Genomic DNA, 72,089 nt, shown 5'->3' on the forward strand with positions numbered 1-72,089 from the left:
AGGAAAAGATACTAGTATCTAAAAGATAAGTACTAGAATCATGAAAAAAGATACTAGTACAGCTTATAGATTAAATGTTACAACGGCTTTCCATACTGCGGCTGAACTAAAATTGTGAACAGAATGCTCTCCTGTCTTCATCCCAAACATGTGGACATGCTCAGTTTTTGAATGAACATATGAGGTTATTGTTATGAATACAAACGTTAAAAATTAATGTTCACATAAGTGCCGTCATTCAGGCTGTTCACAATATGTTTTAACGCGTTTAGACCTATGAAGTCATTATGACTTGAGGTGATGTATGATGTATGAATTAATTAAACTTTTGATTTTCGTTTTAAATTGCTATTAATGCTCATTTTTTAAATGAAAATGTCCTAGCCTTATGAGCAGTTTATGTTAATCGCTGAACTGTTGATTATTAGATCTTTCATTCGGTTAAATTATTTTAATATGTTTCAGCATGTTATGGCTTGAGTTTAGATAGCCTATTCCCTAATGAATTAAACAAGTTTGTTAACATACAGACTGAAAGCGTGAATGATCTCTTTCCCTTTTATGGGTGTGTAGCCTATGAGTGCATGCATGCGGGGAAGGGTGCGATTTTTGAATAATAATCGAATAATACCCAGCGATTTTCGAATAGATTTTTTTTGCTTGAAATGCCCCTCCCTAGATTTAATCAGTCTCTTTGGGGAAGTCGTGGCCTAATGGTTAGAGAGTCGGACTCCCAATCGAAGGGTTGTGAGTTCGAGTCTCGGGCCGGCAGGAATTGTGGGTGAGGGGAGTGCATGTACAGTTCTCTCTCCACCTTCAATACCATGACTTAGGTGCCCTTGAGCAAGGCATCGAACCCCCAACTGCTCCCCGGGCGCCGCAGCATAAAAAAAATGGCTGCCCACTGCTCCGGGGTGTGTGTGTTCACAGTGTGTGTGTGTTCACTGCTCTGTGTGTGTGCACTTCGGATGGGTTAAATGCAGAGCACGAATTCTGAGTATGGGTCACCATACTTGGCTGAATGTCACTTTCACTTCACTTCACTTCACTTTTGCATTCTTCTTTTTCTGCTAAACACTGAGTTGCTCCTGAATCTTTCCATGATTCCAGCAGGCACGTTATCAGTTGGAGCAAACAGTGGGCTTTTAAGCCACCAGTTGAGTTTGCTAATTCTCCACGTTTGTCCCCCTAAGGGACTCTTCTGCCCCTGCCAGAGTTAGAGGCACACCTGGTGTGAACTTAGATGTTCCTTCTTTCAACAACGTTAAGGAAACACCAAAGCCATGTATCTCGCTGTCACTCGGACGGTCCAGATTAGCGGAGTAAACCATCCTTAATATCAGAAGAACTCTACCTGTGAAAGGAGATCTTAAAATGCTTTTGTTTGAGACAACACATGTTTACTCATCACCCAGTCGATCCTTATTGCAGTGACCTGTGAAGAAAATATCATGTGGACTGAGGGCTGTCCATTTTTCCTATTACACCAGTAGAGTGAAAGGAATAGAACCCATATCTTTCCAATTTCAGTCAATATCATTTATAATTTTTTTCTGTATTCCTCCTGTATACCACGTCTACCCTTACGAAAAATAAGTTTATTCAAGTGTGCTATTAGTATACTTCTTTTAAACTAAAAACATGAAAGTATGCTTTTAGTTTACTTTTTATGTACTTCTCAGAAATGGGCTTCATGTACTTCTCAGAAATACACTTAAAATGACATTTAAGTGTACTTGACTTAAACTTACAAAAAGTCTAAATATATTTGAGCTATACTTGTGCTCCTAGAATCTGTGTTGTCATTGTTATACGGTAGAGGGCGCTAGTACACATCTTCTGTACAGAATTTCCAAAAAAACACAAGTGAAGAAAAAGAAACGACAGATACTAACACATGTAATCTAACACGATCATCTGACGTGAAACAGCATCAAAACTGTAACGTCATGGAATAAAATGTCGACCGAATGCATTAAGAATGCATTTATAAAGTTTTGGGGTGTTGATCGACTCCATCTACATTTTGATTATCATTCTGAATCCAATTCATATTCCTTTTTCATAGTCTTTTTGTTCAAAATGTTATTTCTTTATTTTTCATGAAACTTACCCACATTAAAGTGTTTAAAAAAAGAATGCATGAAGCTAGAATAAAATGTTTTTGTTTACAAGCAGATACTCTGTTCTTTCTTTGGATGTTTTGTATGTTCAGATATTCATGTAACAAAATATATACAAAATAAAACCTAAATAGGGACATAGTCATATACTTAAAGTATGATGTAAAGTTCACTTAAAGAAAACTTATGAGTATACTTGCAGTATAAATCTACTAAACTAGTAGTTTACTGAGAGTATACTTCAAAGTGTACAAAGTATTTAATTAGTAAACTATCAGTATACCTAATTTCAGTTTTAGTATAATTGTAGTACAAACTACAAACATAGAGGTAAACTAGTTGTGTACTCAAAGTTTGCTACTGTTATACTTAAAGTATACTTTTATATACTAGAAAGTGGGCCAATTTAGTCCCAAGGAGTCTTGAAACAGTACACTTACAAGTATACTACTAGAACACTGATATTTGTATACTTACTCCATAAAGTATACTTAAAACTATACTTGGACTTTACTTAAGTATACTTGATAAAATAAACTTAAAATAAAATAAACTTGAAGTTATACTACTTTTTGGTAAAGGTAGGTGGTATTGTAACGTTTGAGCAAGCAGCCATCCTGCAGCCATTTTCGGCGCTGGTCACAGACCCGCTTGTCAGACTGGCGGTACAAAGCGGCGAAGGCGAGGGATGGGGGGTCGGGGCGTGAATGCATATCTGTATATATATGCGTATGTGTGTGTGTATGTATGTAAGAGTTCATGTATTTGTAGGCCTGGAGAGCCGCCACGCTGGCATTCAAATCTAGGTGCCTCAGTCCGCAGACTGTGATAGTGACACAGCAAGTTGCCATGGAGACAGCCTTGATCAGGTCCCAGACAGAGTCAACAATCAGCAGGTGTCTGTGGAGTGGGGGGAGGAATGCAAGAGCGTCTCACTGCAGTGCTCTTCCGGGGTAGTTGTTGTTCCCAACAGCGGCCTTGGCCGAGGCCAGTGCTGGTAGAGGGGAGCCGAAAGAAGATAAGATTGCGATTGTTTGGTCTTGGGGCGAGTAGCCGCATTCCAATTTACACAGTTACTCTCTTTGTCCATTCTGGCCTCCAAATCCATCTGTTTTGCTTTGCAAAGCCATGAGCTTCTCCGTGATGGTATCCATATTGCGGTTAATAGTCTCAGTCTCAGTGCTGACCGCTCTGCCCACTGCTTCAATCATGACGGGCAGCCTTATGAGGCTTTGGACAGCTGTTCCCGTTTTCTGAATTCTTCGATAAACCAGGGCAAAGCCTTATCCAATCAGCAGAAGACCTGTTATCATGGTTCTGAATAGGTAGATATCATCAATGTCCTCCACAGAAAGAGCCGCCAGACACACGACCCGCCACCTCTCCCACGCGTCCATCGTGTAGCCAGCTGCGAATGTTTCGGCAGGGCAGTCAGGTTCCCCGAACCCAAGCTTCTCGTCGAGAAGATGGTGTCAATTGTGTTGAGAGACCAGTTGATCAAATCCATGATTTTTCAGTTTGGAGAACAGTGCAGAGAGAGTCTCTCAAGTATTAGACAATAGACGTGACAAGAGAGCAAGCAGGGAAGGTAAGGGGGAGGAGAGGGAGAGAAAATGCATCCGCCTTCGTTGAGAGCCAAACGAGAAACGAGAGGAGGGAGGAGCTAATCAATTACTATAGAAACTAACAAGATGGGCAAAGGAACAATGGAACACAGAAACAATTGGGAACAAGAACATTTCAAAATAAGAGTCCACAAAACCAAAGACAGGGGAACATAGATCTTGACAGGAATACACTAAATTTCAGTTCAACTCAATTATTTCTTTGTTGCTTAAAGGCCTCACTATAATCGAATAATTTCTTAAACATGACCTTTTATTCAGGCTTTTCATCCATTAATATATTTTTTTCTGGGAAACACTAAGCCCACTCTCAACATGTTAACAAGCACAATGTGTTTCATACATTTGACACAGAAACATTTTGAGGAAGTCCATCATGTCACCCTGAAAGGGAAAAGATAAGTGTAGGGTGGACAGGGCAAGCCATCTTGCTCGGCTTTCCCATTTTTCACTCTGCACAGGTGTGGCACTTTTTCTTTCTGCCACAAAAATATTCCAAGCCAGGATAATTAGTCAAATTAATCCATAGCCATTTTTATCGGGCATAATCTAACTTTGTGTGCCCACTTAAAAATTTGGAAACAGCTGTTCAAATCAGTTTGTCCGCCTTGATGCACCATCACTCACACACTTTCACACACTCTCACACACCCAACTCTGGCCAGAGCATCGTTTCTTTTTGTCACTGCCTCCACAGACAGTGAACTGGATGGCGAACGTATGTTGTTAGGGTGGAATACCACCAAGTATACTCAATTTAAATAATTTTGATAAAGACAGAAGCTCCTCAACGTAGGCACTGTGGTATTCCCCTTACGACAGTGTCTAAATGTTGGACTTAAACATTTGGAAGATGTCCATCACAATGGGGTTGAATTTCACATCATGTTCAAAAACCTCCAATTGTTAATAATTTGTCAAAATAATCTATTAGGCCTAGGCATGCCATTATTGAAAGAACCAGTTTTAATTTCTGAGATATAATTCATCTGTTTACTTTAGTTTTGTCTTTACTAGTTGTTCTATTGCTCATGAGCTGCTCTAAAATATTGGAGAGCTCCACATAATCTTGGATCCATGGCCAATAACACTAACATCATGTAACCGCACTCTCTGGGTATGACAGCATTTATGATTTGACAAGTTTGGAATTTACACTTAAATTTAGCCCTAAGAAATATCTATTAAAACCCTCCGGAGTCGGCTAACGTGGATACGCGTTTTGAGGCAAATTCTCATGATAAGACCGAAAATAACTTAAATTACTGATAAAAAGCAATACATCAAATGAATCTGTAAAGGGTCTACTTTTATTTGTATATACACATGATAACAACAAAACTTTGTGCATTTATAAAATAAAGAAAACAAACAGAGTGCGCTGCCTGCATCCTTCGTCATCTTCATCTACAAACACAAAATCAAAATAAAAATTAAACCATAAAATACAAAACACAAAAAAATGAGAGAGATATCTAAACAACACAAAGCTTGACATGTCTACTTTTAAACTGAGCAAGTGCTATCAAAAACAAATATTCTGTGATAAAGCAATCCACATGAAAACAACGCGATGTCCGTCTTTCACGTCTTCCCTTCATTATATCTAATGCGACCACGCCCACGCGCCGAGCACACTATTGTTATTATAAGCGTCCACGTGAATCTCGCTTGGGTAACCGCCCCCATCAGAGCAAACAAAGCAGCGAGACTGTACTTCACGTTTTTAAATGTTACTGTTCGCTTTGCACTGAGAGGAATAAGACATAATTCACCTCAAGAAGACCGCTGAGAGAAATAAGATTTGGATTACTTCAGAAGAACGAAGCGGCTGACCCAGCAGAGAGAAACATGAGTAAGTCTTTTTTATTATTAATCTACTTGTATTAGTTTTCATATAACTTGTACACATTTTACTAGTTAGACTTTTTCCAGACTATAATTCCTGACTAAATGTATAATCAGGTGAAACATTATGAAGTTTCATTTACATCATCTCAATGTTTCACGATGCCAGGATGTTTTTTTTTTTTTTTTTATTATTCTATAACATAGACAGCTCTGGTGTACATATTTTTAATGTGTTATACCCCGTCATTGGTGTTTGCAATCGTCTGAGGTAAAAAAAAAATAAAAAAATAAAAAGTGTATCAAGTAAGCTGTAAATATCACTGAAAATAAATGTGCTCTGTGGTAATTGTGTTCTGTTTTTTCATATAAATTACTAATAGTATCAGTGACCATCACAATAATGTTATTAATGCAGTTTACTTAAACAAAAAACATACTTTTTTCAGAAAAACAAAAAAATAATAAAAAGTTGCAAAGTGAGCGAATGCAAATAAGCAGCCCCCTCAGGAACCTGGAACACAGCTAAGACCAAGCGAGGCACACACTCCCATATCTTCAAAGTCTCTTTAAAAAAGTATGTCCTTCAGAGCACATAAACAATATACATTTTGGAAATGCCAGGTATGTGACGTTCATTTATATATTTCAACATGCCTGCATTTATTTGATCCAAAATACAGAAAGTTGCATTTGCTGAAGCAGTAATATTGTGAAATAATTCTACTATTTAAAATTAAAAACTGCTTTCTATTTGAATATATTTTAAAATTTAATTTATTCCTGTGATCAAAGCTAAATGTTCAGCATCATTACTCCAGTCTTACTCCAAGTGTAACAATATACACTATACCATTTAAAAGCTGGGAGTCAGTGTATATATATATATATATATATATATATATATATAAAAAACTTTATTTAGCACACAAGTGATGATAAATACAATAATCATGTTAGAAACGATGCTGTTCTTTCAATTAATAAAAAAAAACTCTTCAAAATTAATAATAATAATAATAATAATAATAATAATAATAAATGGTTTTTTTGAGTAGCAAATCAGAATATTAGAATGATCTCTGAAGGATAGTGTGACTGGAGTAATGATGCTAAAAATTCAGCTTTGAAAGTCAGCTTTGATTGTTCCTAATAAACTGTTTAACTGCACTCGCAAGTGAATCTCAAGTTATTTTGGGGGATAATTAAATATTCAATTCAATTCAATTCAAGTTTATTTGTATAGTCTTTTTTACAATATAAATCATTGCAAAGCAATTCTACAGAAAATTAAGTTTGTATAATATTTAGTAGTAGCTTATCAGTGGTGACTGTCAGTTTATGTGCATATGGCAGAAATGTTTAGAAAAATCAATTAAAGACGTAAACAAACAGACGATTAACACTATTAACAGCAATAATGCAATCAAACTTATAGCAAAATGTGGTAGTTTCTGTATGTTGTCTCAGGGTTAGCATCATCTGAGGTCCTCTGAGGGGTTGGCATCATCTCTTCTCAGGTGTTCTGGATCCAGACTGGAGCTTGTGTAAATCCTAGTTACCATGGGATATAAATCCCGTGGCAAAACAGAGAAACAAATAGAGACATAATTAGCGTAGCTGCTGTTCCAGCCAAGTAAAATTAATTAGTTTAACCCAAGCTAAAGAATAATAATGCGCATTTGATCAGATATAACTGCAGTCCAAAATTATGAGATGCATTATTTGAAATATATTCTAAATAAACCACAAACATAAAAATATCTACATCATGCTGATGTATTTATAAGGATTATAGAAGTATGATATGCTCAGATCAGTCAGAATCGGTTACTGCTCTCTTCTGCAAAGAAGACATTGCTTGCTCTTTTCCAGCAATGAAGAACTTGCTTTATTAACATAAATCAAGGAACTGCTATATATTGTTAACTGGATGACATTCCTTAAATTTTGTACAGTTGCACAAGATGACTGACCATAGCACATGCTATGGTAGCACCAATGCTCGGGCGGGACAGAGCAAAACCAGGGCTGGGTCTGCCTCCTCCAGGGGCAGCGCTTGCAGGTTCACCACTTGGTCTTTAAAGGGTGTAGTGGGAACTAGAGCCCTGCGCGGGACTGTTTTCTTAAACCCGAACCCGCCCGCTCCCGCTGAATGTATGACCAGGCCCGCCCGCTCCCGCAACCTATGTGTTCCACTCCCGCCCACACCCGCAATGTTTGTGTCCACTCCTGCCCGCAGACTTTATCTCAGAGTTTGTGAAAAATGTACACAAATAGGTACTCAGACTAAATATTCGTTCAAGTTAACACCCAGAATAACAGATTTTAAACATGATTGCATTTAAATAATATGAAGTAACCGAAGCTAAACCAAAGCACCACACATGACAAAAACATTGGGGATTTTTTTTAGCGTTATAAAACATAAACCGTTAAAACAAAACCACAACTAGCGGCAACTTAATTTTTAAACGCAGGCTAGGCCTACTGCATACATGCACCAAATGATTAACTAAAAAACTTTACCATTAAATAAATAAACACAGAGAACTTTGAAAATATGTTAGATATAATTTTAACAAAATAAATACAAAACGAAATAAAGAAAACAAAATAGAATGCTTTTAAAAAAATCTCACATTTCACATTCACAATAGCTTGCTTAACAGGCTATTGCAAAAAAGAAAATAAATAATACAAAAAAAGTTGTTGACTCCCTTTCAACTACACACCACCGTTCAACACAGAGTCTAGTCGTAGACTACTTAACAAACAAAATATATATATATACATATAAAAAACATAGAGTCTAGTCGTAGACTACTTAACAAACAAATGAATTTGATCACTGGGCCTTATTGCTTTGCTTACTCCATATTACTATGAAGGAACAAGACTACAGCCCCCCGACTGCAGTCCCAGACGTGTGCGTCTTTCTTCAAAGATCCACCCATACACCTCTCTGACGGTGCACTAGATGCGGAATGCTCAAAATAAAACGTGTGAATTTTGAGAGGATAGGAAATCGCTCTTTCCCATTTTTTTCAGTGACAAATGAGAATTGTTTCCAGATGTCTGACTTGCCTTGCTTTGCTTTTGTCATGTAAACAGCAGCTTTAATTTTCTTCTCAACTTCCCCAATTCACCCCCCTAGCCCATGCCACACGCACTCCCCGCGGGTCTCCCCCGAAATGTTCTGACCGCCCACACCTGCCCGCAGCAAAGGTAAAACCGCCCGCTCCCGGGAGATTTGCGTTGGGTCCCGCGGGAGCCCAAACCCAATGCAGCCTTCTAGTGGGAACCTTGGGCACATAGCCGGGCCGGGGCCTCAGGATTACCTGGGAGTCAGCCGGCCAAAATTCTCCGGCACGAATCGTCGACCGAAAATGCGTGCCGGTCCCCTACCCTCTTGATGGAGGCCAGTGCAAGCAGGAGCAGAGTTTTCAATGAAAGAAACTTTGGCTCAACTGAATGCAAAGCCTCGAATGGGCCCTGCTGTAGTGATTTTAGCACCAGAGTCAAGTCCCAAGAGGGTATGGAGGGGGGCCGGGAAGGATTTAACCTCCTGGCCCCTCTAAGGAACCTGATGATTAGGTCATGCTTACCTAAAGACTTCCCATTCACGGGGTCATTGTACGCAGTAATAGCGGCAACCTGGACTTTGAGGGTGGACTGAGACAGCCTTCGCTCCAGCACTTGCTGCAGAAAAGAAAACACGACCGCAATTGGGCATCTTCGGGGGTCTTCTCGGTGAGAAGAACACCACTCGACGAACAGGTTCCACTTCAAGGCGTAAGCTTGTCTCCTAGACGGTGCTCTCGCCAAAGTGATGGTGTTTGCTACCTCCTGAGGTAGGTCACCTAGAAACTCTGTGTCCCTTCCAGGGACCAGACATGGAGCTTCCAAAGGTCTGGACGTGGGTGCCACATGGTACCCTGTCTCTGAGTCAGTAGATCCTTCCTCAGAGGAATCGGCCAAGGAGGGGCTGTCACGAGGAGCACTAGTTCGGGGTACCAGGTCTGAGTGGGCCAATACGGTGCCACTAGCAAGACTTTCTCCTTGTCCTCCTGGACTTTGCACAGTGTGTGTGCGAGAAGGCTCACTGGGGAAAACGCATATTTGCGTCGGCCATAAAGCCAGTGCTGGAGCGGTCTCATATGTAACAGGCCGAGCGGTGTAAGTGCCGCTGCGGCTGCCATATGCCCCAGGAGCCTCTGAAAAAGTTTCAGTGAGACCGCTGTCCTGCTCTTGAACGTATTCAAGCAGGCTAGCACCGACCGCACATGTTCCTCTGTGAGCGTGCTGTCTATTCGACCGAATCCAACTCCATACCGAGAAAAGTGATGCGTCGGCGAGAGTTTGCTTTTTTTCCAGTTGACCCGAAGGCCCAACAGGCTGAGGTTCCAGGACACCAGGTCCCTGTGCTCGCACAACTGATCCTGAGATTGTGCTAGTATCAGCCAATCATCTAGATAGTTGAGAATGTGAACACCCTGCTCCGTGACTTTCGTGAAGACACGGGGAGACAGGGACAGCCCAAAGGGCAGGACCTTGTACTGATATGCCCGTCCTTCGAACGCAAACCACAGAAAAGGTCTGTGGCGCGGAAGGATCGATACATGAAAGTACGTGTCCTTCAGGTCGATCGCTGCAAACCTATCTGGGGACAGACACACCCGAAGATGCATTTCTGCGTCAACATCTTGAACGGTAGCCGATGAAGGGCCCGGTTCAAAACTCGCAGATCCAAGATCGGTCACAACCCATCGCCTTTCTTGGGTACAATGAAGTAAGGGCTGTAAAACCCCATCCTCATATCGGCTGGAGGGACCGGCTCTATCGCGTCCTTCGCCAGTAGAAATGCGATCTCTTCCCGCAGAACAGGGGCATCGGATGCTTTCACTGTAGTGAAGCGGATACCGCAGAATCCCGAAGCCAGGGAGATGGGCTGGGTAGCGCTGACTAGGCGCTTAGAAACCGTACAAGCGGGACCAGCGGAACCACAGCCGTACCCGCAGTGGGGCAGCGAGGTGGAACACAGGGACCCAACTCATGTGGCTTGTGAGCAGGCCGGAGTGTGGTGCGAGTGTGGTGTGGAGGGCTCACCTGGTTCCACGGGTTGGCAGAGGGTGTGTGAGTAGGGCCTTTGCTGACGCTCTCGAACCACCCGCTGGAGGAGGAGGAGGATGAGTGGGGTCTGGTGCTTGGCCGTCCGCAACTCTCGGTGCCCTCCTGGGACCCAGAGATAAAGGAAATTGCTTTTTTGTTGAGTATTTGGGTACCGTCGGCCGTGAGGCCAACAGCGGGAAAAAACTAAACAAAAGATTCTCCACCCGGCCCTCCTCCGGGGGAGGGAGTTGTGCGTTCACCATCTCCCGAAGAGCAGATCCCTCCATCTTTGGGTCGCCTGTCTCAGGGCCACTTGCTCTTACGTCTGCCACCAGGTTTGGCGGGGGCCATGACTGGCGGGGCGGCCCTCCCACGCCCGGCTCCATGACACTGCTTTGCTGGAGGCTTCCCCGGCTGCGGCGAGGGAGTGGGGGCGGACGCGCGCGCCACCCCGCGAATCCAATCATCCAGCCTCGAGGGCTCGGGACACGGTGGAGGATTCCACTCGAGCCCTACCCTCTCGGCGGCCCAGGAAAGCACAGCTGCCATTTCGGGATCCGATTCAGGTTTTGCCACCGTTTCGGAGGGTGGCAGCGCGGCCGAATCTTCATCCAACAGCTCTCCCTCCGATTCTGAGATCGACATTCGGTCGGGGGGAGGCCCACTGGATACCGCTGGTATGCTCCTTGAAGAGGGTCCAGCGTGTTCCGTGGGTTGCTCCCCTGAAGGTAGCAGAGCCTGGTTCGCAGCTCCGAGATGGTCATCTTCTCGCAGTGAGAACATGATGCATCCACGAAAGCCACCTCAGCATGCTTGACGCCCAGACACGAGAGGCAGCGATCATGACCATCACCCGGTGCCAGGTAACGACCACATCCAGAAACGCACGGGTGAAATGGCATCCTTATAAGGACGATCCGTCATCTTTATAAAGACGCATTAGTGGAGCTCTTTTAGAGGAAATTCGCTCTTAGGAAATGCTCTTTTAGTGCTGTGGTGCACAGGGGAGATGGCCGCTTGCAACACGACAGGGGGTAGTGCAGCCAGAAGTGTGCAATCCACTCAACACTGGAACGACCGCCGCTGAAACGCCGTCTCGCCAACACAGGAAGCTTCCCAGAGCGTGCTGAAATCGCAGTTCACCGTAGACACAGTTGATGTAAGCAGAACAATACTGTGGCTCGGCTTCGAAGCGAAAAGCTGGTATGCATTGCACCTGCTGCCTTCTTATATTCATGCTGTGATCAGTGGCAGCTGGATGCAATAATTGCATGCCAATGTGCATTAGCTCATTTAGTTTACACTCGAAGTAGATTGGTCTATCGAAGCGATATCCCAATTAGTCGGTCACTGATGTGACGTTGAGAGTGACCGACTGAAAGGGAACGAGGGTTACCATACGTAACCGAGACGTTCTTTAACTTTAATGAGTTAGATAGTTTTTTGATGCAGCCTTTGGGACAGAAAGACGCTTTTGCAGACATACACCATTAAACTCAATCTGATCCTGCATTCACGCATCCATCTTTCATACAGTATAAGGCTCATTGGGTTACATAGAATAGAGTCTTGTTTTTAATAAAAGTTAAATATCATACATTTACTGTGTGTGCTTTTAATGCTTTATGCTTTTTCTGAGAAAAACAAAATTCATAATTGGTTGCTCACTTTCTGTTCAACTCTGTTTTACGACATTTTCCTCTTTAAGAATAGCCTAATAGTTTGCTATTGTGTCACTACTGATGTAATGTTCATATACATTTACAGCACAGTATTTGGAATTTTAAAATCTGTTATCTGTCATTTAATTTAACAAGTGTCTCCTGGTTACTTTCCTGTCATGATGAAAAGGAGGAAGTTGTTTTGTTGCAGCTGTCAGTTTTCTTATTAATTGCTTCCAAATGTGTGTATCCTCATTTAAAATAAAAAATTCAAATTACAAGTGAATTGCAGGTTCAGTGAACATTACAATAATGATACAATTTTACTTTTTGCATTTTATATTTAAAACAATGTTTATACATCATGCACTTTGCTTTTGAGTTATCAACTCCATAACTCCAACACTAAAATGACTAAATCACTGTGATAAGGGAGAGTTTTTGTTATTTGCACAATTGCAACCTTTAAATTCCATTTTGTATTTTTCATGAATTCAGCATAGAAACCACATGCCAATATTAGTGAAATATTACAAGCTTTTTCTAGGCTTATAGCAACCAAAAAAGTTAATCAAGCATCAGTATTCCATCATTGTGATGTTAAGCTTTGACGATAGTTCACAAATCACAAATCACTGAAAATACATCAACAATGGAGACAGAGAAAAAAAAAACACAGGAAGGATGAATAAGAGTTAAATGACTTGCTGACTTAGAGTTGATGAATTTCGAAAAGAAATAATTAGAACAACATTATTAGAATAGTAATAAAAATCAATCAGAAAACTTTTTCAATCAGAAAACTATAAATGAGTTGATATCTTCACTACACTGAGTGTGTGTGTTGTGACTGTGTTTATCGTGACGCTTGTGTTCCCTCCTCAGAGAAAACTCTTTCAAAAACACGTCTTAGAGAAAGTTTAACATTGCTCTTAAAATCCTGTCCCATGAAAACATACAGAATGGGGTTCAGACAGCTGTTGAAAAATGCAAAAGAGATGGCCAACGGATAAACTGCCACAGCCACAAGGGAACTGGGAAAATCTCTGTACATTATTATCAAATCTGCTATGTGATATGGCAGCCAGCACAGAAAAAAGGCCATAATTACAGCAAACATGATGCGAAACGCTCGTCCAGAGTGAAAATGACTCCTGCCTAACTTGCGTGCGATGAATCCGTAGCATGTTGTGATGCATATGAGAGGAACCAAAAAGCCAAACACAAATCTGATGATACTTAACCTTCCATACAATTTATAACTGTCGTCATCACGTTGATAAGGCAGGCAGTATGTTTTGTTATTTTCTGTGTAAGTCTCTCTTAACATCATAAAAGGCAGACTGAGAATTGAAGCCAGAATCCAAGCCGCTGCACAGGACAGTCGTGCGATGAACAAGCTGCGATGATTCTGAGCCCAAACCGGTGTCATCACCTGAACAAACCGATCCAGACTAATCAAGTTCAAGGTGAAAACGCTGGCAAACATGGTGATGACCATAATGAAGGGGAGAATCTTGCACATTGTGGATCCATATGGCCAGTGATCATTAAAAGTGCTCTTGGTCACATAGTAAAGAGTGGAAAGGCAGCACAAGAGGTCAGCAATCGCTAGATTGAGAAACCCTACTGTATTAACAGTCCTCTTCATCTTCAATCCAGCAACATACACGACAAATGCATTTACAGGAACACCAAGGATCAAGGTCAGGTAGTAGAAGACCAGAGAAATCTCTGTCATAGAATTCCTCAGCTTTACATTAAAACAATCCTGACAAACATCTTTGTAGAAATAATCAGAAACATTATCATGATAGTCATCAGTAGTATATATCTGGTTCATTTTGCTTGAGTTGCTGCTGTCCATAGTTCTCTGCTTATCCTGTAAATATCATATATTATCACCGTCAAACATTTATTCATTCAGTTAGCAGATTCTTTTATCCAAAGGGACTTACAAACAATGTTCCCTCTAAGCAGCACAGTCACGACAGAAGAAATAATGTGACAGGTGCAAAAATGAATTGGGAAAGCCATTTGACTGAATTCTAGTAAATGCGAAATAATTGCAATGCCTGGGCAAACCACTATAGAGTTGGTGTTGCTATAGGGTTTAGAACCGGCAAATGCGGTTTTCAGGTTTCTTAGAAAGACAAGATGTGCGCCAAATCAGTCGATGTAGAGATCGAATTCATTAATGGTTGCAGACGAAATAGCTCAATACAAGAGCTAACGCAAACACAATGACGTGAAATAAAACGTCATCATGTTTTAAAGAAGAGTGGCTTGATTAAGTGCTGGAAATAGCAAATAATGGGCACAGAACAGTAACAAAAATTTTATATATTTACAGGTATAGCAATGTGCAAACTCTACAACACTTTAAAAATATATTTATTAAAATATTTGTTTTTTTATTAATTATATTACAAGACTAATAAATAGTTGATCTCAAAAAGGGAATTCTGCTTCATTTTTTTCATATTAGCTATATATTAATTATATTATATAACATTACATTATATTATTAAGAATTTAACTGTTCTGTGTGTTTTTTTTAATAGAATTACAGCGTGTAAAAAAAATTCTCAAAAATGAGAGAACTCTAAAAAGAATCAATATAATATAAATAGCACATTAAAGTTAAAAGTTACACACTTTGTGTATGCGCTGTACAGATTGTTAGGTTTGATAACTCGAGGGAAATCCATATAACATCTAATGCACATCCCTTATTCTTATCAACAACTGCAACTCATTTGCCCTTACCTCTGAGATTCGGATATGTGACGAAAAGACTTGGAATCCTCCCCGGGACCCGAGTCTGCTCAGCTGAGTTCAGGCCTCTTGAAGCTCGTAGGAATAGTTCAGTTTCAGAATGATATGTTACCCATGAAATAAATTACTCAGAGATGTTTCTTTTAATAAAGTTATAATGCAAGACCATTTGTAATAGCTTCGCTTTATTAGTAGACAATAACTCATAAGTAATAAAAATGAAAGTAACAGCGAGTAAGTCTTCACCATCGTGCGGCCACGTACAAAGCTCTCTTTGGCATTTTATAGCCCTGCATAAAATTTGCATTAACTTCCTTGCATTCCTCCTTATTTGGTAGTCTCATACATTCATACACAAACAGAGTACATGACCTTTATCACACTTATCAAAAACATTCAAAAGCTCAAATTAAAAAAAACCAATAAAAATAACCAAAACACCCAAAAACCAAAATTAAAATTAACCAACAAAAAAAATCCAAAAAAACTCAAAAACAAAATAATAAGTATGCATTGTCTCAACCACAAAAGTCACACTTGTATCCAGATATAATAAAATTAGTATGGCTAGGTAGAGGTTCCTTCTCACAAGTTTATTGTAAGATGCAGCCTCTTTCTTTTCACCATCTAAATAAAGCACATAGCAACATAAGCCTCAAAGATTAATACTTATAGAAACTGGGAACAGAAGGTGTGATCAAAACATACATCTGAAACATCTATAATTTTAGAACTGGAACTTTAATATAAGACCTTTTTAAAATTATTTATGTCATTCATTATCAGACCTTTTTAAATTCATTTATTCTTCATTGACAGAGAAACTGGCTCAGTAAATGAAGGCCAAAGATCCCTTTTCATCTGATCTGGGTTTTTACCATAGACTGTAAAAAAGAGCGTTTTTTAAGCCTAAAGTAGACGGAGCCGACCGTTGCTCCACATTTAAGCCTCAAATTTCTGATAGCTTTTTTGAGAAGGCTCAGGCATTCACACCCATTATAAGTGATGATAATACAGTATGTCTTCTTGTGAGATGGATTTGTCATCTGAAGAGTTGGATGTTAGAGATCCTCTTTGTCTGAAGAGATGGACTGCCTTTTGAATTCTACAGGACCTTTTGGCAAGACATAAAAGAGTTTCATTTAGAAGTGTTCAGAGACTGTGTACGGAAAGGTGAATTGACTGAGTCCATGAAGCAGGTGCTAATTACTTTAATTCCAAAACCTAACAAAGATTCCCTGTATTTAGATAATTGGCGCCCGATTACTTTACTTAATTCAGGTTATAAATTGTTAGCTTCCCTTTATGCAAACAGACTGAAGCCATGCTTAGAAGAAATTGTTTCTGTTTCCCAGTCTGGCTTCATGAAAGGCAGGCACGTAGAAAATAATAATATACAGTTAGTGTTAGATATTCTAGACTATAAGGAATTAATAAATGATAAAATAAAGCAATTATTTTATTTTTAGACTTTTATAAGGCCTTTGATACGGTCGAACACGAGTTTATGTTTGAATCTCTGCGTAGGTTTGGTTTTGGTCATTCTTTCATTAAAATAGTACAGATTTTAAAAAATATATATTAATAGCAATGTCTCTTTGGTAAATGGTGTTTCTCCTCGGTTTGTGATCAGTAGGGGTATCAGACAAGGGTGTCCCATTTCACCTTTTTTATTTTTATTGGTAGCTCAGTTTCTTATTATTTTTATTACTCATTGCTTAGATGTTCAGGGTATTCTAGTAGCGGAACAATTAGTAAACTGGTGGATGACACCTGTCTGTTTTTAAAAGAAGAGAAGCAGGTTCCTGTTATTTTAGATGCTTTGAATATATTTTCTAATGGTTCTGGTCTCTCACTCAATCGAAATAAGAGTGAAATTATGCCCGGTCACAGTCTGGACAAAGATGAGATAGAAGGTATTGAGGTCAAAATGTAAGATATTTAGGTATTTTAATTAGTAAATATTTGACTGATAGAATTGTAGATAATTTTTCGCAGCTGATACAAAAATCAAATAATATTTTTAATTGTTGGCTACAAAGAAACTTAACCATTTATGTGTTTTGATATTTAAAGTGGAAGGTATTTCTAGGATTGTTTACCCAGCTTTGTCTTTATATGTTGACCGAAAAACACGCTCATCTATCAACTCTATGTTATTTATATTTTTTGTGGAAAAATAAAACTGAATATGTTAAAAGTAATGAATATGTATGGGTGTAACCTAAACTGATCTTCAATGAATGTGGAGGTTTAAATTTTTTGTTAGCTTGTGATTTTAGTTCCAGTAAACTCCAGTTAAGCTCGCTAACTTTCATAAGCAAGCTCTGGACGCTTGTAAGCTTGCCTTTTGTCACAATTGTTCCCCTCATAGATGTATTCTATGGAATAATCAGAATGTGCTGGGTGAAAATTTAAAAAAAAAGTCTTTATTAAAAACTGGTTTGACAAAAAGGTGTAACTTTTTGTTTTAGATTTGTTAAAAAAAAAAGGATGGTAACTTCTATTCCTATTCCAAATTTTCAGAAATCTTTTAAGTGGATACCTCACCTAGAGTGTATGAATGGGTTATTAAGTTTCAGTTTTAAAAGAACCACTTTTTGTTAAGATACTTGACAAGAGCATTCGATCTAAGCAATTATTCTGAGAATAATATTATTCTGAAATATATATTTTTAAAATATCTTATCAGAAAAGACACTGAATAAGTATGTTATCAAACAACAGTGGACCCAAAAGGTATTTGGACTTGTAATCACACGTCATTGCACTAGATAAGAAAATATCAAAACAAGTGGAAAGAGTCTTGATTGAAAACGCATAGATCTGGCATAGAAAAATTAAGAAATAATTAGAACAACATTATTAGAATAGTAATAAAAATCAATCAGAAAACTTTTTCAATCAGACAAGTATAAATGAGTTGATATCTTCACTACACTGAGTGTGTGTGCTGTGACTGTGTGGATCGTGACGCTTTTCAAAAAAACTTTTTCAAAAACACGTCTTAGAGAAAGTTTAACATTGCTCTTAAAATCCTGCCCCATGAAAACATACAGAACGGGGTTCAGACAGCTGTTGAAATACGCCAAAGACATGGCCAACGGATCCACTGCCACAGCCACCAAGGGACTTGATTTCTCTCCGTACATTATTATCAAATCTACTATGTGATATGGCAACCAGCACAGAAAAAAGGCCACGATTACAGCCAACATGATGTGAAACACTTGTCCAGAGTGAAAATGACTCCTGCTTAACTTGCTTGATGTTTTTTAGCTGTTTTTTTAGTTGTGACTTGATTTTTGTTTTTTTGACCCCTAGAGTCAAGGTATGCATTCACCTTGAAAACTTCATCTTTGTTTCCAAATGCAATGACAGTTTTTTCCTTGTTTCACTGAAGAAAGTTCTGGCAAATCCAACTGTTAGTTTCATCAGTGCATTGGCAGAGGGAGTCAATGGGGCTGTAGTCATTTGGCGATAAGGCTAATTAAATCTGCGTATCATTAGCATAGCTGTGATAGGCAATTTGGTTCTTTCTCATTATTTGACTTAGTGGGATCATATACAGGCTAAACAAGAGCGGTGCAAGAATTAAGCCATGTGGGACTCCGCATGTCATGGACGTCCACTTAGATTTATGCTCTCCTATACTCACCTAATAACCTCTCCCTTCTAAATATGACGTGAACCATTTGAGTACCATCCCAGAAAGAGAACTCACTCTCATAGAATTCCTCACTGTTTCGTTAAAACAACACTGATCATCAACTCCCCTTGTAAAGTCCGTCTGGTTCATTCTCTATTACTGAAGAGTCCAGATTATCCTGCTAATATCACATGTTGTCAATGTAAATGTTCTAATCATATTTAAAATGATGTGTCAGATGTGTTATTTATAAATATCAGATTAATTCATTACTATTGTAGGCAAGTTTGAATTATGACACACGTGCAACCATTAAATGCTACTTTTAGTAGAAAGTATATAAAAAATAATCTTTACGAACAGTAAAATAACTATATAAATGATCATAACCCACATCTGTCTGTGATGATTCACAGTTATCCAGTTCACAGTAGAATGTAGTGCAGAATGTTTTATTCTCTCATGTTTAATACTTCTAATCACTTAATGTCAGAGGTTTCAGCAACACTCAGTTGAGTTGGGAAACATCATGGTCAACTCTACGTAAAGATGTTTTAGTCTTGTGATGAGACTCATAGGTTCAATTCCCAGTGAATGCCTTAATTAAAAAAGAAAACATGTATAACTTGAATGCAATGTAAATTGCTTTGGATAAAAGTGTTTGCCGAATACATGCATGTATTACATCTAAAAAATAGCAATTCAATGTGTAAAAAAATGCAGGAATATAGACAACCATGGTGCTTTTCACAAGACTTTGTTTTAAACTAATAAACATTCCTCGTGGTGTCATTGTGGGTAATGAGGTGACTGGGTTAGAGAGGTGCTCGAGTGAGGGATGAAAGTTGATGCACATTATCAGGTTGGAGATACTGACCTCTGGTTGTGAGTGGATGGTTCAGCAGCATGTACAGGTGCTTCTCAATAAATTAGAATGTCGTGGAAAAGTTCATTTATTTCAGTAATTCAGCTCAAATTGTGAAACTCGTGTATTAAATTAAAAAATTTAAAGGTTTTCGTTGCCTTGTAACCACATGTGCAATGACAATAAAGTTGAATCTTATCTAAAATCTAATCTAAATAAATTCAATGCACACACACTGAAGTAGTTTAAGTCTTTGGTTCTTTTAATTGTGATGATTTTGGCTAACATTTAACAAAAACCCACCAATTCACTCATCTCAACAAATTAGAATACTTCATAAGACCAAAAAAAAAAAAAAAAAAAAAAAAAAACCTTTTTAGTGAATTGTCAGCCTTCTGGAAAGTATGTTCATTTACTGTACATGTACTCAATACTTGGTAGGGGCTCCAAAATTTCTTGGTAAACGGGGCAGTGTATTTGGTTTTCAAAAAACACAATGGACCAACACCAGCAGATGACATTGCACCCCAAATCATCCCAGACTGTGGAAACTTAACACTGGACTTCAAGCAACTTGGGCTATGAGCTTCTCCACCCATCCTCCAGACTCTAGGACCTTGGTTTCAAATGAAATACAAAACTTGCTCTCATCTGAAAAGAGGACTTTGGACCACTGGGCAACAGTCCAGTTCTTCTTCTCCTTAGCCCAGGTAAGACGCCTCAGGAGTGGCTTACATTTACATTTAGTCATTTAGCAGACGCTTTTATCCAAAGCGACTTACAAATGAGGACAATGGAAGCAATCAAAAACAACAAAAGAGCAATGATATATAAGTGCTATAACAAGTCTCAGTTAGCCTAAACACAGTATACGTAGCAAGGGCTTTTAAATAATATAATAAATAAAAAGAAAACAAATAGAATAGAAAAAGAATAGAGCAAGCTAGTGTTAGAGGTCTTTTTTTATAATTGTATGATAAATGAAAAGAAAATAGATAGAATACAAAAAGATTAAAAAGGTAGTTAATTTTTTTTTTTTTTTTTTTTTATAGAATTAGAATAGTGAGTGTCAAAGTTAGAGGTTCAAATAAAGTTAGAGGGTCAAATAAAGATGGAAGTGATGTGTTTTAAGCCGATTCATAAAGATGGCTAAGGACTCAGCTGCTCGGATTGAGTTGGGCAGAGGAATACGACAACTGTAGCCAAATTCCTTGACAGGTCTGTGTGTGGTGGCTCTTGATGCCTTGAACCCAGCCTCAGTCCATTCCTTGTGAAGTTCACTCAAATTCTTGAATCGATTTTGCTTGACAATCCTCATAAGGGTGTGGTTCTCTCGGTTGGTTGTGCATCTTTTTATTCCACACTTTTTCCTTCCACTCAACCTTCTGTTAACATGCTTGGATACAGCACTCTGTGAACAGCTTCTTTGGCGATGAATGTTTGTGGCTTACCCTCCTTGTGAAGGGTGTTAGTGATTGTCTTCTGGACAACTGTCAGATCAGCAGTCTTCCCCATGATTGTGTAGCCTAGTGAACCAAACTGAGAGACCATTTTGAAGGCTCAGGAAACATTTGGTGTTTTGAGTTGATTAGCTGATTGGCATGTCGACATATTCTAATTAGTTGAGATAGTGAATTGGTGGGTTTTTGTTAAATGTGAGCCAAAATCATCACAATCAACCAAACTAATTCAGTCTGTGTGCACTGAATTTAATACACAATAATCTAATTTATTGAGATGCACACTGTATGAATGTGTCACATTGAGTAGATATCACAACGCATAATGAGATTTGTATAAAGTGGTCAATGGAAAGCAATGTTATTTTTTATATGCTAGGTAACAAACTTTTGTTACGGAAGTCTAGAACAATGGATCAGGCCCATTTGTCACAATATAAAACAGTGATGACAATCAAGTCACCAAGTCTCTCAAACTATTTTTGCATAGTTTTAATTTTGGTAAGTTGGCATATCCTTACATGCTAAACCCCATCTAACACCATTTTATTTATTTATTTATAAATATTATGTATTTATCAGCTCATATTAGCCTAATTGTAAGACTGTGGTTGGTGCTTTTACACTGCAAGACCATTTAAGTGAACTAAAGATGGCAGAATTGTGATTAAAATAAATTTAATACAAATGGTGATCAGTTGCAGGTTGATTAAAACACACTGTGAATAAACTAAACTATTACTGCTGAGAGTGCAGCAGTGGCACTCTTAACTTAGTAAAAAGTGGAACATAGAAATGACTGAGATAAGGTTTTTTTTCTGGAAAAATAGTTATTTTTGCTCCTGTTCATTTAAAATCTCGTGTCGAATCTTAAATGCAGTGACACAATGGTAAAATTCAAAGGTCTAAGTCTAAATTTTCTCGAGTGGTAGGGATGTCCAATTTCATTTTAAAAAAGTTAGTCAACATAGGACTCAGTGAAAGTGAAAGAAAGCGTTTTATTTTAAGAAATGAGAGACCTTGTAAAGTCAATCAATCATTCTCACCAAAAGAGTAACCAGGACAATTACAAAGCTACTTACAAATAAATTAACAAAATGAAATGGCATAGAATATGTTTTGGGTTTAAATAGCCTAGTTTTATTATGTGAGAAGAGAGAGTGTGGAGTGATATGATAGACATTTGAAAGGCTGTGTAGGAAAAGTAAACTTTTGACTGAGACAATGATCAATTATAGCCTACAGTTTGGTCTTGTTAAATATTTGGCTAAAGAATGACACCACAGACTAATCAAAATCATGTATTCCATAAAGTACAGATATGATACTGAATAAACCTTTTGTCCAAATTAAGTGTCATTTTGAATTTTTAATGATCATGAAACAACAGTAAAGTGAAAATAATATTATAGCAAAAATATAAAATGAAAATTGAAAAATTGATTTCCTCAAAACCTACAGCATCTGCCTAAAAATACCATCAGTATTACAAACTGCAATCTGCTTTTGAGCTTTTGGTACACAAGAAATCACTTTGTCATGAACTATTTCACAAAAAAAACTGTTAATTCAAACAAAAATGTTAAGGAATGACTTATTGTAACATAAAACCATATCATATCTATGTTTTATTGCAGAAGTTTTTGAGCAGATCATTTTAAATGCACTTAATGAATTTCATAACTTCCTGACAAAGAAGAAACCAGAACAGACACTTCCTAAAAGTGCTAAAGTAGGCTGTTTTGCATATCTAATGGGAGTATTTGGTCTAGAAAATTACTCTGAGGATAATGCAAAAAAAATATATATATATATATTAAAGCAAGGGGAACAAGTCTTGTTTTAAAGTGTATAGGTTTGGCATAGAAAAATGACCTGAACTCAGTATAAATGAGTTTATATCTTCACTACACTTAGTGTGTGTGTTGTGGCTGTGTGGATCGTGATGCTTGTGTTCCCTCCTCAGAGAAAGCTTTTTCAAAAACACGTCTTAGAGAAAGTTTAACATTGCTCTTAAAATCCTGCCCCATGAAAACATACAGAATGGGGTTCAGACAGCTGTTGAAATACGCCAAAGAGATGGCCAACGGATTCACTGCCAAAGCCACAGAGGAACTTGATTTCTTTCCGTACATGACTATCAAATCTACTATGTGATACGGCAACCAGCACAGAAAAAAGGCCCCGATTACAGCCAACATGATGTGAAACGCTCGTCCAGAGTGAAAATGACTCCTGCCTAACTTGTGTGCGATGAATCCGTAGCATGTTGTGATGCATATGAGAGGAACCAAAAAGCCAAACACAAATCTGATAACACTTAACCTTCCAGATGTTGCAAGGTTTGAATCACCTTCTTCATCAGCATGAAAAGTGCAAAGTGTGATGTTAAACTCCTCATTAGTGAAAATTTGCCGTAATAACATAAAGGGCAAGCTGAGCGACAAAGCCAAGACCCAAGGCGCTACACAGGACAGTCGCGCAATCAATAAATTACGATGATTTTGAGCCCAAACCGGTGTGATCACCTGAGCAAACCGATCCAGACTAATCAAGTTCAAGGTGAAAACGCTGGCAAACATGGTGATGAGCATAACGAAGGGGAGAATCTTGCACATGACGGATCCATACGGCCAGTGATGCTCAAGGAGGATCTCCGCCACACTGAAGGGTATGGAAAGGCAGCACAGGAGGTCTGCAGTCGCTAGATTGAGAAACCATATTGTATTAACCGTCCTCTTCATCTTCATTCCAGCGATGTACACAACAAGCATGTTTCCAGGAACTCCGAGGAGAAACGTCAGGCAGTAGATGACCAGAGAAAGTATCCTCATGGACTCTTTTACCTCTGGAGACACAGGGTCTGTCTCACTTTCATTAAAACAGCACAGATAATCATATCCACTTGAGGATTCATTGATGTAATCGTCTGAAAAGGTCTGGTTCATTTTGCTTGAGTTGCTGCTGTCCAAAGCACTCTGTTTGTCCTGTAAATATATCACATATTATCAGTCTAATTTATTTCACTTTGCAGATGCTTTTATCGTTTTTATCCATTTTATGAGGAAAATAATAAACATCAAAATTAAATCAAAACTTTTAATATTTAAATGTATCTATTATGCAGTCACTTAAGTGAATGTTCACATGGTTTGAATCGCACTTGAGTTTCACATATCCAATATAAAGTCTTGTACTCACCTCACCAGCTGCTCTGTACTAACAGGCGATACTTACCCCACTTGCCACTTTAAGGTGAAACCACAGGAAATGGGAGGAAGTCCTACTGATTTGATGAAACCACTACAAAGAACTCTTAGGTTGATTGCAGGAATAAATTTCCTTTTGAACAAAATATCATTTTCAGTATTCAGTCTAGAATGCGGTTCTTGTAGCACAAACTGAAGGGGTTCTGTGAGACCATACCCACAACTTGGCACAAGTGCAAAAATAACATGACCAGTGCTTATTTCCCTGCTTATCATTGCTGTGAAAAAAGGCTGCAGCCACCAGACAGCCTTCAAATGAACTGTGTACTCTTATGTACTAAATGTAATATATATGGCAGTAGCATCATAATGTGTCTACGTGCATTTACAAAAAAATGGCTGATAACAATCTTGACTGTTGGCGAGTGGTCGCCATGATTTTGCCAAGTAAGACGTTCCTGGATTGGTTCCAGTTCTGATTGGTTGATAGGAATGTTGTTCCAGGATCAACAAGGATGTTGATCCAGGAACATGTTGTACTTTGAAATCACGTTCACCATTGGCGAGTACTGCATTCCTAAGTGCTGACTGTATGTGAATCATAAAGGAATTTAGATATTTAGTTGTCTTACTAAATTGGATGAGTAATTGGTTTACATTAAATGACCAAGGAGTTTAAAATACTTTAAGTGAAGTGACGTGACATACAGCCAAGTATGGTGACCATACTCAGAATTCGTGCTCTGCATTTAACCCATCCAAAGTGAACACACACACACCGTGAACACACACCCGGAGCAGTGCGCAGCCATTTATGCAGTTGGGAGTTCGGTGCCTTGTTCAAGAGCATCTCAGTCGTGGTAATGCTGGCCCGAGACTTGAACCCACAACCTTAGGGTTAGGAGTCAAACTCTCTAACCACTAGACCACGACTTCCCTTTAACTCAATTTAGAAAAGTCTTTCGAAGTTCTTCCTAGAAAAAAAAAGAAGCCCATTGTTTTTCCAGACTAACAGAAACTTCATAAGAGGTCTTTAATAAACAATCAGGCCATAGTCACAAAAAAGATACACTTTGAATAATTTCATATTTTTTATTGGAAATATTTTGTAAACACTAATTTGCCCACTTTATTGCATGAGAAAAATAAAAATAAAAAAACTCAAAATGTGATTATTTACACCATGGTTTTGGCAAAACAGTTAAATCGAATTATGTGCTTAAGTACTAAATAAAAGGGGAAGCAAATGAGCTTTTAAAAAGGTACCAACACCAAAACCTACAGCAATAATTTAATTATCAAATATTACTTAAGTCCTTCCAAGACTATTGTTTCATTGAAAAGACACCCACCTCATCTGGCAACAACTATACACAACAGCAGAGCAATGGAACTATGTTTTTTATATAATCTATGTCAACCGTCAACATCATTCAACAGTTTTGAGGATTATTCCTTGCTTTTAAAAGCGCACACACAAAAGTGTAAAATGTTACACTACAGCTATCAGTACAGGTCATATGTCCACAGAAATGTTTATCTTTATAGGAAATACTATACCACTGAATCGGTTCATGCAAGGAGAAAATTCATTATGTAACATACAATATGCAACAGTAAGAATGAGTTTAACATTTTAATTAATACAGGTTTACAGTTTGTTCTAAAAAAAAAACTGCGTTAGTATTGAATTCCACCAGAAGTTGAACAGCATCCCAAATAGTCCACCATTAATCAATATTCTTGTCAAGTCAAGGTAAATACAGGAATCTGATGTGTGGTTAAATTAAATATATACATAATCAAATCTGTACAGTACAAATTGTCAAACATCTTCGCCTCCCTACTGCTGCTTCTCTGGATTTGAAACCAACATTAGCTTAAACAGCAATCAACCATCAAGAATAAGTTTCTTAATACACGGTGCAACAACAAGTTCTATGAAAGTGGCCTCCGTAGAGGTTTCTCCACAAAAACACAAAGCAAATTATAAACAAGGCCAGAGTCTGTAATAAGTGTTTTCTGACTGTCGCCATAAAGGTTTATGAGCAAGTCCAAACTTAGACAGAAGTGACAATGTAAGACCCACTTTCAGTCGTGTCTCCTTTAGTGTCTTTCTTTTTTGCATTGCTTGTAATAGGTGTTGGGATCTGGGATGGTCTTGGAGTTGTGCCGTCGGCACTACTCTTTCTGGGGCTTGGTGTGTAATTAAAAGGACTTACCCTAGCAGCCACAGCACCACTAGGGGAGCTGTGTTTGCTGGAGTTAGTTGAGCTAAACGGTGTGCGTTCAGCAACTGGGAATTCATGGACCTCTGTGCCAATGTTTGGGTTACTTGGAACAGGCTTGACATCGGCGACTTTTTTATCAAGAGACTCGCTACTCCTGAGTAAATTCAGATTTGTTTCTGAACCCAGGTGGCCCATAGCTGCATTCTCACTTGCTAATGGCTGTTTTGTGTGTGATTCGCTTGAGTCCCTGTCACAAGGTAGCCCTTTGCTTGACTGACTGTCGATAACGGGAGGTGTGTTTGCTGTGGGTGATTTACTAGACCTTGGATTGTTTATGGGACAGTCTTCAATTCTCACCCAGACATCTTCTGTCTTGGACATAGCAGCACCCAATGAATGAGCAGCATCACCAGTTGAATCTTGTAAGTCTAAGGTCATAGAAGGTGCATATGAGCTTTCGCTCTCTTTCATTTTCCTCCATGTTCCTTTGCGTTCCAGGCCCCCCTCTTTGCCTGATTTTTGAGGAGGATTAGCGGATTGCCGTTCATCCTCACTTCTACCCTTTTCACTGGACTCAGACGAAGCAGAAAGAATGGAAGAGCTGCTGCCAGTTCTTTTCCAAGTGCCTACTCTTGGGAGAGATGATGAATGTTTGCTGTGCTCCCTTTTCCATGTCCCCGTCCTGTTAATTGGGAGCCTGGAAGGGCTTTCTGAATGGGATCGGGAGATGTCATGCCTACGGAGTGACTTAGAATCACCGTTCTCTTCAGTGTTCTGACCATGAGGAGACTTTCTCCAACCACTTCCCTGGCAGGGTAGACTAAGTGACATATCCGTTAAGGATGGACTAGATACTGGAGTCTGTGACTGGCTTGTAGACGAAGGGGACAAGGACTCAAAAGATGCAGACTCCTCTAATTTCCTTTTTAGTGTTGGACTAGGGGCTTCTTTGATAAATGTTGACTGACGAACAAGTCCAGGCTTCTCGGACCGGTCAGACTCACTCCCACTGGATTTGGTAGATGACACTCTGGACAACTCCGCCTTCTTTGAAGGACCTGAGGCTCCGCACTGGCTTAGAATTTTTGAGGCAGATTCACTTCTAGGAATTCCACTGGTACTTCTATGCAAGCCACTCTGCTTCGTTGGTGTTTGCTGGCCCAGCTGCCTCCCCGGAGAAGTGTAAGCCATGCGTCCGGATCCTGAAGATTTTGTTGAAGCAGAACTGGGTGAGGCAGTGCGAGGCAGCTGAGATAATTTGTTGGATTGGCTCAAACCACTCCTACCAGGTGAAACTGAGGCACGGCCGGGGGACTGCATGGGCCTTGTTAGAGATTGCTGAACTGGTCTAGAAGGTGTAGAGTCTCTAGACCCAGATCGAGAGGAACCTTTACTTGACCCTCCTTGAGACGATGCTGGGTCCCTGGCAGGACTAGGTTCGGAATTTGCTGGGATTTTCATGGTTCTTGGAGAGTTTCCAGGACCAGGTACTTGGGATGATGGTTTTGACATTTGGCCACGTGGAGGGGGCTTTTTCGGTACCGGACTGGTGCTAGGAGAGCTGCTCCTCACACCAGGTACATGAATCATTGTTCTCCCTCTGGAGATCACAGGAGCTTGAGCTTGTCTGTGCTGAGAGGACATGCTTTCAAGACTGGGTCGGGGTTTTCCTGTTATTAGACTTTTATACACTTTCTTTCCTCCTTTCAGGCTCTTAGTTTCTTCCTCTTTCTTTTTGGACTCTAAAGTGCTTTTCTCACCGGGTTTTAGTATTCTTGGCCCTTTATTTGTAGCAGGCTTATTGTCCTCCTGATTTAAAGGAAGGTGGAAGGGTGATCCAATGGAAATGCCTGATTTGAGAGACAGAATAGAGTCTGAATCAGAGGAACCTTGTCTGGAGAGACTCGCTGCAGCCTGATGAAGACTGCTAACTATAGAATTGGCACCCTCTTGAATGGCTTTCCAATCAAATGATTCAGAGTCTGGTGATAAGGCTGGCTCTGAAATAGGGCTATGTGTGTCTGTGAGATCTAATATAAGATCTGGTTCCTCTGCTAAAATACCATCAGCTAACATGCTCTTTTCTTCCTTAACACCAGGTTCCTCAATCTTACTTCTTGGTGGCTGTTTCTTTTTCTTTGGCATTGCAGAACTGATGCATTCTTGGAGAAGGTCATCTTCAGAATCAATACTGAGAGAGCTAAGAGAACTATTTCTAGAGAAGCAAACAGGGGTGTCCTCAACATGAAAGGCCTTTGGTGCATAACCAGATGTTTGTGGCCTGGGCATTTCCACCTGAGTTGCATCGTCTTTGTGTGAGCAATCTTTGTTGTTGTTTTCTTGGTCAATGTCACTTAATGAGCTAAGGGATGAGTTTCTTGAAAAACATACAGGTGTGTCTTCAATGGAAAACTTTTGCTTCTCATCGCACACTGCAACTGTATTTTCTTTGGGTGCTTGTGGAAAACCTCCTGGTTTTTGAAGGGGTTTTGTTGGAGCTGTCTGAAATGCCGATACTCTATTGGTTTTTACTGGCTGTTCTACACTGCACTTCAAAGGGGGAACTTTTCTTTGCTCTTTATCTTTTCGCAGCTCAGCTTTTTCTTTAGACAAGTCAAGATCATCATCCTCAAAGTCAAGCGAACTCAGTGAATCATTGCGAGAGAAGCAATAAGGTGTGCCCTCAATTGGTGTGTAATGATGCGGAGAATCAAAGGCAAACCCAGGACGTGTTCTCACCTCGGGATTAGCAGGCTTATCAGCAAACTCTCTTGTGACAATTTTGGGCTCTTGCTTTTCTGTTTCTTTGTTTTTATCTGGATATGATGCTGCTTCTGACAAGCTATTAGGAGCCTCTTGCCGTTTGAGCATCCTTGCTCTGTACTCACTGCTTTGTGGCATAGGTTTTACGGGAGAAGTTGGCTTTTTCTTTTCCAAGTCTTGCTGAACTAGGTTGCCAGTGGCGGTAGATGGATGCTGAGCCTGTTCAGGCATCTTCTGCACTCTAAATGGCTTGTGAATTTTGCCTTTGGGCATTGCCGAATTGATACACTCTGCAAGAATATCGTCCCCTTCGTTCTCAGCCAGGGCAGACTGCATGGGAGGTGATAAACCTGTATCTTTAGCCTCTGCACTTTTCCCCTCTGGCAGAGTGTCTCGTCTTTGACCAGATGTTTCTGCATGGGGAGCTGAACTTTCAATACCCGCCAACTCATTTGGGGGTGAATCAATTGTGAGGTCACTGAGAGACGTTGCTGTGGAAAAGTTAATGGGTGTTCCCTCCACACAGTACACCCGGGGCATGTCCTCACAGTGTGTGAGGGCAACATGCTTCTGCTGCTGTCCTCTGTTTTGCGGTGGCAACAGTTTATAAACCGGGAGCTGACTTGGCTTGCGAGCCACGGGTGGGGGTATTCTAGAGGTGCTTGAGGCCGATTGCTTTTTCGGTTTTCTTGATGATTTTGTTGGCATTGCTGAGTTAATACAAGCCTCTAGAATCTCTATGTCATCATCATCATCTGAATCATCCAAGATGTCTTTTCTAGGTTCAGCTGTTGATGGTGGGTTCTCTTGAACCTTGGGTTCTTGAATGTCTTCTTTCTCAAGCTCCGTTTCATTGCACTGGTCATCCTCATGCACTGGGGGCATTATATTCAGCTCAACATCTTTCTGAATAAAGGGCTCATCTAAACTTAGTGCACTAAGACTCGAAGCACAAGAGAAGCCATCTGGAGTGCTTTCTGTGGCAAAATGTAAAAGAGTATCATTATCTGGTAAAACCTGCACTTTCTGTACAGCAGCACTTACAACTGCATGTCTTGGAGCCAAATCACGTTTTTCAGAATGGGGTGGCACAGTAACCTTTTGTTTCACTGACGTGGTTCGTGGTGGTGGAGGTGGTGGTGTCTTGCTGCGACTTGGCGGCATTGTTTGTCCTGGGCTATCAGGCAGATCACTAGGACTGATAATCCCACTTACCATCCCACTGCATGGCTCACTCTGCACAGAACTTGCAATGGAATGACTCTCAAAGCTGTCAAGAGAGCTGACCGACGTGCATCTGCTGAACATGAGTGGAGTCTCTTGTAAATAATGTTCAGGGGGACTTTTGGGTGTCTGGGCACCACTTTTGGATGGTGACTTGGCACCTGATGAAAATTCCACTGTTTTGTGATGCCTGGAAACATCTCCATGTCCCAAGTGATGTCGTGGAGGCTTGATGCGAACATAATGGCCTGATGATTGGCTCTCGGATGTGCGTTGGTCAGATGCAATGTTACTAGTGGATTCTTTTTCTGATATAGGTAGAGTTGGGTAGTTATTGGCCGAGTTGACATTACGCTTGCAGCTCTCCATTTCATCTTCCTCTGAGGACAATGATGATAAAGAGCTACCACGTGAGAAGCAAATTGGTGTGTCCTCCACACAATACGTCTGTAATGTTTCTTGATTTATCGTGGGAGCCTTGCATGCTGCGCTCTTCTGAACTGCTCTTGTTGGTCCTGCTCTGCTTTGAGCAGACGAAGGATGGAGCTGCTTTTGCCTACCCTGGTTCTTTAAAGAAGCCACAGAGGAGGAACCAGCTTGGCTTAAATGGTCTTTGACAGAACCTTGGGTAGAAGATGACTTTGAATGACTAAACATGGCCTTCTTGGAGGAATCATCAGAGTACTTCAGACTGTAATCAATAGGCTGTTCTACATGATGATCCTCATTGTATTTCATGCTGTAGTTTGGAGTTTGCTCATCAAGTTGCTCTTCCTCTGAATAACGCTCACTGTAGTTTGTCGGTTTGTCGTCGGCATAATCATCAACAGTGCAGATAGTCTGAGAGATCTTTTTGTTGAGTCCATGACTTGACCCACTGTTAATTTGTTCATTTGAGCCCCTTGACCTAAATCCAGGCAGGTCCTGTTGAACAAACCTGGGCTGGTACTTTTTTAGTTTATCTTCTCCTTCACTGCTGGCTTCAGTGTACATGGGGTATCCTGGGCTTTGCGATCTTTGTGGTTTCTGATCTGGCCGCTTCATTTCATCATCAAGGAGCTTAGACCTTGCCCACCTTTCATTCTGGCTTGGGCTTTGTCGACCAGAGTTGAGCTGTTCATCAGAATACTTCAAACTGTAGTTAATAGGTGTATCCAGATCTCCATTGTCATCTTCCATGTGATTCGCATTGTGTATTTTATGGGCAAGATCTGCAGGATATTTTCTGTAGACACAGCATTTGGCTTCATCATCTTCTGAATAGGAATCCACCGAGGGCTTCATTTGACCTCTCTTTCCATAGCCATCAGTGCTGTTGACACTATTCAGACTGTCATTAGAAGCTCTGTACTCCAGTTTGGGCATTGGGCACGGTCTGCCTGAAGGGTCAGTTTTGCTGTAGCTGTACATATTTTGGTGACCATGGACAACAGTTTGGCGTCGGATCATGTCGTCTTGCACAACATGAGGGTCTGGTATGGATCCTGCGGTTCTCTCATCCATACTTAGGTGCATGCTCTGCACTTCCTCCATAACTACCGCAATTTGAGCTGCAGTCGTGGGAATCTGCACCATTCGCTTGGCAGCCTCCACATCGGAATGGAAACCCCTTCGCTCTCGATCTAGACTTCTGTCCCTCTCGGCTCGGACGCTTTCTCCATTTCCTCTGTTGTCTCGAGATGATGGGCTCGAGAGCACTGGGGTGTTCATGTAAGGTGATCGAACTCCAACTCCATTGGGGTTATAGCCATCTGATCGACAGACACCATCATAATCACCGTAGACGTTATGCTTATGTCTTGGCTTGGGCCGATGGGAGGCTTTCGGGCTCAGGTTGTCAATGTTATCGAAAGTTTCAGAGAGGTGCTGTGCATCTAGTTCTTCAATTAGTGCTTTCTGTTTTCTTACATGCAAAGATGGTAGACTGGATCCAGGAGACATGATGTTGGCATCCTTATACTTGGCAGGCCGATTCGCCATGAGGTTTCTCAAAGCAGCGGCACTTCCCATAGCTATCATCTTGTGCTTGGAGTGAATGAGGTTCTTCAGCATGCTGACTGCACCCATATCCCATAATGCCTCTTGATCTTTTGCGTTCCGAGCAGAGAGGTTCCACAGCGTCCCACAGGCATTGCTCACTATTGTCAGACTGTGTGATTTAAGGTGCTGAAGTAGAGTCTGGAGACAGCTGTTTTCCCTTAATATTTGCCTGAAATAAACAAAAAGAGCAAAAGGTTTGCTGCCATGTGGACATATTAAAAATTTGTGAGCGTATGCAGCTTTTATTAAGCATACTCTACCTGTGCTCCTCATTTGTGGCAATAAGGCTTGACACGTTTCTCAAGATGCCACCACCACTTTCTATTATGGCAAGGGTGTTGGTTTGGCTTCTGTATGTTAGAGTGCTCACTAAAAATGCCAAAGCTCCAGGAACAGTACAAATATCAGCTTTGTTTTCAGTGCAATGTGCTGATAAGTTCCAAAGGGCGCTCAAGACACTTTTTAACGTGGATTCCTGTAAGATAAGAAGTCCAATTCCTCAGTGACTGAATGGTTTGTTTGCATTCATACAGAAATTATTAAAGCGTTTCAGAGACTCCTCACCTTCTGAACCTCTAAGGCACACTCCATCAGGGCTCTAACACTGCCAACTTCTCGCAAGATCTTCTTACTGTTCACATCAGCTCGCCATGAGAGGTTCCTCAAAACACTGGCAATAACCTAAAGCAGTATAGAGCTTCTTAGTGCAATAACTTAAGATTAATGTCTTTCCTTTTGGTGGCGTGCATGACTATGCATATACTATGTTTGTTTTTTTATCATCATTTTAATATTCGAATTATTACATGAATTTCCAAACAATTATACCTGTTGTAGGTCCTCACTCTCTGACTTCAGTTGAGCTACCATGGCCCTCATGCAACCTTTCATTGAGCAAAGTGTAGCCCGGGCAAAACCAAAAAGTAATTAAATGCAATAATAAACACCAAATGTAAATGATGAGAGGCAATGATAAGAGAAATAACGCACCTTGTTGGCTACATCTCCAAAGGTTAGATTAGTTAAAGCCATTCCAGCATATCGTCTTAGTGTAACACTGTAGTGATCATTGGTAAGACCGTAAATCTCACAGTCAACCTGCAGCAGCTCCCCGATTGCCTGAAGACCCCCTGCATAAACAATGCATTGAAATATTCAGCCAATGAGATTTACATTTTAGTTTTTTCAATGTCTAACAAGAACAAACAGAAGAACAAGTTTCATTTATAATTTTGGAAAACCTACCAAGCTCATTCATTGCATGCCTGTGCTCTTCATCAAAGGAAAGTTTCATGAGAACACAAACCGCTGGGCAAATCTGATGCTCGACTGGTGAAGGCACTGCAGTGAAGGCAAAAGTATGTTAATGAGGTTGTACAGCTCCACATATATTAATTATGCATCGACTCACTTAGAAGAGTTATTAAGTGGTCCATAAAAGCTCCTTCCCATTAGAGCATTTCATGTGAATCACATTTATAAATTAATAAAATAGTAAGTAGTACATGGGATAGAATAAAAAAGCATTCCATTGCATTTACTACAGCAATATATTAGGGACATATAGGCCAGTATATTACTGTGGTTGAAATTTAAATGGCTAATGCAGATGCATCAGATTCACTGCCTAATTTATGTTGATATATACATAACGGTTGTTATGTACTAAAAATTACTTTAGACTAAAACTGAAAAATTATTTTTAAATATCATGTTGTTAACTGAAATAAAGCAGAAATAGAATAAAACAAATATTATACGCAAAATGTCAACTTAAAAATGTTAAATAAAAAATGCAACTAACTGAAATAAGTTTACGTACTAAAATTACTAAAACTAAAATCAAAATCAAAATTAATTATTATAAATATATATATATATAAATAAATATAAATACTATATAAATAAATTAATAATAAATATTAACTAGTACAAAAATAAGTAATAAAATGACAAAAGCACATAAAATTTATAAAACTAAAACTGCAAATATAAAAATAAAACCTTATTCACAATATTAAAAATAAATGAAAGCTAAAAAGAAATTACATGATAAAAGCACATAAAAACAAAAATAAAATCTAAAAACTATATAAGATAGTTAAAATATATCATATTTAAAATATAAAATGATATTTCAAAATATTAATAATACTATGTGTACTTTAATAACAGCTAAATGTGCACAAAAATTGCTTAAATTAAAAGAACACTTATACTTTAATATACATTTACACAAAATTAAGAAAAAAACTGAATACAAAAAATTGTCCATTTAAAATACTGTCAGGGAATTTTGAAACCAACACAAGGATGAGAAAACACTTCTATTAATGTACACAGTAACCACAACTAAAAATAATGGTACCGCAAGGATACCATGTCACATCCCTCTGCGCTATTCCTGACAGCTTGCATATATCAGTGCAAGATATATTGGGTCTCACTTGGGTTCTTGTCCTGGTCCACGCCGCGCTCATGGCTTTCCTGCCACTCCCAGCACGTCTCACAGTAAGCTCGGATCTGCTCCAGCAGGTGGAGCACCCGGATCTCCCTCCGGCCGCGCTTGTCATCGGGCTGTGAGTGGATAATGTTATGCAGGGCGGCACTGGCCCTCGCCCGGGCCTCTTTGCTGCCACGGGAATTTCCAAGCAACACGGAGTCCTTGTCATTGCCGTGGAGGAGCTGGATGAGCAGCGGCAGGCAGCCGGATTGACGCATGGCGATGCAGCTGTCCTGAGAGCTGGACATGGCCAGGAGCGTGCGAGACATGTCGTCTTTATCATGGGTGCCCAGCATGGACAGCAGCGAGTACACCATTTCCACCTAAGCATATGCAGACTTGATTAAAGTGATGCATGATGCATGATGCATTCAATGGTCACAGCAATTCATTTTAGCATTGAGAATCTAGCACTAGTTAACCTTAGTGCCCAAATGGCTGGTCAGTCGGCGTGGAACGGAGTAACTTCCAGCACTGTTTATCTCACTGGCGGCGTCATGATCGGCCCGAGAACTTGAGCCCTGACAGACAAAAACATATAAGGCAGATTCCAACAATGTTCTTAATAAACAATAAACACGCAGGTCTCCTAATCAAACGCTTTTTTAATTTTCCATATGATACACCCAACAAAAAGTCAGAATGCAAAAATGTGTATTTATATATTTATATTATATATTTTTAATATTTATATATTATATATTTATTTATTAAAATACAATTTTGTTTAAAATTACTATTCTTTTCTTGGAATATTGTATGATAAGTTAAGTGAACGCATCGTGTTTTATTACGTCACTAAACTTGTATTATAATAAAAAGACCTTTTAATCATCAATAGCATTCTATAAATTTTACACCCTATAAAATATCATTGTTTACATCAAACAGCATCGTCAGCATGTCCACAATACAGTGTATACTATACATAGGTAAATATGTGAATATCCATATTTAAATATAAATATAACAAATAAATGTACATTTAGAAAATGTATTTATAAGTGTAAAAATACATTAAAATAAAGTAAATAACATTTATAAATGTAAATATTTAAATTATATTTATATATTTAATTATTTTAAATTATATTTATTGCATTTATAAATGTATATTTAAATGTATTCATTTATATCAAAATGTAAAAAATTTTGCTTAGAATATTGTTTTTTTTTTTTTACTTTGTATTATAATAATATATACAAATTAAACAATTTAAAAACAAATCTTAAAAACTAAAATTGCAAACACAAAAATAGGGGCAAGTCTCTTTGCTTTGTGAACAATGTATGGCTCGTGTGTCAGAGTCGATCCCTGCACCTAATCCAGCGACATACCGGTCGCACCATCTGTCTGAAAAATACCATGCGGCATTAATGCGAGTGAAACAGTATGGAGTACAAAAACCCCTTCTGTTTCTGCTTAGAATTTCAAAGTCTAACTAGGGCTCTATGATGAACAATAAAACCATTAGCATCTGCATTCAAATCATTATTATTCAAAGCACACCAAAGCTCTTGGCACAGACTGAAAGGCCTTTTAAAAAAGGGCCTGAATCCTTGGCACCCACTGGCAGAAAAAAAAGGGCCACCGGAGGACACTTCTGTTCGTGAGACCATCAACAAAATGAGTCTAATTTAGTAGGAGACGACTGCAAATAAATCCAGTACTCACCTGTGAGCAGGCCGCATTACCAGCGCCAGCATCTCCTGCAGCGTGAGCTCCTTCAGTCTGCGTCACAGGGTCATGCCTGACCTGAAGATTCAATGAGGAGGAATGTGAGACAAAGCATGTTAAACTGAGCAAATCACACCTGCAATGCTCTGTAAGTCACAGGTGGACAGAGAGCCTCTCTGGCTATAGGGGACGGATATCCTGTGTAATCAGCTCTGAGAAGTGTGGATAATTCAGCATATAGAGATACTGACGAGGCTGAGTCTCCAGATACAGGACAGAAGCTGAAACAGCATCAGGCTCTTCCTGACCTACATTACTTTCTGTTTCAGCCGGCGGGATTACGGCAACAGAGGGGGAGGAAACGCAAAAGTGTCCGATAGGATTTATCAACTCTGAGCATGTCAGTGAACTTGCATATATATATATATATATTTTACTGTATAAAATACCTAGACTTCCAGACTATTGCACTAGAAATGGCCAGGCTTTTTTTTTAATGTTTTTTTTTTTTTTTTTTCCGTTATAAATGTATAATTTTAATGTCATATAAAAAAATGTATCTTCTTTTGCTCAGAATATTATATGTTAAGGTAAGGGAAAGCTCTGTTTAATTGTATCACTGAATATGTTTTATAATGAAAAACCTTTTTAAAAAATTACAGATAAAATAATTTATTATTTCATTTATTTATGTGGTTACAAGTAAATTGTGCTTTCTTACTGTTAATATTTCTTACTGTTAATTATTGAAATGTGTGTGCTTAAAGCCAATAAACTATAATAATACAAGTACTAAATATGTACTATTTTATTATTTATTAATTTTAAATTTAACATTTTTATAATTACTATTTATATTTTCAGTATTTTAAACTTTAGTTTATGTTTATTAAATCTTGTGCTTCTGCCATTCATATTCATTTTTTTTTTTTTTTGGGATTAGTTAGGACTTTAACTTACAAAAAAATATTCAATAAATAAAATGTATATCTTGAATGCAATGTACAACGCGTCTGCCAAATGCGCGCATGTAAATGTAAATGCAATACATAAATGCAAGCATAGCTAGAAAAGCTCTGTGCATCCTCCAGCTAGGTCACACTAATGTTTTTTCATGCTCAGCCACACAGAACATGATCCATTAGTACAGCATGCTGCTCATTCAATTAAACTTTCATGGCTTCAGTGTTTATGCACAGATGCATTTTCTGTGCACCATTTCCGTTCGCTTCTTTATAAGCTCTAAAAGCGGAACCTTACAGACTGGAAGAAACACAGCAAACACTGATGCTGAGATGGAAATTACAGCCTTTCTAAAGCCAAGGAATTAAATGCACAAAAAGGAACAAACACTTGCACAATCTGACCACAAATTTCCATAGTGACAAGATTAAACTAGACTTAACAAAATGACTTTCACTTGTCCATGCAGACACAAATAGAGGTCATAACACCGAGCTTTTGGGGAACCAACAGATTAAATGAATAGTTTAATCCAAAAATGAATATTTTCTGGAAATGTGCTCAATCTGAGGCCATCCATGATGTAGATAAGTTTGAATCTTCATCAGGTTTGGAGAAATGTAGCATTGCATGAGTGTCTCAGCAATGGATGCACTGCTGTGAATGGGTGCCGTCAGAATGAGAGTCCAAACAGCTGATAAAAACATCACAATAATCCACAAGTAATCCACAGCACTCCAGTCCATCAGTTAATGTTTTATGAAGCCAAAAGCTGAAACAAATCCATCAAGACGTTTTAATTCAAACTGTCACTTGCAAAAAAAAATGCAAATTTATAATCCATAATAACGCTTCCTCCAGCGTAAAAGTCATCTGGTCTGAATCAGGAGAGAAATCTGCACAGATCAAACACAGTTTACAAGCCAAAACAGCTCGAAAACAAATATGTGGCTGGATTTTGATAAAAGGGACAACAGGAGATAGACTTTTTAGACGAAGACGAAGCGTTATGGATTATGAAGTTGTATTGTAACAGGAAGTAACGGTTTGAAGTAAAAAACATCTTAATGCTGGATGTGTTTCATCTTTTGTCTTCTCCAGATGTTAACTGATGGACTGGAGTGCTGTGGATTACTTGTGGATTATTGTGATGTTTTTATCAGACTCTCATTCTGACGGCACCCATTCACTGCAGAGCATCCATTGCTGAGACACTGATGCAATGCTACATTTCTACAAATCTGATGAAGAAACAAACTCCTCTACATCTTTGATTGCCTGAGGGTGAGCACATTTTCAGCAAATCCTCATTTTTGGGTGAACTATTCCTTCAATTTATAAAAATTAGTACTAACTGCTTCTAATCTTGAGTCTAAAGTTCAATCACAACTTTATTATAGACAGCAGAATAATCCAGTACCTCCGCGTCGGCTGACTGGGCCTGTAAACGTGTCCGAATCCTCAGCATGTCTTTTTCTATCTGCTGTATCCGAGCCACACGGCCCTGAAAACACATGATGGAAACTTCATTACTAAAGTCATGGTTTCACACTCTGAACTTAGAAGTTCCAGTTTCAAGTCTTTCGGTTTCAGCATCTCAGCCCACCTGCGCTCGTTTCTCCATGTCCTGACACGAGCCCAGCTGCTCCTCCATGGCGGCTCTGATCTGCCGGGCTTCGTATTCCAGCTGCCTGCGCGTCATATCGGTCTGCAGAGAAAACTACAGCAGCAGAAGCAGCGTGAAGCTACAGAGATCATGCACTGAATCTGATGCACTGAACGCCGCATGCATACTGTATATACATACATTCTCAGTCAGCGGCAGACTGTCAATCCTTTTGGTGAGGTTTTGTAACTGAGCATAATACCAGTCTTTTTCCTTTTCCTCCTTCTCAAGCTCCCACAAACAAACAAATAACAAATAAAAAAAAATAATTAGGTTAGACTCTAAAATTATAAAATCTAAAAATTTTTTATATAAAAAAATAAAAACAACAATATGTTCGAAAAACATTTTCTCCATAGAAAAAGTTATTTTTACTGATAAATGTAGAAATGTTTTTTTTTAATGTTTTTGAAAGAAGCCTCTTCTGCTCATCAAGGCTGCATTTAATTTCATTAAAATTCATTTTCTATGTGAATATCTGTTAAACTGTAATTTATTTCTGTGATGCGCAGCTGTATTTTCAGCATCATTACGCCAGTCTTCAGTGTCACATGATCTTCAGAAATCATTCTAATATGCTGATTTGCTGCTCAACAAACATTTCTGATTATTATCAATATTAAAAACAGTTGTGCTGCACAATATTTTTGTGAAAACCGTGATGCAATTAATTTTTTAGGACTATTTAATAAATAGAAAGTTCAAAAGAGCAGCATTCATTTGAAATAGAAATCATTTGTAACATTATAAATATCTCTACGGTCACTTTTGATCAATTTAATGCATCCTTGCTCAATAAAAACCCAAATGGTATAGTGTATATAAGAATATTTTGCACTGAACTTGCAAATGAACTTCTGATAATCAAACACTTTGTCACGTGTAATCAAACGAATGTACCATCAGTCACAAATTTTACCACGTAAATCTCATAGTAGCTAAACCCTATAGGAGCTTTAGAAGAAACCTTTAGTTAACCGGCTTACAGAGATCTAATCAGCCATATGACCTGCCCATCCGATGCTCAGAATGATCTCTTCACGCTCACCGTTCCTTCTCCAGCTCCTCCAGGTACCCAGCGCTGTCTCGACCCCCGCCGGTCGCCCCTCGCCTGGGGAAGGAGCTCATGGGGCTGGGGCTGGGGCTCTGTCCTGCCGACTGCCTAGAACCTCAAACCTACACACACCACATAGACGTCTCAAACCCAAACCCAGACAAAAGAGAAACTGCTGGGGTCCAGACTCATTTCTGCAGGACAGAACGGAAGATGACGGGTTTCAATGAACGGCCACATGTAACATCTTCTGGAAAAATAAGTTGTTGCATTGTTTTATAAGATTTAGAAATAAACGTAAAATACATGTAAATAAAACATTTACAAACATTACTAACATGTATTTCAGTTACTCTACATTACGACAAATCCCTTTTGAATCATGGCTAAATATTTTTGAACTCATGACTAAAATGTCATAAAATTTCAAAAGATGCAATGTAATAAAAAATACAACATAATAGAAAGTAAAATTATATAAAAAAAAATTAGTGCTGTCAAACGCTTAATCACGATTAATAGCATCCAAAATAAAAGTTTTTGTTTACATAATATGAGCATGTACTGTGTATATTTATTTGTATAAATACAAACACATGCTTGTATATATTTAAGAAAAATACATGTTGATATATTAAATATGTAAATACATGTAATTTTTTTAAATATATACTGTATGTGTGAGTATTTATATATACATAATAAATATACACAGTACACATACATATATTATGTAAACAAAAACATTTTTGGATGTGATTTATCGCGATTCATTTTTTGACAGCACTAAAAAATATAAAAAAGTAAACTAAAAAAGTAAAACAACAGTACAAAAACATTATTATATAAGTAAAAAAAAAAACTAACATACATACATACATATACATATATATTATATAATATATATAGTATATATATATATATATATATGATAAAAACACTACACAATATAAAATAAAATAATTAAATATACATTTAAAAATGAAAATGAATGGTATTCAGAATAAGAAAAAAAAGTATGAAACAAACAAATTAAATTGATATTTATTATAAAGAATTATAAAGTTTATTATAAACACCAACTCTAGGCTTGTGTATTTAAAGCTAAGTTGAAACAACTGGCAATGTGTGAAATGCACTATACAAATAGACTTGGGCTCATGTATTTCTCTCATTATACAAAAATCTGCAGGTTTTGCATGCCTGACATCAATTGCATTACATAAGTTATTTTGCAATATAAGTCACAGACCATTTTGATAAGAGCTTGACTTATATTCTGGAAAATACAGTACATTAAAGAGTTTTTACATCATATTCAGCTTTGTTAGCTGCCTTGCTGTCTTCTCTCTACATAGACCTTCTAAGGCAGAATCCGAAATGAAATGAAACGCCACAAGTGACCGATCTGGAATGCCTATGTAGGCAGCAACCACACAAATAGCACTTGATTCTGATGGGGTTTGACATTACCTTGTTGCTAAGTTAATGACAAGCATATGCCATGCATAAAAATACACCGCACACACAAACACTGGGTGAAAATTGGACCAAAGCAAGTTATTATTTGAATCACTTTGCTTTTGGAAAGCACCTATGATGTCTTTGACAAGACAGTACAGGCAAAACCAATGTTTTTACATGCATTGGTCATGTATTTTTGTTCTGTCTGTTGACAGCATTTTCTTGATTCATGTGAAAAAAAACAAAAAAAAAAAAACAAAGAAAGAAAATATATATATTCCAAAATCCCCTCTGTAAAACCTTTGTAAAAAACCTCTGTCAAAAAACTGTAATATGTCAACAAAATCAAACAAGAATTTTAACCTGGCTTTATCCAATGTTCAGATCTGGAAATGCACACATTTAATTAGATAATACATAATTTGGATATTTCTACATTTCAGGAAAACTGTAATACCTATAAAATTTTGAAAATAAAAAATATATAAAAATAAATAAATATAATATAAAAATATATAATTAAAAATATGTACTAAACAATTGAATATGTTATACACACACACATGCATATATATACATACATATATATATATATATATATATATATATATATATATATATATATATATATATATATATACGCATGTATAACAAAAATAAGACATATAATTATGGAAGTAAAAAATAAAATGAACAATACAAAGTATCAGAATTATACAAAATTATAGAAATAGAAAAAACATAAAATAAAATAAAATAAACTATAAAATATAATATATATATACACATAAATAAATATATAATATATATATATATATATATATATATATATATATAACAAAATTGTAACTATATATCAATATTATAAAATATATTATGTTAATTGAAATTTTAAAGGTTTAGTCTACTAATATTACAAAAGTGATTTTTCTGAAATCCTAAAATAACCTTTATGAGAACAGATTACAGCTAAAACAATTGTGTTAATGTAGTTAAAATCAGCTGGGAAGAGGACAGCGATTAGTTGAAATGTTTACTCTATTCACTTAAAATCTAGGTAGGCTGCTTACTAAGCTGTGTAATAGATCAAGATTATAATGTTAAAATATGCATTGCTCTCATGAATACTGAACAAGTCACCTGTCCTCACCTTTAATCCTTTCCAAAAAATCAATCTGCCCTTGTGAATCTATGGAGTCCTCTTCAATACTTCCTTGTAGCTGCTTCAAAACCTCCTGAAAGAGAAACAGACATTGTTCTTTCCTCGCTCAAACACTGAAAATACACTATTCTGTGTGTGTGGCAGAGCTTCAGAAGCCATCGTTAGATAATATAACATGATGCACGGAAGGAACCAGAAAAAAAGCATGAGAGATTTCCAGCTCCCACCACATGTAAGAAGACTTCTTCAGCCTCTGGGTAAAGCGGAGCTGATAAAGAGAAGAAAACTTCCATCAAAGAGCTTCGAAGTGCTTTGAAGATGTGTGTGTCAGAGACATAAACAGCTTTGAAGCTCTAAAGATGCACCTGCTGCTTCTTTAGTGCCGTGTTTGTGCATGATGCAGCCGTGATAACGCCTTGATTTCTCTCTGATTTCAGCTCAAGGGTTTTTTTTTTTAGATGTAGGCAAGAAAATCAGCATTCGCTGCTCAACTAAACTTCAGCGGCTCACATCATGAAAACCAGTATTATGCAGCACTACAGAGCAAACGCAGCTAAGTTCAGAGATTAAATGATTACCAGAATCTTACATAACTAGATTTTTGCTTTTTCAGAATAAGACAAGACACATGAATTAATGAATCATTCACGTCTGGACCACGAACACCGCATGAACTAACACCAGGTATCGACTTTAATACTTCAAGGGATAGTTCACCCAAAAATTAACGTTTGCTGTTAATTTACTCACTCTCAGGATGTCCAATTTTTTATTTTTTTCTTCAGTAAAACAGTAAAGAACATTTTTAGTTGAAATCATGGTTCTTGGTGAATCGTAGAATGTAAGTCAATGGCTACCGGCATTTTGAGAGTCATAAAAAAGCATATACACGCAACACAAAATTAACACCCATGGCTCCTGATGATAAAATTGAGGTTTTATGAAGTGAAATGATCATCTGTGCAAGAAACCGAACATTATTTACAACATTATTACCTGTAATCCAGAGCCTTAGGAAAACTCGGAAATACGATTCTTTTTCTGTGAACTGATTATTTCGGAAAGTTAATTTCAATGAATTGGTTCAAATAAACAATTCACAAGTTCATTTAACATAATGACTCGATAATGTAATATATATATGCAATTATATTATCAAAGCATCCAATAATGGTGTCGTCTTTTTCAGCTCACCTTTTACATAAACCACGATAAATCGTAAAAACTTTTACTTCTCCCCTTCATTCAAGCTCTCAGGTCACTGATGATCATTGACTCATCGGTCAACTGTTTCAGTGACTGTTGGAGGAACTGGACTGGTTCGTCTAGTTCACTAAAAAGAAAAAAAAAAAAGATTTGTTTGTAAACCGGACGTTACTCAAGACTGTTCGCCTGAGGCTCTGGATTACAGGTAATAATGATCAGTTTCTTGCACAGACTGATCGTTTCGCTTCATAAGAACTCAATATATTTTCAGGAGCCACGGGGATTAATTTTGTGTTGTCTGTATAAGCTTTTTTGACTCTCAAAGTGTCGGTAGCCATTGACTTGCATTTTATGAATGCAAAAACGTCTTTTTTGTTCTACTGAAGACAAGAGTCACCTACATCTTGGATGGCTTGAAGGGTGAGTAAACAACAAATTCTTATTTTGGGGTGAACTATCCCTTTAATGTTAGAGGTTTAATCAAATTGCATTGATGATGTTTGATTAACAGCACTTTAAGTCATCCTAAAGCATATATACCAGCACAATAACAGTAAAGCCCAGGGAAAAACATATCTGGAGAACTCACCGCTGAGGTTTCGCTCAATGTCCCTTTAAGGTTTCATAACCCAAACCCTCGATGACGCCAGTATGGCCCCAAAACCATAGCAAATACCAGACATTTGCAGCGCTTATTTCATCACTGTGAGTTCTCCAGCGTGTTTGGAAGCCAAAAAAGCCCAAACAATGTGACTGCCTTTCAGGAAGCGGCTACCTCCCCCCTCATCCCATCCCGGAGACCCAAAGCCTCATGGAGAACACAGATGCTTCCCCATTCATTTCACAGGACCACCCTTCCCAAACGGCCTGGGGTCACCGTATCCACAGCCCACTGGACACTGGAGGTGTCCAGAAGAGAAAGGTCAGGCATGAGCTCGCCGTTTAGCTTCCCTTATCCAGCAGAAAAGAACAACACGGGGTTATTCTGTCTCTGAAGAGTCATCTGTGTTTTCTCCCGAGGGAGCGTGACGTCACACTGAGACGTCTCAGGAAACAACAGCTTCATTATCGGGGAGGGGTCATATGATTACATGATTCTCTCCGCTCGTTTAAGACAACGTGAAATTGAACGACCTCTGTTTATGTTCTTAAGAGATGTGTCTGGTCTTTTTGTGCTAGATTCTTTTCACTTTTAAATCTTTTAAAACACATTTAAATACAATAAAAAAATGTATATACAACAAGATAAAATAAAAAATTATTATATGAATAAAAATATATAAATATTAATGAAAAAAATAATAAAAATTTAATAAAATAAGCATAATATAATATGAAAGCAAAATATAATTATAAACATTTAAAAATAAATAAATAAACAATGCTTTATGTTATAATTATACAAAATTAAAAGTAAATCAAATGTATAAAAAATAAAATTATAGCATAATACGATCAAACAAAATACAATATTAAACAGAATTAAATTGTATAATAAATTAAAAACATAAAAATGTATAATACATTAACAAATAAAATAAATATTCAGAATCAGAATTTTTATTGTCATTATACGAAAATTATAATAGAATTATGTGCAATCCTATTTCAGTGCTAAAAATAAGTTTACAGTTTTAAAAAATAAAATTAATAAATGAAGGTAAATTATAATTTAAATAAAAATAATAAATATAAAAATTAATAAATATTATAAATTATAATAAAAAAATATATAATCTCAAAGTACAATTTTATATAAATAAAACTAAAATAAACAATTCTTAAAACTTTTTAGTATACAAAATTAGAAATGAAACAGATTTATATCTAATATTATATTATATATAATATACTATACATATAAAATTATATAATACATAAAATTTAATATAATACAACTATACTATATTAAAATGAAAAATATTAAAATAAGAAATAAAACAATAAAAAAATGCATATAAATAAAAAAAAATATACCAAATATAATTATTATTCTAATAAAATATAATTATACAAAATTAAGGATAAAACAAAAATATAAAGTAAACAAAATGAACAATATAATATAATAACATAATTATACATTTAAAAATAAAAAACCTAACAAAATATTCACTTGGTTCGAAACACTGACTATGAATAATAGTAACAGTACAAGATGTTTATGACTTAGTAAACACCACCAATCAATATTATAAAATATATTATGTAAGTTAACTGCATTTGGAATCCTGATCCGTGTTTTAAAAGGTCTAGTCTTCTAATATAACAAAAGTGATGAACTGAAATCCCAAAATAACCTTTATGAGAGTAGATTACAGCTATAATAACATCATCAACAGCCAAATCCACATTCGGACGGACTTCAATCTCCTAATGCGCCGCTGAGGCTATAATGAAAGTCCTAGTTTTGCTCTTAGAGTCAACGTCCGAAGGAATCGGGTTACTGTGATGCAGATGCCCTTGGTACAATATTAGAGTCATCCACCCACTCATGTGTGGAGCTGCAAGCACACAACACTTTTAAAAATGTCATCCTATCCTCCCAGTAATGGAAATCAATGCTCCTAGGCAGCCATCTGCAGGGAGCCTGAAATACCCGCATATCTGATTCCTATCTAGTGTGCGTTTATCTGACCTGGAGTCAGACGAGACCCGTGGGTTATTGTTTGAGTGCGAGCGAGGGGACGGATGGCAGGCCGCTTTGCTTTCACAGCGATAAAGGCAGAACGTCCTTGAAACGTGGAAAGCAAACATCATGTGACACACATGGTATGTACTTAGGAAACAAAAAGCGTAGCGACAGACGACAAACAAGACTTAAAACATGAAATAGGCCACTCTTCTAAAAAAAAGACAGAGGACGTCAAGAAAATGTCAATAAATCAAATTATCTGAGGTTCTCCATCAACTCCATCCAAGACTATGTGATGCACTGAAATATTTGTATTTAGTCTAAAATTAAGCTGAAACTAAAGTTTAATAATCAATTAAATAAATAATCAGATGTACTTTATAATCAACACTCAGAAACGTAAAAAAAATAATAATAATAAAATTGTTGAAATATAGGCCTAAACATTAAAAGTAGCTGTAATAAAAACTTGTTTTCAATGGCAGATTTATTCAAATATACATTATAAAATAATTGTATATGAAGAAATAGTTCAGTAAAAATATTTTTAAAAAAAATCACCATTTTCGTTGATGATTTTGGCCCTCCAAAACTATTTGTTCTAAAACTAATTTTTTTTTGGTCAAACATTTTCGGTTGCCAAAATCAATGTTACTTTAGTATCATCGAGACACTATAATAGTTTTTATTAATATTTTGAATTAGATATTTATATTTTTATATATTTGATATATTTTTATATTTTCTGTTTTCATTTTCATTTTAGCTGAAGTTATTTAGTATATTATTCTTATTAATGTCTATATAGTTTCTATTAAATTTTATTTCAGTTTTAGTTGTTTTAGTACATCAAGTTAAACTAAAAGAAAATGATAAATGTTGCCTTGGCAACTAGCATAAATAAGTTTTTTTAATATTTTATTTATTAAGAAGAAAACGAGTTCTGGACAGAAGAGGCCAGGTCTACGCAGATTTTTCCCCTCCAACGCTGCACTTGTCTGGGCAAGGTGCAAACTCCATCCAGTAAATCCAGCAGAGATGTTTTATGAGAGGATTACAGCATTCTGAGTCAGTACTGTAGGAGCTGAGAAGCTCTATATGATGTGGGAATCGTTATTAGAAGTTACTGAGCTCATCCATAGAGAAAGTGAACCACACAGTACACATCAACGTGACCAGATCATGGAGGATTTGTGTCATAATTTAGGAGCATTCTGAAGAGAAATGAACGTGAAACAGAACGACACACCTTCAGTGACTCATGTGAACCACTGGCACAGTGACATCAGCTTGAATTAGAAATCACAACCCACTCTTGGTTTAGCTAGAAGCAGGTGCAATGGGATAAAGAAACAAGCCATGAATGCTTTCTCTTCTTTGTAGTCCATGTGAAACTACTTTCTGCAGTACATCGTATGTGTACTTTGCACAGGGTGCAACTGTCTGTACGCATAGAAATATCTAGACCACATAGATTTTCCAAAATTAAAACGGTATCTGAGAATGAGGCGGCATGATTTAGGGAGGAAACAGTTGGGATTATTAGTCACTGCAATTTAAAATTGGATTAAAAAACATTCCAGGTTTGCTGTGTTTATTTGTAGAGCTGCACAAAACAATACATTTAATAATAATTTGGCCAAAATAATAATAATAATAATATAACTTAATATTACTTTAACAGTACTAAATAAAATTATAAAAATTACTAAAATATAATATAAATTATATCATGCAATATTAAATAGTAAAATAAAAAATAGTATTAAAAAATATATAAAATGTAATTTTTACATAGCAACTCAAATTACAATATTAAAATTTTACACTATAAAATTACAATACTAAACTTATTGTAGCACTGCACAATTTGGTCAAGATTTATTTATAATAAAGATAATAATGATAATGATAATAATAATCATATTATTATTATTTCTAATATTACTTTATTATCACTAAATACAAATATAAAATTACTAAAAATAAATATTGCTAAAAATACTAAAAATGTACTAAACAATAAATATTTCTCTGTAAAATGTATTTTAAAAATATACATTTTATTTTTACATTACATCTCAGAAATTACAATATAAATATTTTTATATTACAAAATTACAATATTAAACTTAATTAAACTTTTCAGGTTTGCTGTGCTTATTTTATAGGAATGCAAAATAATATTTATTAGTACTTAGTACAAATTTAGTTATATTGGTATTTATTAGTACTAAATACAATGTAATATTTATTAGTACTAAATAAAAATAAAAATGACTAAAAATGTTATTGTTATGTAATATTTCACTGTAAAATAATAAAAGTATTTAAAAAAAAATACAATAATTGTATTTTATATTACAATACTAAACTTAATTCCCTAATTTTCAAAGTTAAACCACTGAAAAAACTGAAGAATACAATGCGTTAGACTTAATTCCAGTGTGATAAATCAGCCATAAATACACTCCACCTTGATCATAATTTGATTAGACAGCTAAAATAAAAAAATAAATAAATTAAAAATGCAAAAATCTAATTTTGATTGTCTCTTTGCACTTTACTAGACATCGTTTTCACGTCTGCTAACCAAGCATGACAAGTTAAGCAACTAGGAAGTCAGAAACATGTATTTCCATCTCTGAAAACCCAGACGACTCGTCATGCTGCTAAATCTTGCATTGCTCTCGCGTGTTGATTAACCAAAACAGCTAAACTCAGCTAAAGCGGTTTGTTGTTTGCTAGGCGCTTGATTTGCGAGCGCGGAGAGGGGAAGCTCAGAAGCGCTGTGTATTCTCTGCCTGCAGATGTTTGTTTCAGCCGGCCGGAGGGGAAGGGAAGCGACTGCATTCATCCGACGAACAAAGACAGGAAGGGAGCTTCTCTAAATTAAACCGCAAGTATCTCACAGGCTGGGAAACGGAAGGGGCCTCCGAACACTTCCATGAGAAACAGGAAAATGGCTATGATGCTGGAAAACCTGGAGCGAGTGGATCATTAAGTGTTTTAGGGCATTTCTGATGAATGACAAAAGCTCTTTTCTGTGCTACTGCAACACAGCACAAGAGCCAACAAACCGGCTGCTGATAATCATTAGCGATTTTATCGATTAGTTGTTGCAGTCCTAGAAATAGCAGCATCTCATAACTGCAAAACAGCATGTGAGCTCCGGCCTCCGCAGCATGTCACAGTTAAAAACACACCAACCAGACAAACCCAGCTTCTCATTAAGTGCTTTAAACACTATGATTACGTCTAGGGATGGCATAACCGCTGGCATCAGGGCGTTCTGGATGTGCCCAGTATCAGATCATCCTGATGAAAGAGGTTACGTCCAAAAGCTCTTACATAAGACAAACATCAACAGGATTTCACTTCCTGAGACCCGACGCAGGCAAATAAGATTTCACTCGTTTTAAGAAGCAAACGGATGCCTACTTTTAGAAACGAGGCATTTGGAGTTCAGAGAGCGGCTGTGGCATGAGGCATCTGGAGACGGGACAACAAGGAAATCTGGAGAGCAAGGTCCTTTCTTGGATATTAAATTAATGAATGCAGAAGTCAACACAGGGCTCCAGACTGTGACTAAAACGGTCGCATTTGCGTCCAAAAATATTAAATTGCGAATTAAGTTTTTGAACTTTTTGACTAGTTTTGTGGTCCAGGGTCACATTTATAAACACATGACAGTGTGACTGAAATGTTTAAAGTGTTAATAAAAATAAAGATATAAAACAAGTTTATTCTGTGACACCTCAAAAAAATTATTTGGCGCCTAATTTTGTTTCTTATAAGAGCCAATGGCTCCTTAGTTTATTTTTTATTTTTTTGGCTGGTGCCGTGCAACATGAAATTAAGTTTTCCTAATATTTCAACTTTTGAAGTTCACTTTTCTGCAGATATCAAGTTTCAGGGCTGCACAATGCTTCTCTTGATTAATTAAGCATTATCATCTCCGATATTTGCCTGAATCTGGTTATTTATCTGAAAACATTGAATTTTTAAATGCCGTTTGTGTTATCTTGCATTAACAAGCCTCCACAAGCTTTCATAGTTGCGGCTGCCAGATGTCCAGAGTTTAAATCCCCCATAAGATGATACATTATCTGTCCAGAGGTTTACTTAATCTTCCCAACCTGGCAACAATGTAACATTACATAAAACACTGAAAACACTGTTTAGCGATCTTTACAGAGGTATTCTGCTCAAATAAAAGAAAACAGCATGTTTTCTAAACAATTTATTCCATCATTGTGCATTATTGTAAGTTGTTCCAAACCTGTATGAGTTTCTATCAACTGCTGAACACAAAAGAAGATTTTTGAATCTTTTGAGATATTTTGAAGAATGTTGGTGACCAAACAGTTGCTGGTAGCCATTGATTTCCACAGTATGGGGAAAAAAATAATGTGAAAGTCAATGAAGACATTCAACTGTTTGGTTACCAACATTCTTCAAATCTCTTAGTTTTTTCGTTTAGTAGAAGAAAGAAACTTATACAGGTTTGGAACGGGATGACAGAATCTTAATTTTTGGGTGGACATTCGCTTTAAGGCTATTGTTACTACAGCAGCCAGTTAATTCAATAATTAGCATTAGTTATGGAATATATTTATGACTTTATATTTGAAACAGAAGCATGTTAATAAACCAATCAATTCCCTGTAGATAATGTTTATTGCAAATAAAGGAAGTAAAATGTTGACTGAGGGCGGATTAGGAAAGCATACAGCAAACTCAATGCTATTAAACATCAAAAACAATCTCTCTGATCTGTTCACGGTTGAAATAAACACCTTTACTGCTGTTACATCCTCCGTCCCCAACCAAAAAAAGCCTCTCTTCCCCCTTAAGGGCTTCACCATGTATGAGCACATGGAGAGAAAATCTGCTTCCGCTTCAAAGATTCCTCCTTAGCAACACCAATCTCACATCTTCGGAGCGACATAAATTCCCTTCAAGAGACGTTCACACGTGTTAAACAGCACGAGATGTGACAGCGACCCGTTTTAAACAATTCAGCCCAAAATATCGCCACATATCTTTCTCCTGAACTCGTTTGAACCTTGTCTTGAAATCGGCCAGGCAATCCGGGCTGACAGTCTTGCTCTAAAACTTGCACATTAGCCAACTTCTAATGTCTCAGCACGTTCATTTTGGGCCTTAAGTTCTTTCAAAAACCCTTTTTTGTCTTCCCTCCCGAGACTGCCAGGTCACATCCAATTTCTTAATGCACACCTAGCAGGCTGCCGTTTCCACTTCAAAAGCTCGACTCAAAGAAGTGCCTGCAAATACTGCCTTTGGTGTCAGGGGCTGCGAGAAGAAAGGGCACTTAGTGGGGAATCAGTGGCGGAGGATGACATTTTTAGTCTTGAAAGTCTGCACATTAAAAGAGAGCCCAACTGTACAGAGTTTGGATGACAAAATGAGGCATAGAGGCGTTTAAAAATGAACACAAATTGACTAAAGTTAGGAGGAAAACATACTTTAGTCTTACTAGCACTCTTTTTTCAGATTGTTGTAGGCAGGGCCTAAAGTGCACCAAATGTTGAGTATATAAAACAACGTTACTCGCCATTTACTCGAATTTTAATAATTCTGACAATGACTGAGAAGTGATATGATTTAGTGCGTTTATCAAAACTGCAAAGAATGCGCCTCATAACGTGACTTTATTAAATGGGACATGCGCCAAACATCTGTTCATGTTTGTACAGAGAATAATTTAAATATCTGGTGTAAACAAAAGTGAAACATTTCGAAGGAGAAGTTTCCCGGCAAAATGAAAGCTCTATGGTTTAACATTTTAAATCAAAGAAAAACAACTGTAAATTAGTATTTCAATCATACTTTTTTATATAAATTAATAATAGTTGTTACCATTATAGTTATTTTATATACATTTTATTTAAATAATATCATATATACAGTACAGGTCAAAAGTTTGGAAACATTACTATTTTTAATGTTTTTGAAAGAAGTTTCTTCTGCTCATCAAGCCTGCATTTATTTGATCAAAAATACAGAAAAAAAATTAATATTGTGATATATTATTACAACTTAAAATAATTGTTTTTAAATTTATTATACTTTAAATGATCATTTATTTCTGTGATGCAAAGCTGAATTTTTAGGATCATTATCACATGATCCTTTAGAAATCATTCTAATATGATGATTCATTGGAAAGTTGGAAACAGTTCTGCTGCTTAATATTTTTTCAGAACGTGATACTTTTTTAGGATACTTTGATGAATAAAAAGTAAAAAAAAAAAAAAAAAAAAGAAGCTATGTTTTTAAAATATAAATATTTTGTAATAACAATATACACTACTGGTCAGTAATTTGGGGTCAGTAATTTTTTTTCTTTCTTTCTTTTTTTAAATAAAATCAATACTTTTATTCAGCAAGGATGTGTTAAATTGATAAAAAGTGATAGTAAAGAAAATATATTATTAGAATATATATTATTAGAATTTTTTTTTTATTTTGAATAAATGCAGTACCTTTTTAACCTTTTGTTCATCAAATATATTAGACAGCAGAACTGTTTCCAACACTCATAATAAATCAGAATATTAGAATGATTTCTAAATGATCATGTGATAGACTGGATGTTACATGTGACACTGAAGGCTGGAGTAATGATGCTGAAAATTCAGCTTTGCATCACAGGAATACATTATTTTTTAAAGTATATTCAAATAGAAAACTATTATTTTAAGTTGTAATAATATTTCACAATATTACTGTTTTTTCTGTATTTTTGATCAAATAAATGCAGGCTTGATGAGCAGAAGAGACTTCTTTCAAAAACATTAAAAATAGTAAATATACAAACTTATTAACTTAACTATATATATATATATAATTATTATTTTAATGCAATACCTTAGTTCAATATTGTTATAGTGATTTTTATTGATAATTTTTTTAAATTTGTATATAAAGTAACAATAATAAATCATTAAAATAACAATTAAATGTGTTTTCCCCAATTTGTTCTGCCTGTTTTTTTTGTTTGTTTGTTTGTTTTTTTCATGAAATAATGCACATATGCAGTTTCATAGCTGGTAAAATATAGCAAATTTTCTCAAGTCAATATTATTTTTTCCTTACATCACAATGAAAGATTCTGAAAATTATCTCATTCTCAAGAATAATGTGCCACAATAATTTATGCATATTATTTGCATCTTTTTGTAGACCAAAAAAAATCCTGAAACAAGCATCTTAGCTGTTCTATCATCTTTTGATGGTTTTTGGTTTTTTGACGTTTTTGTGGCGAACACAAGCTCAAGATCTTTTCATGTGTTATTCAACGACATAAAATATATCAATAATTCCAAATTTACTTGTCTTGAAAACTAACAAGTGGCTAGATTAGACTCCAGAGATTGTTGGGGACATTAAAAAAATCATTTATATTTACGTTTATGCATTCATCACATCAAACAGGCAAACTCGTCTATTTAATTGTCACTTTCAAAGCCAAAGGAGCCAGGGTGATGCTAACTTACAGGTTGGCCAATTAAAATAAACCATCACTGTGGTGCTCTATGAGTCAAGAAACATGTGCTCAGTAGGTTAACAGAGCTGGTTTTTGTTTTCATGTTCTCAAGAACACAATTAGGCTGCTGTATGACACAAACAGATGCTGCACCTTCATATTAGACGCCTCGGTCTCCAGTTTGGTGAGGTGGTTGGAGTTGTCCTCGAGCTCTTGTCTCAGGTTGGAGTTCTCCATCTTCAACGCCTCCACTTGCTTCAGCAGCTGATCATAAGATGCTGCAGCCATCTTGGACTATCTCTTGACCTACAACATCCAAGAACAGAGGAACGATCACCTGTGGTTCAGAATGATGCGCGATTAATACGGCTGACACCGAAATATAGACAGATGCATAAAGTTTATTTATAGCACATTTCATACACAATGGTGATTCAAAGTGCTTTAAAAATATTTAAAATAATCGCGAAATCTGCATAAAATCAAAAAATTATTAATGTTTACAAAATTTTAGCTAACAAAAATAACTGCAGAATCAGAAGTGACATGGTGATATTACAGTATATGGATCACAATATAATGTATTTTCTTTGTTATTCACAAAACTGTTTTATATATATTGTGCAATTGTGCATTTTTTTTTTTTAATAATATATATTTTTCCCTCCAAGCAGAAAAAGAGGAAAAAAAGGAGAAAGATTTTGCATCCAAAATAAAACATGCAGTGAATAAAGTGCAAATTCAAAACATGATTCTTAATACATGTATAAGGGTTTGGCCCGAGGGTTTCCTCTTGCGTTTGCTCTGTAAAAGCCCAAGAGTTAATCATGAGTGAGCATCATCCTCTGAACTCTGATATTTGCCATATACTCAATGACAAAGTAGTGACACTGATGAAGAATACAATAACACACATGCCTCACGTTGTGTGGAGGGACGGCAGAGCCGATGCTGCTGGCCATTTTTTACCCATGCAGTGAGTCCAGTCAAGCAAACGATTCTGAGAGGCAAAGCGACGTGAATCAAGAGCGTGGAGCTGCGGTTATGAAGTTCCTATTTTTATCTCCATCCTGAAGTGAAGGCCTGATCAACCAAGTGTAAAAATCTATCAGCACATCGCCACTAAATCACCTCTGACATGCTAAAGATCAACAGCAAACCCTGTTCAGCATGACTCTAGATTTCTGTAACTGCACATTAATGCATGCAATTGGAAAAAAAAAAAAAATTGCTCTTTCTGAAGAACCTGTTTTCTGGTCCAGCAGGTGAAAATTGTGAGTCAGATCACTTAGTAAATTAAAAGCACATCTCTCCTCAACAACACAGTTGATTTGAGGAATCATTCACAAGTGCTGCAAGACGATGCACATATTAAACTTCAATACTTAAGAGTCAAATGAGCAATGCAATTATGTGCATTTGCCTTCATAAACATAGTTTTGTTTTTTTGACAAAATAACAAATAACTATATCTCAGCATTAGGAATATCAATGGCCTGTGATGCAAAATGTTGCATTATCAAAATACAGACTTTCTAGCAAAAACATGTAATGGTAAAAATAACATATTGCATGCATAAGAAAAAACATCATACTTAAACACTTATGAGCAATGCAACTATGTGCATTTGCCTTCAAAAACTAGTTTTCTGCCAAAATACCAAATTATTGGCAACTCAGCATTAGGAATATCGATGGCCAGTGATGTAAAATATCGCAGCTATCAAAATACAGATTTTCTAGCAGAAAGGAAAAACAAAGAATGGAGATATTGCATGCAAAAAAAAAAAACACTTTAATATTTAGGAGCAATGCAACTGTGTGCATTTGCCATCAAAAACAGTTTCTTCCAAAATAAAAATTGCATAGGGCAAAAATGTCAAATGGAAAAGTGACTGTGCATGTTGTGACCATTTCACAACGTGCACAATAAACCGAATTCCTTCCATTTCACTTTCACCAGATTATTAACCTGGTTTTATATTAACCAACACCAACAGCCTACATTAAAAGCAGGCCGTCAAAGTGTGCGGGCTAATTTGCAGCTGTGTTCAATCAATGTGACTCCGCTATGGATTCTGCCACTGTTTCCAGGGCATCCACAGCCATTAGGAAGCAAAATTTATCAACAAAAATCTAGATATTCCTATTTGCATGTGTATTACAGATTGCCCAGATTTCTGAAAGAAATTAAATGCAAGCAATTCTGACAAAAATCTAGAACTTGAATGCTAAAAATTCGATCCAAAACCTCTGTGGTTTGCAAAACCCACATAATTACATGAAGATCTTGCTATAATAAAGCAATATGACTAATTAACCAGCATGGATGCGTATGATTTAATGCCAACAGCACGTTGCACTCTTCAGGAACAGAAATCTGCTGACACACATCTGATGACACACATTTTGTGAATAAACGAACGCCATTCAAGGTGAAATATATGTATATGATGCATTTTATGCTCAAAAATATTAATCTCGCTGAGTGGAGCTTCGCAATTTTTAAGCTTGTAAATCCACTGTCATGGAAATGCAATTAATAATATATTTAAAAACCTCTCTCTGGCATGCAGACAGAGCAAAATGTCGGCATCTATTCAGCAAAAAGGCTCGAGGTATGAGACAGAACCAAAAGGAAACAGGGAGGAGTGAAAAGAATAAAGACTCATTAATATTTCAACACTTTCGTCAAAAATACGAATGTGTGCACCTTCACACGTCTGCATTATTTCACAATTGCAACCGTCTTCCAAATGTACACCATGCATGCATTTATTCACCAGCGGTGCAGTGCTGTGCATGCAACGCTTATGATGCATTAAAGCAGTCACCTCTTCACCAGCAATGCAAGATGCTAAAATTCCCTGCAGTCAAGATGCCCTTCCCTCCGCACAAAGACACGGTGACCGACGACATCCCGGTCTCACATGCACCATCTAACCAAGCCAAAATGATGTTTTGCACCAACAAATCCAGCATAAAACATTTGCTTTCTTTGCTAAATCAGAAAAAAAGGCTTTTCTTGCAACAGCCCCTCCATCTTGACAGGAGCAATTGCTGCTTACATTTAGTGTGGAATCCGTGTCCATCTCTATAAATAATCAGCCTGCTCGTGCATCTGTCCTCGCGCAGCACAAAAGAGGCTTTTTAAAGCATCCCGACGATAAAGCCAGAATCCCTATCGATGCACATCCCCCCACACCCTCTCAATAACCAGCCATCAAAACAAAAGGCTTATCGGCACCGCCTTGCTGTAGTGCACAAACGTGCTATTATTTCCTCCCATCCGCGCTGAATAGCTGGAACAGTAGACGACGCATCTGCACGCTTGCATGGAGAGATCAGGGCATTAAACAGAGACTTACCCCATTCTGCACCAGTGACAGCCTCCATCCCAGCAACCCATCAACTGTGTCAGTTGCCGGAGAGCATCCAGCCAGCCTGAGTCACATGGGCGAGGGCTCGGCCAATCAGAAGGCAGCCAGCCCAGGCCGGTGTTGGTGCAGTGGCTGATGGTGGCTGGCCAGATTTCTGCCCCACTGTACAGCTGCTTCCCTTGACTGGCTTTAAAAGCTCTCGTGGGGGGAGCAGTGCGCCCCGGGCTTACGGGGTGCTGGAGATGCAGAGATGGGTCAAAACGGCTGACGGTCACATGACCAGATATACAATAAACAGATCAATTTGGCAGCCTAATTTTGGAGCATATAGAAAATGTATGTTTAGTGCATTAAAGCAAAGTTTAAATGGACAAACAATCAGACAGATGCAACTGAAAGCCCATTAAACAACAACAACAAAAAGAGCAAGATGATATGTACAAACAAGCCTAATTTATAAGACATGATGTCTGACATTGCATGCATATTTAGGCTGATAAACACTTTAATAAATAACTGATAAACAACTTTAATAATTGTTGTGTATAATGTTTTATATGTATTTAATAATTGTATGCAATGAATAATTGCATAATGGTATATAATCAATAATTATCTGCAATGTCAGAAATTTAATTAAGTTCAATCATCAAATTGTAATTTTAAATGAATAATAGAGCAAGTAATTAAATTTAATTTTTTTATTTAATTATTTATTATTAATACAATTAATTTTAATTATTTAAATGATTTAATTATGTAATTTAGAAAGTTATAACATTTTTTTTTTAAATCTAATTTTAGAATAATAATTTACCTTTATAAATAATCGATTAATTAATTTCCAGTTTGACTTCTAAATGACTAATTTACAACAACACAAGCTACTTCTTCCAATTATTACATTTTCCATGCAAGGTACACAAGAGTATACACATATAACACTGCATGCAATGCAATTACGCATTTAATAACAATATGCAATTAATAATTATACTGCATACAATTAATTATTTGCCATTTCAGGCATTTAATTATTAAATGGAATTTAGAACGTATAATATGAAATTACAAGTTAATTAAGTTATACATTTGCTATCCATTAACTTAAATTTAAAAAGTTTACATTTAATTTTATAATTATGAATTACATCTTATAATTAAATAATTATAATCACGTGCATTTTACATTTACTCATATAATACTTTTATCCAAACCGACTTCCAAATGGCCAATACAGAACAAAAGCAATTCGTCCGATTCTTAAATTGTCCATGCAAGAGATGCACAATTAGCATTTCCATAATCTAAGCATTATTAAAGGCCTAATCTATCCAACCACATTTCAAAAAGTGCATTTATGCACAAAAAAAGCCTAATTTTAAAGACACAGTGTCTGATATTTCACATAGACACAGTACGACTGATGTACATGATTTCCATTCTTTCATAATGATTACAGATTACACAACAGCTCTTCCTAAATGTCCGACACAAGAAGCACAAGTATACAATACTTCCACAAATATGCAATAACCGATTGCCTGCACAATAACAGAACTTGAGCAGAACGAATATATGCAAACCTTTCAATCACTCCATTAGAGACAATTGGGTTTTTTTATGTTCGATTTACACCTAGATTTATTCTGCTTGTGTTTTGTGAAAAAAATACATAGGCTACAAAACATTTGCTCCAAAATAGGTTTTGTTTTGTAAACCTCTCTTGTACACTAAATGAAGCAAACTCATTAAATATTAGCTGCATACATCATGTCCAAATTAAGCGAATACAATAAACAAAAGTGCATCAATCTCGGTCTTAAACAAATAACACATTTCTTAGTCCACAATCCGTACTATTCGCTCACAGCGGCATTACTGTCCATTACTGTGTGTTTACTGCTACTGTACAACTTTATCATTGCAATTACGGTCTCAAGACTTCCTGAATAAGCCTTTGTGAATAATAAATCATGCTCTATAAGTGGCTGTGATTTGCGTTCTCAAACTGAGGCGGTGAATAGAGAACACAGACAGGGGGCTTTCTCTTTTTTCCTCCATGTAAATGAGCTTTGGGTCATTGAGAGCTGAAAAATGGACATTGGCAGAGACTCTTGTTGGTCAGTCCTCTCTTGTGGAGCAATTCAATGGGAAACTGTCCGCACTTTTTCTTACTTGTGTGGGAAAACATTCTAAATAGAAGAGGAAAGGCTAATGTTTTGTGCCATTTAAAAAAAAAAAAAAAAAAAAAAACGTCAATCTATAATTTCCTTCTTTAAGTAACCCTGCTCATTTAGTGCCAATGAAGTGTACAATATATAGGATATAAACGTGATAACACATATTTTACTACATACTCGATTCAATATGTGTTCGACCAAATCAACAGACAATCCGCACACAAAAATAACACATGACGCTATCTGAAAGCAACTTTGCACAATATATTGTAAATATACACCAAACAGGCCAAATCTGTCACTCACTCAATGTTTACTCACTTCAAATCTAGATTAAATATTAATAAGGGTTGGTTACGGTCAAACGAGTCATGCACATGAAAAGTAGTTTTAACTAACCTACTTTAGTCCCAATTAAACCTCAATAAGAATTCAGAAGAACATTAATAAAAATTAAGTTTCCAGTTCAGTTTAACGGATTCATCTCAGAAGAAATGCTAATGCAACCTTAAAGGCACAGTCCATCACAAATTAAAATTCTGTGATTATTTATTAATATGTACTTTACTTATTACACAGGGTTTCTGCAGGTTTTATAAAGGTACATTTAAAACTTTAAGCCGCTTTTTAAGACCTAGTAAAGAAAATTTAAGACATAAATTAAATGTCAACATGGTCTCTAAATATAAATGTCTTGTATTCAACTTCCAACAGATCTCAATGACTTAAAATCAATTAAAAAATAAAAAATTAAGATTCTTAAATTAAGATACATTTATGTAAGATAAGAAGTCTTGTTAAAATTGGTCAAAATATGAGTTTGATAAAAATAAAAATAAAAAAAAATCTGGCAGTGGGTCAGAAAATTAACTTAATTCAAAATAATACATGGACAAAAATTTGTTCTTGTATTAAGAATAAACTCAATTTTGTTCGATTTTTCAGAAAACAAGACTTCATATATATTTTGCATCACAAGTATTTGTAACTTGTTTTAAGGATGTTTAGATATTTGTATTAAAAAACAAAAATACTGATGAAGACATTCATTCTTTGCACAGCTTATAAGATTTAATGCCATGACTTTTTCATTTAATTTCTGATTAAAGACAGTTTTAGGCCTAAATTTGTGGAAGGAGGAATAAAGACTTCTTAAGACCCACAGAACATGGAACACAAATAGACTTTTTTTTTTTTCAGTGAAATACTGCTCACTCTTTTCCATGCAAAATAGTTTTCAAAGTAAAAAATTAATAAATAAATATACCAGCAACAGAATGCAAAACCGTACAGTATTCCTAACAATTATGGACAACCCAATACGGAATGTCATTGCAAACTAAACTAACATTAAAAAGTAATATCAAAACTGCTTGTATAGTTGGTGATCAGTTACACATGGGGCAGCTGTGGCCTAATGGTTAGAGATTTGGACTTGTAACCAGAAGGTCGCAGGTTCGAGTCTCGGTGCTGGCAGGAGTTGTAGGTGGGAGGGAGTGAATGAACAGCACTCTCTTCCACCCTCAATACCCATGGCTGAAGTGCCCTTGAGCAAGGCACTGAACCCCCAGTTGCTCCCCGGGCGCTGGATATATAGCTGCCCACTGCTCCGGGTGTGTGTTCACGGTGTGTTCACTTCTCACTGCTGTGTGTGCACTTGGATGGTTAAATGCAGAGCACCAATTTCGAGTATGGGTTACCATACTTGACAAATGTCACGACTTTCACTTTCACTTTCAATGTCACTGATTTCTCACACATGACAACAAACCATTTCCACAGACTCCGTCGAAGCAAAACATCCAGAGAGGTAGAAATAGCAAGACTTTTCTTCATCTTAAAGACATCACTGCACACTGACTTTGTGTGTGTTATTAAAAAACCAAGTTTTCCTCACCGTCTGCCAGTGCAGGACACTAGCCAAGCAGTGCAGCGCAAATCCCCTGCTCTCCTGTAACGAACAGCAGGTTTATCAGAGAGATGAACAGCTTATCAGACTGATACAGATGTTTATACATTAAACTATTAAAATAAAATATAACGGAATAGAATTTAAATACTTTTATATGAATAATATAATTAGGATTTTTCCTAGAAATGCAATGGAACATTTCTGTAAACGAGTTACAATAACAAATATTTTTGTAGAAAATATTTCATGTATTTATGTTCAGCGCATAGCAGAGAAACAGACTTTATTAAAGACGTTTATTAGAGCAGTAACAATTAACTAAAAAAAAATAAACAGACTCTACTAAATAAGACTATTATAACAGCAACAACAAATAATAAAACAACAGTAATGTGCTGCTATGGTGTTTTTTATTTATCCTGGAAATGCAAAATATATAATATATTCAATAAATAAATATACATTAAACCATTAAAAAAGAATAGAATTTAAATATTTTTATATGAATAATATAATTAGGATTTTTCCTAGAAATGTAATGGAACATTTCTGTTAAAGAGTTACAATAACAAATATTTTTGTAGAAAATATTTCATGTATTTATGTTGAAAAAAAAATTATATATATATAGTATATATATATATATATATATATATATATATATATATATATATATATATATATATATATATATATAATAATATATTCAATAATAAAATATACATTAAACTATTAAAAAAGAATAGAATTTAAATATTTTTATATGAATAATATAATTAGGATTTTTCCTAGAAATGCAATGAAACATTTCTGTAAAAGAGTTACAATACAAATATTTTTGTAGAAATAAATTCATGTATTTATGTTGAAGAAAAAAATAAAAAATAAAAAATATAAATATAAATAATAATAATAATAATAATAATTATATATATATATATATATATATATATAGATATATATATATATATAAGACGTTTATTAGAGCAGTAACAATTTATTAGAGAACAGTAATGTGCTGCTATGGTGTTTTATTTATTCTGGAAATGCAAAAGATATATAATATATTAATATAAATAAATATACATTAAACTATTAAAATAAAATATAATGGAATAGAATTTAAATATTTTTATATGAATAATATAATTAGGATTTTTCCTAGAAATGCAATGAAACATTTCTGTTAAACGAGTTTGACAATAAACAATATTTTTGTAGAAAATATTTCATGTATTTATGTTAAAATAATATATATTATAACTATATATATATATATATAGATATTATATATATATTATATAATATATAATATATATATATAAAAATATAAACAATAAATTAATATAAAGAAATATATATTAAAATAATAAAATATAACTAAATATAACAATAAAACTATAATGTAAATATTAAAATATTTTTATTGCTTTAATATCATTTAAAAGATTTTTACAAAAAGGTTTTTATTAGAGAATCCAATCCAATCCGCTTTATTTATATAGCACAATTTAAATAACACAAGGTTTCCAAAGTGCTGTACACCACAACAATAAAAGATACAATAGGATAAAAAAATAAACACAACAAAATAAAAGTAATAGAATAAGATAAAACAACATGAAATTATAGAAATAAAATCAAATCAAATAAATAAAATAAAAATGCACTGCACACACAACACATTTAAATCACATTAATCACGATTACCTGGTGTTAAAAGCCAGAGTAAAGAGGAGATCATGTTTGAGTGGTGTATATAGTTAACTAAATTGCACGTTTTTAAACAGTATAGAGCAGTAAATACACTATATATGTGTGTGACATCTGCACTGATATGATTTTATTCAATATTTATGGATTAGAGATCATATCACAGCTGTTCTATAAACTCTTAACACTTATTTACACATAAACAGACACTTATTCAGGCTTTAGCTTGAGAAAACACTACTTGTTTTAAGAGCACACTCAATCAAAGCATTATTAACAGAAACGTGTGAATATTAACGCGTATCTGGGATTATGTTGTTTGTGTAAACACTATTTAAAGTCTTACCTGCACAAACATTCGTCCTCTTCCACTGAATAACTCGAGTTTATCGCCCGAGCCGGAATAAATCCCGGGAATTCATATTGGTGGAGCTCAGTAAACGGATATTTCTCGGTGTGTTGATTGTATCATGGGTTTGTTTGAAACTTTGTTTCTTTTGTGTGAGAGATTTTCTGCTCAGTAGCTCTAGTCCCCGCGACGCTTCGCCATATTGTTAGTGGAGTCAGGATCTGCGCATGCGCAGTGAGCTGCCTGCTCAAAACGACACCATGCGGCAGACAAAAGAACTGCTTTAGTGTCTTTAATAATGTGGAGACGTAGTGGATGATGATGATGATGATGATGATGATAAGAGTGTTATTAATGCTGTAAAAATAATCATTTGATCATTGCACTAAATACCTTTACAAACCAAGATAACCATAGTTATTTTTACTTTTCATTGTTAAAAAGAACATAATGTATTTCATTATAAATTATTTATTTAAGATTTTAATATTTTTTCAACTATTTTTAAACGAATGCGTTTTAAATTGATTTAATTATAATATTCACCATTATTTAATATTTAATATTATTTATATAGATACTATATTAAATTATTTTATTATAAATAATTAATAGAGTTTGCACAGTTTGTTATAGTGTAATTTGGACAGTAATAGATCAACAATAGACTTTATTAAAGTATTTTGAATTTTGAAAAGAATTCAGTGATGTATCGAAGATGTTTAGATATTTAGTAGCTTTTTTAGAGAATGTTCTAAGCATTTATGTTGCTCACACCAAGTTAAAAAGAACATCATGTATTTTATTATAAATTATTTAAGATTTTACTATTTTATTGAAGTATTTTTAAAACAAATAAATTTGAATTTAAAATTGGTTGAATTATATTATTCACCATTATTTAATATTTAACATTATTTATATACATCCTATAATAAACTATTTTATTATAAATAATTAATAGAGTTTGCACAGTTTGTTATAGTATAATTTGGACAGTTGAAATTAGAATAGAGCAACAATAGACTTTGTTAAAGTATTTTATATTTTGAATAGAATTCAGTGACGTGCAGAAAATGTTTAGATATTTAATAGTTTTTTTAAAGAACGTTTCATACATTTATGATGCTCACACCAAGTTAAGAACAACATAATGTATTTTATTATAAAGTACTAATTTAAAACTTTACTATTTTTATTGAACTATTCTTTAAACAAATAAATTTGAATTTAAAATTGATTCAATTATATTATTAACCATTATTTAATATTTAAAAATTCTTTATATAGATCCTATATTAAATTACTTTTATATATAAATATATATATATATATATAAATATTAGAGTTTGCACAGTTTATTATAGCACAATCTGGATAGTAAAAATTAGAACAGAGCAACAATATACTTTATTAAAGTATTTTAAATAGAATTCAGTGACGCTTAGAATATATTTAGATATTTAGTAGCTTTTTTTAATTTCATACATTGCTCACACCAAGTTAAGAAGATCATTATGTATTTTAATATGAATTATTTATTCAAAATTTTAATTTTTGTACTATTTTAAAACGAATAAATTCGAATTTAAAATCAATTAAATTATATTATTCACAATTATTTAATAGTTAATTTATTTATTGAATTATTTTGTTATAAATAATCATTAGTTAGAATGAAAAATGTAATGTTATTTTAAATAGATAGATAAATAAATGATCACTGACAGCATTTTTCGAGGAGAGGATGCGATGGGTTTCCAACAGGTGGCAGGACAGTCCTGCTCATGAGACACTGATGCGTGCGCGTGCTCGAGGGAGGAGTCACACACATGAACAGCTCGAGCTGCTTGGCAACACACAGCATGTATCCGAATGAAACACGTTCAGTGAATCAGGAGGTTTTGATGGGACACTCGGATCAGTCCAGCCCTACACCACCAGCTGAAGTCACCTGCAGTCCCAAAAACTGAAGCAAAAGCTCGGGGATCTACTTTCAGCAGCGAGATGAGTCTTTCCACATAGAGTTCAGATGGGACACTCTGCTGGTGCAAACATCAGGTGCATGAAGACTCGAGCGGAGAACATGTAACAAAGGAGGACAGGAGCTGGATGATGGATTGTAGCATCCCGAGGTTTCTCTAGGGGCTTCAGTTTGGATCAGAACTCTTTGTGGATCTTCTGTTTACTTCAAGATGAGTTGTTTCTGTTCAGTCCAAGAGGAGTTTTACTGTGAGGTTCTGCTCTTGGATGAGTCCAAGCTGATTTTAACCACCCAACAGCAGGGAATAAAGGTAAAAGACGCTTTTTAAAATCATTATTTCAGTGTATATCCTCTAAAAAAAAAAAAAAAAGAAGAAGAAGAAAAAAATAAAGAACTATCCTGATGCAGAGGTCCTGTAGACTCTGCTTTTCTTTCTACCCACACAAAAGAACAATATAAATATATGCCGCAAAAAGTAATATCATGGTAATCCGATATACATCATACTGATTTTGAACAATTCCTGTGTCTATTTTTAATGTTGTGTTCATATTGGAGAGGTCTCCACCCTGAACCCATGAGCTCAGCACACTGTTAACCAGATTACAGTAACCAGATGATCTGGTTAGGCCTAATTATATATAGCCTAGCTGGCTGAACCGGGACTACTCTGGATTTATGTTTTAGGATGATTGTGTAGGATGTTAAATGCATCAGTGTTGATATGCAGTGCTGTACATTAAATAGTATTGATTATAAAGCAGATGTGGTCCTTTAATCCTATACACTAACTGAAATGGATCATGGGATTGCTGTAGTTTTGTGGACATGGTATGTTCATGGAACATTTTCAATACTTTCGCTGACATTCTTGAAAGTTATGAAAAAATGTTCTTCCAGTAATGTTATTAAAATGTTCGTTCAAAGTTATCTGGTCTTTAATAAAACACACAAATGTATATAAAAATGTTTATACGTTGTTCACGGGATGTTTTTCTGAAACATTTTAGCTGGACGCTCTAATGTTGTTTTTTTTAAATGTTACCCCTTGTTTCGGAACGTTGAGAAACATTCAAAAGTAACTTTCACATAATGTTTTCAAAATGGAATGTTCCCTTGAAGTTTGTGTATAACCAAGAAAAAATGGTTTAAAACATTTTAAAAACAATATAAATAAATTTAAAGAACATATTTCTGACCCAAAAGCAGTCTTACTGTAAGTCTCTGGGGTATATTTGTAGCAATAGACAAAATATATTGTATGGGTCAAAATTATAAATTTTTCTTTGATGCCAAAAATCATCAGGATATTAAGTAAAGATCATGTTCCATGAAGCTATTTTGTAAATTTCCTACTGTAAATATATCAAAACTTAATTTTTGATTAGTAATATGCATTGCTAAGAACTTCATGTTTCCATTAGATTATGAAAACGTTATTTCTGAATGTTCTAAAAGTCCAAATGTTTAAAATGTCTTTTGAATGTTGAGGGAACATTCCATTTGATCATTTTCCAAACATTAAGGGAATGTTACTTTTGAATGTTATCTGAACATTTTGAAACAAGTAGTAACATTGAAAAAAAAAAAAACGTTTCAGAGATCAAACGTTCTATGAACAATGTATTAATAACGTCTTGTGCTAATATTTGAGAACATTCATATTAAAGCTCATATAACTCTGAATAAACGTTTGATTAATGTTCCTGGAAGAGCGTTCATATAACTTTGAGAGAATCTTCTGAGAGCGTTCCCCGTCAGCTGGGAAAGGACTGCTCTTTTGTATTCGTTCACATGCAGCATGTTTGTCTCTGTGAGTCTGAACAGAGTAGCGTCAGATATCGTATTGCTGGTTTGCTATGAATAGTTAATGGACAGTGGAGCAGGAGGATCTTTAGCAGGTCTTTAATGTACAGTGCATGAGGACTGCAAAACATTGAAAAATGGGCAGTCTTTTGAGTTTAAAACGGCACGTTTTTGCAAAATAGTGTAGCTTTTAGCTGCTATCTGCAGAGAGGAGGTAATAACAACATAAAGGGTTCAGAAATGCTTTTTCATCAGAGTTTTATTAGTTTGTTGCACATTGCTGGACATGTCGTAGCGTTCAGGAACAGATTTTGTGATGAAAGTGTCCATCTGTCACGCTTGTCTGGATGTTCTTAGCGTGACGCCCCTTTTTCCTCCATCAAGGACATTAAAAAGACAACTCCCTCTAAAACAACAAAAATTACATTTTTGTATTTTCGCATGAAATTGGAGGCCAAGATGTTGCTATGCAGGTTGCTAGGTGTTTTCATCCCTTTTATCAACTTACTGCATGTGATCAAACCTCTAGCACTAAAACTAAAAATGAGCAATCAGTGTATTTTTGCATATAAGTGTTATATCTGTGCTTATAAAGCCACACGTTTGCTCATGTGCAGAGACGCTCACACACATAAAACGCTGTGTGTTTCACACACACTCAGGACACAAAGGCCTCATTGATTTGACCCAGACGATGGTGTGTGTAGTTGTGCGTGAGGAACAGAACGGCTCACATGTTCTCATCTTCACAAAACAAAGACAGCAGCTCAGAGGCCGCGCTTGAGTCGAGGTGATGCTCTCCTGACGTTTGCAAATGACAAAGAGAGACATTTATTTAGAGTCCGACCAGATTTAGACTGTGTTCTCTGTTGTGTTTCCTGTGAGAGAATAGCAGCGCTTTCTAAACAATATAAACAATAGTCACCTTTCAAAAACATAAAAAACATACAATATAAACAATTCAAAATGATTCAACATTACACTACAAATCATCGAAATTGGCCTGAATATTGAAATGTTCTCATTGTACAGTGGTGATATCAGATATTTGAATGAATCTCTGGGTCACTTTTCACTCTAAAACTAAAAAGAAATTAAAAGAAGTCAATTTTATTTACTTTATTTATGAAGTTTATTTTCATGACAATTAAACATATTTAAACCACCAAATCATCTTATTGTAATGCAAATAAATAAATAAAAATAAAAAGTATTTTATGCTAATAACGTGAAGTATTGGTAAATGTCATGGTAGTGTTTGTTGTGAGGCACTTCATTTATGCTTGAAATAAAAAAACGACATTTATTCTGTTATACTGAAAGAAGTAATGAGAATAATAAAAATGACAAAAGGCATTTAAAAAAGGAAATGTGCTTAATTGTCTTTAATTTGTCAGACTTTTATTAAAACTTTATACTATTTTAGTTTTTTTATATATTTTAGCATATATGCATGCATATATTATTATTATTACTATTATATGTATATTTTTTTTTTTTTTTTTTTTAGCTAGATAGTTAGTACCAGGCCATTGGACTCTAACTATAATATATATATATATATCACATATATATATATATATATATATATATATATATATATATATATATATATTATATATATATACTACATATATATATATATATATATATATATATATATATATACATACATATATAATATATATATATATATATATATATATATATATATATATATATATATATATATATATATATATACTTATTTGTTCGGGGTGAAATACAGGGATAATGTGTATTATATATTAGTCTGTGTTTAAGGCCGCTGGTTCTCCACACACACACACATCCGTCAGCGCAGGTGAAGGGAGTGTGTGGTGTTTGGGAGTGTGCCGGCTGCTCCAGACAAAGGCTGAGGAACCCCGGTGATAAGATGGAGCAGATTTCCTCTGGCTGGATTTGAGGTGGACTAATGCAAGCTCTGGATCAAATCCCTCACTGATGTGTTTAATGGGATTCCTAAACGGGCTTGTGTGCATTATTTTACATGTTCACTCACAAGCACATTTCACAGCTCACATTAATAATGATGATGAGCATAATCAGCTAATTATACAGAACAGGAGAGGACAGGGTGAAATTATTGAATGTGTTGTTGTGCCGTCTGACCTTTTAAGCCCATTATCTGGCGCTCATCTCGTAATGACAATGTGCCATGAGAGACAGAAATAAACTGCAGACTAGAGAGCGTGTCATGCATTTGCAGCTCATATAATATGTGTTTTTGTGCATCAGTTTTTCCCTATGAGACCTCAATTAAACACATTTGGAAAAAAAATTATCCATTAAATAAATATATATTCATTAAAAAAAAAAAAAAAAAAAAAAAAAAGCATTAAGCTTGCTTTTTAAGGTTTGGGTTAGTCTGTAGTATTTACACCAGTCAGCTTGGGGTCAGTGTTTTTAAAAGAAGTTTCTCATTGCTCACCAAGGATGCATTTATTTGATCAAAACTACAGTAAAAATGTGAAATATTATTACATTTTAAAAAAAGGGTTCTCTATGCGAATATCTGTTAAACTGTAATTTATTTCTGTGATGTGCAGCTGTATTTTCAGCATCATTACTCCAGTCTTCAGTGTCACATGATCTTCAGAAATAATTCTAATATGATGATTTGCTGCTCAAGAAACATTTCTGATAGTATTCAGTGTTGAAAAGTTATATCTTTGTTAAAAATGTGATTTGATCAATTTCATGATTCTTTGATTTATAGAAAGTTCAAAAGAACAACATTAATTTGACATAAGTCTTTTGAAAAAATTATAAATGTCTTTACTGTCACTTTTGATCCATTTAATGCGTCCTTGTTGTATAAAAACATTAATTTCTTGTCTTATTTGTAATCTTTTGAACAGCATTTTAGCTTAGCCTTGGATGGAAAAATAGAAGTCTGTATCCTCATATAGATATTGGTGTTTATTGGGGGGATTAAGTGTGTTTATGTGTTTCTGTGTGTACATGTACGTGTGTGTGTGTGTGTGTGTGTGTGTGTCTGTCTGTGTGTGTGTGTGTGTGTGTGTGTGTGTGTGTGTGTGTGTGTGTGTGTGTGTGTGTGTGTGTGTGTGTGTGATGTAGTGGTTTTGTCAGAGACAGGTACAGACAGACTTCAGTCCTGAAGTCTGAAACCCCTGACAGCCCAGAGATGTTTTATTGGCTCTGCCAACATCTCATTTAAGAAAGGAATTCACTCTGAATACACTACACAGCCGCTGCAACTTTCTCTCAACCAACTGTAAAATTAGTGTTAAATTATATGACTTTTTTATTAGTTTGATGACAGTGGTGGCTTATATTAAGATATCATGAATATCTTGAATACTTATCAAGAATACCATGCCATCACCATAGTAAGCATTCAAAACAAACCCAAAGTATTGCTCATGATACTTTTTGTTTAGTGAATAAGTACACCAGAGAGTAATATGATATTTATTGGCCAGTGAGCCTGTCATACGACATTCCTCTGAGAAACCTCACCTCACAGGTAATTCTCTGAAACCTGTAATTAAAAACAATTAGAATTAAGATGTTATTTGAAACACACTTAATCACCTTAATATTGCTCTTAAGAATTTAAACAATCAATCATAAACCTAAGGAATGGGCTTGTTTAATATTTTACATACATTAATTTAGGTATTCATTAAGTGTAGGGACTGGTTTATTTTGTTTTGTAATTTATCAAATTAAAAAGGGCATATATTTTACTATATTTGGTTGGTTTTACATATCCAAAATATACTTTTTACAAGTATTTTCCATATATGTATATGTGTAATTCTATCAAATCAACCAAATTTCAGAAACTTATTTATTTATATTTTTTAATTCTTTTTTTTTTTTTTGCTGAAGCAAGACAAACATAAATAGTGAAAGCCAAAATGTTAAATGTGACATATCTATATTTTGTAGAGGAGGGTCAAAATGACAATTTTCGGAGCCAAATTACAGGAGGGTAAAAATGACTTGAGAAAGATGGCAGCATCATTATGTTCTTTTTATACAGAGAGTCGTAGCTTTATCTGTTGACTCTCAAAATCTGTTGACTTTGGCTATCTTTGATGCATTATGTGACAATGGTGACCGTTCAAAAATGGAAAAAAGGGACTTTTAATGCCCCCCTCAAAGTTGACATGCCTGTAACTCAATAAATATTAAATACATATTGATATCCTTTTAGATTGTGGTTCTTAACAAACTTTTCTTTTGCTATCTTCATCTATAGGCCCTATGTGGTTACATTTCGGATATACAGGGATCACGATGCAACCTGATTTCCAAATT

At 35.9% G+C, this 72,089-nt stretch overlaps 5 protein-coding genes across 6 annotated transcripts in view; 1 reads left to right on the forward strand and 4 right to left on the reverse strand.

The window, feature by feature from the left end:
• Positions 1-13,205: 13,205 nt before the first annotated feature.
• LOC109091269 (C3a anaphylatoxin chemotactic receptor-like) lies at positions 13,206-14,247 on the reverse strand. The gene has a single exon (XM_019105032.2). The coding sequence runs from the start codon at positions 14,234-14,236 to the stop codon at positions 13,226-13,228; it is 1,011 nt and encodes a 336-aa protein (XP_018960577.2). The 5' UTR covers positions 14,237-14,247; the 3' UTR covers positions 13,206-13,225.
• A 7,875-nt stretch (positions 14,248-22,122) lies between these two features.
• On the reverse strand, positions 22,123-25,144 carry LOC109046021 (C3a anaphylatoxin chemotactic receptor-like). Its single transcript, XM_019063823.2, has 2 exons — positions 24,323-25,144; positions 22,123-24,108 (listed from the first exon to the last, which is right to left on the reverse strand). Exon 2 carries the CDS (start codon positions 24,067-24,069, stop codon positions 23,035-23,037), a length of 1,035 nt encoding a protein of 344 aa, XP_018919368.2. The 5' UTR covers positions 24,070-24,108; positions 24,323-25,144; the 3' UTR covers positions 22,123-23,034.
• A 264-nt stretch (positions 25,145-25,408) lies between these two features.
• Positions 25,409-39,627, reverse strand: LOC109046023 (adenomatous polyposis coli protein-like). Its single transcript, XM_042733302.1, has 12 exons — positions 39,540-39,627; positions 39,339-39,452; positions 39,153-39,236; positions 36,767-36,847; positions 35,514-35,612; positions 35,036-35,414; positions 33,834-33,929; positions 33,579-33,718; positions 33,417-33,494; positions 33,153-33,269; positions 32,849-33,063; positions 25,409-32,757 (listed from the first exon to the last, which is right to left on the reverse strand). The coding sequence occupies exons 2-12, from the start codon at positions 39,432-39,434 to the stop codon at positions 26,391-26,393; spliced, it is 7,752 nt and encodes a 2,583-aa protein (XP_042589236.1). The 5' UTR covers positions 39,435-39,452; positions 39,540-39,627; the 3' UTR covers positions 25,409-26,390.
• Positions 39,628-40,596: 969 nt separating this feature from the next.
• Positions 40,597-57,772, reverse strand: LOC122138633 (adenomatous polyposis coli protein-like). Its single transcript, XM_042732050.1, has 4 exons — positions 57,501-57,772; positions 54,586-54,738; positions 43,067-43,151; positions 40,597-40,646 (listed from the first exon to the last, which is right to left on the reverse strand). The coding sequence occupies exons 2-4, from the start codon at positions 54,718-54,720 to the stop codon at positions 40,597-40,599; spliced, it is 270 nt and encodes an 89-aa protein (XP_042587984.1). The 5' UTR covers positions 54,721-54,738; positions 57,501-57,772.
• Positions 57,773-65,724: 7,952 nt separating this feature from the next.
• The window catches only part of LOC109046270 (band 4.1-like protein 4), a 49,193-nt gene continuing 42,828 nt past the window's right edge, over positions 65,725-72,089 (forward strand). For both annotated transcript variants that reach the window (XM_042733303.1, XM_042733304.1), the window contains exon 1: positions 65,725-66,264. In XM_042733303.1, the coding sequence (XP_042589237.1) occupies positions 66,166-66,264 (99 nt within the window). In that variant the 5' untranslated portion in view covers positions 65,725-66,165. The remainder of the gene's footprint in view (positions 66,265-72,089) is intronic.

The sequence above is a fragment of the Cyprinus carpio genome, chromosome B10, assembly GCF_018340385.1.
Source record: "Cyprinus carpio isolate SPL01 chromosome B10, ASM1834038v1, whole genome shotgun sequence".
Classification (NCBI taxonomy): domain Eukaryota; kingdom Metazoa; phylum Chordata; class Actinopteri; order Cypriniformes; family Cyprinidae; genus Cyprinus; species Cyprinus carpio.

Coding starts and splice junctions, on each gene's coding strand:
- LOC109091269 (XM_019105032.2), bottom strand. CDS start 14,236: ATGGACAGCAGCAACTCAAGCAAAATGAACCAGATATATACTACTGAT.
- LOC109046021 (XM_019063823.2), bottom strand. CDS start 24,069: ATGAACCAGACCTTTTCAGACGATTACATCAATGAATCCTCAAGTGGA.
- LOC109046023 (XM_042733302.1), bottom strand. CDS start 39,434: ATGACGCGCAGGCAGCTGGAATACGAAGCCCGGCAGATCAGAGCCGCC. Junction 36,848..39,152: donor CCCAGTCAGCCGACGCGGAG/GTACTGGATTAT, acceptor TTGAATCTTCAG/GTCAGGCATGACCCTGTGAC. Junction 33,719..33,833: donor GCATGCAATGAATGAGCTTG/GTAGGTTTTCCA, acceptor TTGTTTATGCAG/GGGGTCTTCAGGCAATCGGG.
- LOC122138633 (XM_042732050.1), bottom strand. CDS start 54,720: ATGGCTGCAGCATCTTATGATCAGCTGCTGAAGCAAGTGGAGGCGTTG. Junction 43,152..54,585: donor CCGAGGCGTCTAATATGAAG/GTGCAGCATCTG, acceptor TTTCTCTTTCAG/GAGGTTTTGAAGCAGCTACA. Junction 40,647..43,066: donor TTTTTTGGAAAGGATTAAAG/GTGAGGACAGGT, acceptor TCTGTCCTGCAG/AAATGAGTCTGGACCCCAGC.